The sequence below is a fragment of the Ambystoma mexicanum genome, chromosome 11 (assembly GCF_040938575.1).
Source record: "Ambystoma mexicanum isolate Mex_15411 chromosome 11, UKY_AmexF1_1, whole genome shotgun sequence".
Classification (NCBI taxonomy): Eukaryota; Metazoa; Chordata; class Amphibia; order Caudata; family Ambystomatidae; genus Ambystoma; species Ambystoma mexicanum.
The window spans coordinates 214,208,345-214,280,433 of record NC_090934.1 but is presented as its reverse complement, the minus strand read 5'-3'; the positions used below and the strand labels follow the sequence as shown (position 1 = coordinate 214,280,433).

General features: G+C 51.2%; 1 protein-coding gene across 1 annotated transcript; it reads left to right on the top strand.

Annotated features, from left to right (window-relative positions):
* Nucleotides 1-39,113: 39,113 nt before the first annotated feature.
* On the top strand, nucleotides 39,114-68,513 carry NR0B2 (nuclear receptor subfamily 0 group B member 2). The gene is made up of 2 exons (XM_069622880.1): nucleotides 39,114-40,159; nucleotides 67,034-68,513. Exons 1-2 carry the CDS (start codon nucleotides 39,625-39,627, stop codon nucleotides 67,273-67,275), a joined length of 777 nt encoding a protein of 258 aa, XP_069478981.1. The 5' UTR covers nucleotides 39,114-39,624; the 3' UTR covers nucleotides 67,276-68,513.
* The last annotated feature ends 3,576 nt before the right edge of the window (nucleotides 68,514-72,089 follow it).

Sequence of the window (72,089 nt, the reverse complement as noted above, 5' to 3'; positions counted from 1 at the left end):
GCATCTCATTGTAGCTTGTCCTGCATTAATTGAGAAAAGATGTCAATTTTTTAAACATATGTTTACTAATCAGTGTATCCTTGAGTATGAAGTACTATGGGGAAAATTATATCACAGTCAAGAAGCAAAAATGAATATTGCAATATTACTGTTTATTAATGCTCTAAACTTAAACTTAAATGAGCATATCCCGGTAAATAGCAAAGAATGATTATGGTACAGCGCAGAGATTGTGTGCTTTGTTACGCTTTCAAGTGAGATAGTAATACGTAGTATTAAATAATTGAAAAATGGAGAAGGATAATAAAAGATTTTGCTATGATGGGAAGAAAAGGTACAGATGAAATGTAATTAGAAATGTGGTATTTTATTGGGTTTTATTTTAAAATTGATAATTCGTTCCTCTTGATTTTGCTTTTATATAACGGGAGATAACAGTATATTTCTATATGTTGGGTTTACACTATGTAAATTGTCAAATATATTTTATGTGTAATGTGTATAAATTTGAAAGGCTGTGTCCAATACAGCTAAATCAAATAAAAAAAAAAAAAAAAAAAAAAAAAAAAAAAATAGCAAAAGTGAAATTGATACTGAAGAAGGGATGGCTTCATTGCCTGCCCCTTGCATTATATGCATTAAGAAATCAACCCAGGTCGGGGGCGCTTTTGAGCAGTCTAGGAAATGGCTGCCTAGCTCTGGTGCTCCGTGCACTTCCAACATTAATCCGACATCAGCAAATATACTGACATTCACCTGTCATCAAAACTGCCGATAGTAGATACTTTGCGGCAAGTCCACTCTCAATTCTGGGGAGAATCGATGCCTGGAGCCCACGCTGCAACCGACTGAAACTTTCGCTGTGCATGCAGCTTACTGATGGCCTGGATGACTTGAGCCGTTTGATCCAATGAATGGTCGCCCGCTGCCACAATTGGACTTGCCCGGCAGATGCGGCGCCCCTATACCCATGGTGCTGTGGACACCTGCATTTACGCTCCATTATCTTGCGCTGCGGCTGCTTGGTGCCTGTGGCTCGAACTGCCATATGATCGATGTGACTGAGCCGCTGGGTCTGTTGGCCCCCTACGCTAAACACCATCCAGGCACAGGCGGGGAGATCCCGGGCTGTTCCCCCGTCCTTTCCTGTGCCCCCTGTGTCACTTGACATTGTCCTAGCGGTGGTGCCGCGGAGGACCCAGCGAGTTGCCCGTGCCGCGTGGATGGCCCTGGGGCCTTACCAGCTCGCTGGAGATACATGACTGCCCCTGGAGGGGGCACCGCTGCAGGGAGCCGTGCAGCGACTGGAGCGGCACTGTGGCTGAGTTTCGCCTGACCGCAGTGGACTGCCGGCTGGCCACGCAGGGCCCCTTCGAGCCCCACCGGGCGCGGTGTGGAAGCCATCACAGACGCGGATCACGGGCGCAGCTGCCCTGAAAGCTGGAAGGTGGTGGTGGCGGCTCGGACTTGAGCCGGTATCTGGTTTCCTTCCGGCAGCATTTTTCAGCTCCCCCAGTGCCCCGAAACCGTACCACACAGCATCCAGCTGCACACCTGAGTTGCTCCGCCAACAATATCAGGGTCTGTGACTTCCTAAACGCAAACAACAAACTCTTATACCTGTGCTGCAGTCTGGGCCCGCGCACTGGGCCCGTATGGTCCCTGGGAGCCCCTCGATGTTATGTGCTGTGCTATGTGGCTGCGCCCAGCGGGCTCTGAGACTTGGATACGAGGACCCCCACAAATGTTTTGAATGCCATATCCCATACCTACATCTGCCTGGTCATTTACCCACAGGGACACTACTTGCCTTGAGGTATACGAAAAGAACAGCATATATGTGGGTGCTGCTCTGGGCATAGACTCATTTACCACCTGTGACCTGCTTTATCCACACTACTATATGTTTAGGTTGCAGATTACGCCCAAGCTATACCACTATATTAATGCTGCCATCTTTACGCATTTCTTCAGTTCCGGGAGCCGCATAATCAACAAGCCACCTCTTGCCGGCTGCTGCTGGGACTCTGTACCTCCACTCTGCTTTTTTCTTATCCCTTGCTGCTACACTAAGTACTTTCTGGCCCCTACTTGGCCGGCTGGAACAGTCACAACACCTGGACGTCAACCATCTGGGCTCTACCACACATCCAATTGCACTGAAATGTCTAACAGATCCCGGGGGGCCAACAAAACGGGGGCCATGGATAAGTTTACCAAAGTGGTGCCTAGATCAGAGCAAGGCCATGCATCATCCAATCAGGAAGAACCTGCCTCGCCCCCGAGTGCTCCGGCCCCAGACCTCACTGCAATGATGGAATCTATGGCTAAGAACTTTGCTTCCTTTCATTAAAAGTTGGACGATATAAATGCTAACGTTGCATCACTTAAATCTCAAAAAGACCACGCTGGAGCCAGAATCACTGAAGCAGAATCTAGAATTGGTGCTAATGAAGATGGCCTACACACCCTCCAGGACACAGTTGCCTCCCTTACCCGCGACATGAAACTCGTCAAGGCTAAGTGCGAAGATTTGGAATCCAGATCGCGCAGGAACAACATACGTATAATAGGTGTTCCAGAAAATGCCCTTAAGGATTGCATGGAGCTAGCGGTTGACGATCTGCTTAAAGAGCTGCTGGACAACCTTGATCTGTCCCCCTTCTTCACTGTTGAGCGTGCTCACCGAGGCCTATCTTCACATCCCAAACCCAGAGACTTCCCCAGGCCTGTCATTGCTAAAATACTCAGCTACAGGGACAGAGATCTTATCCTCCGCCTAGCACGTGAAAAGGGGGAGCTGCGCCTTAGCTCCCAAATAATCAGGATCTTCCCCGACTTCTCTGTAGGAGTACGGCAGGAGAGGTGCCAGTTTCTCGGTATGAAGAAGATGCTGCGGGAACGGAACATCTACTATGCAATACTGTTTCCTGCATGGCTGAAGTTCACTTTTAGGGGGAAACTCTACTTTTTCACGGTCCCCAGTGAAGCAGTGAAGTTTATAGAGGCATAGATACCGCTTAACAATCCGACTGTAGACGTTATGGATAATGTCTGAGCCGAACTTTAGCTGTTCTCGATCTCCCTAACGTTCTGTAAACTAGTATCCTTTAGCTCTTGAGTAGATAGCAGCTTCTGATCTACTAGCTCCTCACCACATGTGCGCGTGGCACTCTGAGTTAGGGCATACTTTGCCACCTAGGTTACTACATAAATCTCCTGGTAAATGCTACACCATTCATAATGCGACACTAGCTTATACCCCTACCCACTGATGCAATTTGTTTTTCCTATCCTAATCGGAATTGGTAGACCATATTTGCAGCTGGCCTAGTTCTGTTCCCTGCTACCGCATGCATTGGTGAGAAGATACTGTGTCCTAATGACTTACACTGCCGGCCCTATGTACCACTGGGTTACTTTATTACTCCTCTTTAGTTGGTTGCACAGCAACAGAGTGCCCCACTGCGGTTGCAATGACTACTTTGAAGGACTTGTTGGGTTTAGGCCCCTGTTGGGCCACTAGTGCGGCCGGTCCACGTTGGGATTGGCCCACTGACACTGGTTTTGGGGGGTTTGTTGCTACTTGTGGGAGGTGGAAGGGTAGGGACACCACCAGCTGTAATGGAGTGGTGATGGAGGGGGGAGGTGTTGTTTGGGGAAGTTTTATCGAAAATGGCAGAGGCAGACAGGCATTTCACATCATGTTAGGGCGTCTCAATAGTAACAACTCGATCTGTAGATACACGCTGGGACATACTAGCTGGGATGTACCCTAGAACAATGAAATGCCCATAATATAATGTCCTGGAATATCCGGGGGTTGAGTAATTACACCAAGGCCCTCAAAATCATGGCCTATGCCCACAGACACAGCAGTAAGATACTTATGCTGCAAGAAACGCATTCTCGGGGTCGATTGGCGATGAGCATTGCACCATCTTGGCGCCTAACAGATTCTATACGACTTACTCCACACAGGCCAGAGGCATGCTGACATTGATCCATAAATCTATTAAATTCACACTCCACAAGAGCTCTGTATAAACCAAAGGCAGGTATATTGTTTTATACTGCACAATGGTGAACAGGGAATACCTTCTTGTGAACACTTATGGACCCAATGTAGATACCCCAGATTTCGTTGATACTATTGCCTCCATATTGTTGGGCTATGTGGGGATTCAGATCATATGGGGAGGTGACATGAACCTGATACTAGACGCCAGCTTGGACAGGACGGGAACTGCATCTAGAACCTTGTCTCTCGCAGCATGCAGATTACACATGCACAGCGCAGCACTTGACATCCGAGACGCCTGGAGGGTTCTCCATCCTCAGCTACGTGAATATACTTATTATTCATCTGTCCACGATAGTTCCCCCAGAATTGATCTTTTCTTGGTGTCTAGTGACTTTATGGAAAGGATTGATAGGGCACAGATACTCACCCGTACGCTGCCTGACCATGCCCCTATCACTCTATCGGTGGAACTGGGAATGCCTGTGCCTACCTTCAGCACATAGCATTTCAAGTCTGCTGCCCTCCTGGACATAGTTTTTAAGGCTGACATACTAGCGGATATTGAGACCTGTTTTGAATGCAACTCCCTGCAGGCTACTACTGCTGGTGTTGGCTGGGATGCTTTCAAACTATATATCAAAGGGATGTCCATATCAAGTGAGGCGGGAGTACTAAAAACTATAAGAAACGGCTTCGGTCATTCTGAATCCAGACTGCTGGAGTTGGAACAGGATTGCTTGACGGCAGCTGACCGTGCCAAACTTGCACAAATCAGCGAGGAACTCAAGACATTCAAGACGCACGCCAAGAGAGAAGTTCAATACTTTAGTCGCCCACAAGCTGCACGAAAGTATGGGGAGGGTGAAAGACCAGGGAAAACACTAGCAAAACTAACAAGCGGGGAATGGGGCCAGGCCCAGATTGCTTCTGTCAAGGATGAACAGGGCGTTCCATGATGGTCGGACCAGCAAATATTGGATATCTTTACTGAGTTCTACACAAACCTCTAAGCCTTACCCCCGGAACATAGTGAACAACACATGAGAGATCTCCTCGATCAGATCCCTACAACATGTATCTCCTCCTCAACCAGGGACCAATTGGATTCCCCGATCCTGCTGGATGAGATGGTCGGGGCCATCTCGGACCTCCCTAAGGGTAGGGCGCCGGGCCTGACGGACTCACACCCAAATATTACCAGGAACATGTTGCCATTCTTGCTCCCAAACTATTGGAGGTCTGGGACGAATCACTCTGTGTATCTGTCCTTCCTCCCTCCCTGAGCAAAGCTGTCATAACGGTGTTGCTTAAACCCGACAAACATAGCGACGAATGCGGCTCTACAGGCCCCTCTCCCTCATGAACATAGACACCAAGATCTTCGCTAAGGTTAGAGTGAACAGTTTCCTCCCGATCATGACATACCTGGTCCACGAAGACCAAGGGGGCTTCGTACCTGGGAGATCCACTTCTCACAATATCCGGCGGGTTTCCAATGTGATGGCTAGAATTGACCAGGACTCGAGTACCATTGCAGTCACACTTGATGCTCAAAAAACATTCAATATGTATATATATGAAATACATGTGACTGGTCCTAGAAACGATGGGCATTGGCCCCAATATGATTGGATACATAAAATTGCTGTACACCACTCCAGTGGCGAGGGTCCGGGTCAATTCCCTAACATTTATGTTATTTACACTCTTCAGAGGCACCCGACAGGATTGCCCGTTCTCCCCGATCCTCTTCGCATTAGTGATAGAACCAATGGCAGACCACATTGGAGCGCGCCACTCCCACAGGGGAATACGATTGAAAGACACCCCCGAGATTATATCCTTATACGCCGATGATGTGTTATTATACATCAGAGACCCCGCCACCCATCTTGATCCCGTATTACGTGATATCACATGCGTGGGAACCTTCTCGGGTTTTACAATTAAATACTCCAAGTCCAAGATTCTTCCACTCACCAATACTACCCAACAACCTATCTCGAAGTATACACTTCGGTGGTCCCCAGGCGGAATCCAGTACTTGGGAGTCCGGATGTCTCTGTCCAAGCCCACCCTGTTAGCAGATAACTACCTGGCCGTAGCACAGCTTGCCGAGTCGAAAATGGTACGGTGGCGCTCTCTCCCATTATCACTCGCTGGGAAACTCTCCCTCGTCAAGATGGTTTTGGTCCCCAAGTTGCTCTACATCTTTAGTAACGTACTCATCTGGCCCGGGAAAAAATACGTCGCGAGACTACAGAATTCATGTGCACAGTTCCTATGGCATTCTGGGTTTTGCGTAAGAAATGGTCAGACATGACGCTTCTGGATGAGAGGGGGATTCAGAGCTCCTGACCTAACACTGTATTGGATAGCCGCACAGGCCCAATATGCCACTCATTGGTACCCCAGCTCTCTGACTCGGCCGCATGTCAAGCTGGAAATTCTGGCGGCGGCTGAAGTTATCATTATGACCCTTATACTTCATCAGGATTATGTGCCGGATTTCCTCCTTGACCCAGTGAGAAGTACCCTACTTGCCTGGGGCCGATTAATGAACGTGACTGCGGAATCCTACCCCTATTATAAATGGCTCCCTGTATGGGGGTTCCCCGGGCTGGAACCTACACACAACTCAGCCTTGGCCCGACACTGGGGGGCTCTAGGTTATCAGGCACTAAAAGATTTCTATCTCGATAGGAGGTTCATTGATCCACAGACATGGAAGCAGGGCCACTCATGGTCTGCACTTGAGATGCTACAGTATTATAGGCTACGCGCTTCCTTCTGCTTTAGATGGCCCACCTTTCCTGATGAGCCTTCTGACACCCCAGAGGTCGCATACATTGCTAATTCGAGCTGTGCCTGCGTCGTCGTCTCCTCTTTATATAAAACTCTATTGGTGAGCACCCCAGCCCAGCCTTCCAAGGCAGACACCGAATGGGCGGATGAGTTGGGCCTCGAGGTCTCCGACCAATTATGGAAAAAGATGTGCTTGCATACTAATAGAGTATCCCTCAATTTCCGTTACTGAGTCATGCAGTTTAAATTACTGAACAGGTTGTATTACACTCCTCTCAAAATCTCTAAGTTTGCTCGCACCACCACACTTACCTGTGCTCTCTGCAAAGCCGAGAGTGCAGACCATCTACAGATGTTCTGGACATGTCACATACTGGGAGATTTCTGGGATGGGGTCTTGAGCGCGCTCAATGATATTACTGGCACTGAGATAGATCCTAACCCATTGGGAGTTTTGTTTGGGGTGTGGAGCACCGACGACACTAGACGTATGGCTAAATTCCTAAACATAGGCTGCATGGTAGCCAAGAAATGTGTACTTCAATGTTGGAAGAGCCCCCCCCCGACCTTTCAGAAGTGGCTCAACGCTCTTACCTGGTCCCGGAATTGCGAAGAAGAATACCTCACCATGCTCCCTGCTCACTCTCGTCGCAAGAACCTATGGTCTGCTTTCAATAGTTACCTTATCAGTCAGGATGAGAGCACATCCGAAAGTGACTCACCCCCGATCCCACAGTAAAGATCTCAAATGCCATGGTATCCCACAATTGCCGATCCTTCCTCTTGTTCATGTTCCATCCTCTGTGTGGGCATATTGTGTCCTTTGTCTGTATTAATTGTACCTCTTGCTCTAACATGTGTGTTTGCTGTAAACCTCTGCCAATAAAAATAAAAAAGAAATCAGCCCAGGTCAGACCACCACCTCAAGCCCCACAAGCTAGTTACAGGGAGGCGGAGGAGAACACCTCTGACTCCTACATCGAGGAATAGAAGTAGTGCCCAGACAACTGCAGAATTGTTAGGAAAGGAGATACATGCGTACTTAACATGTATGGCCGCTAGTATCTCTCATTTCAGATCAACTCAAGCAGAAGTGGTGTCGGTCTCAGGACACATATGAAGGCATTTCAGCAACCAGACTTGAAAAGTTATGTGTTCCTAAACGTTTTGCCGGAGACTTTGTTTTAATTAGGAATTTCACTAGAAAGTAGCACAAGCCCAGGTTTAGTGGTCCTTACATTGTGGAAGACATTACTCCTTCAGCAGTTAAAGTCCAAGGGACGTGAGCTTAGATCCACCTGGGAGAGGTAAAAGTCTACACTGGTTAAACCGTCACACCCCCACCCCATTCAGAAGCAAGTCAAGAAGAAGAAATTCAGCATGTGCAGACTCAATCGATGACGAGGAAGAAGGACGCAAATGCTATCCAGTAGATAGGTACAAGTGTACATTTGGACTGTGGCTCCCCTAAAACACTCCTATATATTATAGCAGGAAGTGAGAAAGTTACCGTTCTTGAGCCACAGGAGCTTGTTGACATTGGACCCTCGGAAGTACTGAAGTAAATGAAAAATGCCCGATTTCGATTTCCTTTTCGACGATTGGAAAAGGGAGCAGTTCCTCGATTCGTTTCTCACTGAATTTCTCTTTGGACACATAAATGGTATTGTCTGATGCCAATGTTAACAGACTACTTCTTGCTGTCTTCATTATTATACTCCAAGCTTACCCTGCTCTTGTTGTGCGCAGCACTAATAGGCATACTTTTATCCAAGATCCTTAAAATGGGCCGGCGATTAGACAATTATTGGCGGCAATAATAGAACAAATCAGACAGCTACCTGAGCATTTAACAAGATTGCCTGATTAAAGAAGTTTTTCTTTCCTCAAAAAGTAATCACAGGCATGATGTGGTCTATTGAACATATTGCAATTCCAGAGGGTGAACAGAGTCAACAATGTTTGGAGAGACACTGATGGTGGGGTCTAATTTATTGGTGCATAATATATGCCTGTTCAGCATCTATTATTGTTTTTCTGTTTCTATTGATCCACACTGTTTACTTTGTTGGCCCCAAAAGGGAAGGAGTCACGTTAATCCTTCCTACTCCATTGACCTATGAAAGAGTTGGAGGTTGTTAGGAAGCCAAGGCCATATGTGATTGTCCCTACACCATTGACACATGAAAGGTCACCTAGCTCTCTGACAAGTGTTCCTGTGATTCCCCCAGTGGGAAGAATGTATGCTGATGTATTACATGAGATGATTATGAGAGCTCATTTGGCAAGGAGACCTGAGAGGAGTGCAATGGAGGATGACTATGAATTAAATGATTATTTAGACAGTACAGCACATTTAGGAAACAACATTTGGTATCAGCACATGATAGAAGTAGGAAAGAGCACTTCCAAGGAGGATTGCTATGTATGTGCCCTCCTACCTTATGCTATGGGAAAGTCTAAGATATTCATAGCTATAGAAATAGACGTCCAAACAGCTAATTGCCTGACTCACCTTGCACTCTGTCATACAAGAGGTCAATTCCAGGGTCGAACAGCATCCTTGGTATGGGTGATAGAATGGTCAGCACCAGAAGAAAAGGATTATGTTCAAGATTTGAAGACAAGAGAAAGAGCACACACCAGAGAGCATGTGATAAGATACGAACAACCTGGCCTGAAGGGAGCTGGTATTGAATGGGCGATAAACAGGAAACTCAACCGCCATGGAAAAACTGATGAAGAAATACAAAGCTGCAAGAAAAGAGGCCAGATACGAACAGTACTTTCTCCAGATGGTTCAGAAGAAGGCATAGTTGTATGCAGAGCTGTGACAGTAACTGGTCATCACAAGCCAGTTATCAAACTAGTGGAAAAAGGATGCAAACCTCTCTGGCCGAGGCTTGCAAAGTTACTAACATGGGTTGAAGACAAAGGAGGCCCGTTGCAGATAGTGCATTTGGCCAGTGCAGAGCTATGCTCCAGAAACAATGGCACGAGAAAAGTCGGTGAGAATCAGCAGTGTGGTCGAATCTTTTATGTGCCAGGAATGAAAGATGGGACAGTGGTGATAATGGATCACTACTGGGCCTGTGGATCCAGAGCTTAAATGAAGCTGCCCAGAGATTGTGGAGGACTATGTTCTATAGTGATTGTCCATGTTCCAGCATTGGTGATTCCAAAGAGTGACTTGAACATTGGTGAGTTTCCAAAAGCAGATGCTCACCTGAGAATGAAGAGATTTGTTGAACTCCTTAATCGAATGAAGAGGGAAAACTATTTCTCAGCCAAATCAAGAGAAGCTTTTGATGCTTTTCCATATGACCACAGATTATTCAGCAAAACTGCTTTAGTTTTCACTGTTATCTTTATGCCTGGGATCCAGACAATGGCAAATGCCAAGTGGTTGCAGAACACCAGATGGGAGCTTCTGCAGGCGATTAACACCACCATAAAGGGATTCAATGCTATCAAGGAAGAGCTAAGAGACATATGCCTGATGACTTTTCAGAACAGATATGTCTTGGATATGATTACAGCTATGGACAGAGGTGTTTGTGCTAAAATCGGAGAATCATATTGCACATTCATCCCTTCTCATGACGACGATAATGGCACCTTGACAGAGGCCATAACGATGCTGACAAACTTGCACGTCAAGATGGAAGACGAAGTGGAAGACATTGCTGATGACAGCTGGTTTGTGTCAGTCTTCTCATGGGTTCCACAGTAGATGGCAAATATTTTCAAGTTCCTTGAAGCCCAGTTAGTGATGATCATGTTTGGATTCTTTGTGATCAGGATAATAATCTGACAATCCAAGAAGACTGCAAAGAAAGCAGTAGGAATGAAGATCGTGATTGTTGTCGAATCAGGGTTCAAACCCAAAGAGCTGACAGACGAAGAAATCAGAGACTATGTAAGGGCCAGTATTCATGCACCTGAGGGAACAATGTTCCTGTATCCGAAGAACCACAAGAAGTATTTGGGAAGGTGGATTTACTGCAGCCGGAATGGACAAAGTAGTCTTATGACCTGGAGTGTTGATGAACATGTGAAATCGGCAGGATGCTTGAAAGGAGTCATAAAGGTATGGACGCTGAAGAAGCACTTCTTCAGATGAGGATGTCTTGATTTGAAGATTGATGAGAGAGTGGTTGATGAATCGCCGAAAGGGGGGAGTGTAGAGGAAATACCCCTACCAAAAGCTCTTCCCCACATGGTGCCTATATTTTATGAACCAGAAAATGCGACATGCGCAGTACCAGTGAGGATGCCTATACCGCAAAGAATCCTTGAGATAAGCTATCCCTTGAGAAAACCCTATATGCATTCACGAAGAAACAATGGTCTTCTGGAAAGAGTCCCAGAAGAAGTGTGAAAATGAATGGGAAAGGAGATTGGTGCCGTCATATGAAGCTGAACTGACGCACCTAGAAAAGACACAAATGAAGAAGGAATATAGATATTCTATAGGATCTGAGGATGAGGTATCAAAGAAAAGCAACGTTTCGGGATCGAAATGAAGATTGCTCATGCGAAGAAACACTGAAGAAAATGCAATGTCATTTTACAATTGCACAGATGCTGCAATGCAAGTAGACAAAGTAATCCTGAGGCTGGCTACGTAGTAAATAGATGACAGTGATGGGCCAATGTATATTCATAGAAATGTATAGAATCTGGAGGTTCCACATTGCACTTTAGCAAACTTGAACCAGTGAATGGAAAGGGCTTGAAGTGTGGCGCAGTCGAAAACAGCTGATGGCAAGGGAGAATTCAAGAAAGGCTGGCTGGCCCAGCATCAAGAGTCGGGACCACCGTGAGCCTGGTTATCTGTCAAGAAGCTACATGAACGTGAGAAAGATGCAAACTCCTGTTGAGGTGTAATGGAAAACCACTGAAGCTGCCAAGAGTTCATCATTTAATAGGATTTTATGCAATGAAGAGCTCAAACGTGGGCTCCAGTAACAGGGTCAGATGGAAATAGACCGTGGGTTGAGCTACACCGGAACCAGAAGATAAGACCATGCCATACTCCCTTTTATTCACAGGCAAGTGAGTCTCTACAAGGCTGAGTTCAAAGCCTTAATTGAATGGCAGACCGCAGGAGTGATGATTGAGGAGGGCTAATTGGGTGGGGAGGCCTGACCAGGCCGACCCCCACCCCCCAGCACCTGAGGTAACCAACTTACATGCTGCTAGCGAGTGTAGTATTCCAGAAGGGTACAAGCGTGCCAACCAATTATAGAGGGCCATGTATTTAATAGCCCTATAGTTTGTAAAGCCAATAGGGTGTTGAGTAGTAGTATGACACATCAGTATGGAACGTATACCTAGATTTTCCCTTTAAGCCTATCACATCCCCTAGTAAGTTTTCTTTGTTTGCCACGTAGAATGACGTCAGTATTGACACATTTTTAGTATAAGAATACTGTTTTTTCATGTGATGAGAGAAATCGAGTGAATGTCTGTTGATGTCTGTTGTAACTCCCTGTTTTAGATAATTGATAATAAAACAGTAGTGTTTTGCCAACTTCCTGGGTCGGTCTGATTTTTGATGTATGAGTAAGTTCTACATCCCCACCCATCTCGAAGTATTGCTACCCATCTTAAAGGGCCCCATGTCCTGGGGTTCACCCTGAGTGGTCATGCTGGGGAGTTGGTGGGAGGAGGGAGGGGGGTTAGTTTGCTGGGGAGTTGGTGGTGGGAAGAGGGAGGGGATAGGGTGCTGAGGAGTTGATGGTGAGAGGAGGTAGGGCGGAATAGTTGTGGGACATCATATCATTAAAACTGTTGAACTGCATCGATGCAAGGACATTACTGATTGTGTCATAGTTGTGTTTATTTACATGAGTGGGTGTTAATCAGTGGTGAATAGCTTGTGCCATGCACATGAGTCAGAAACAATTGTCTATCAGGCCCTGGTGGGCCAATCTGCCATCCCTGCCATCATCTCTGACGATGCGTGCTGTAGCCCCTGCATCAGACTCAGAACCCTCATCCTCTGTGGGTGGCATGTCCACGTCAGGGGCTAGCAGAACATTTCTCCTAATGCAGTTATTGTGCAGCATGTAAAAAAGTACCACTATTCTTTCAACTTTTTCAGGAGCGTACTTCAGGGCTCCCCCAGTACGATCGTGGCAGAGGAAACGTGCCTTGAGGAGGCTGAAGGTGCGCTCAATGCATATGCGGGTTCTGCTGTGTGCGTGGTTGCATGCAATATCTTGCAGTGTTTGGGGATCCCGCACAGGGGTCATAAGCCAGGGAAGCTGCGGTTATCTGGAGTCACCTGCATGGAGAGAGACACACCCATATGTCACTGTGTAACGTGTGGGGATGGACTTATACAGGAGCAGGTGAACGGACATCACGTTCAAGTATATGCAGCTTCATTCTGTGTCATGTGCATGTATTATGTCTATGCATTCTGTGTCACTCGTATGATGCATGGTTTTAACTTTACATGCACCCTGTCCTCTTCCAGCAGATGTTAAGTGCTGTGTCTGTTGGTGACATGTGATGCCGACATGGTGGCCGTCTTGTGTAGGTGTGTTGCTCTCGTGCATATGGCATGCTGGGTTGCCTATCGACCCTCTCTAGGCTTCTGGGGGCAGTAGGTCAGCTTTGCGGACTGGGTTTACTTGAGCGCCTGGCTGTGGTACTGGCAGGGTTGCTGTTGGTCAATGCATGTGGCATGCTGGGTTTCCTATCGGCCCTCTCTAGGCTTCTGGGGGCAGTGGGTCGGCTTTGCGGGCTGGGTTTACATGAGTGCCTGGCTGTGGTACTGGCAGGGCTGCTGTTGTTCAATGCAATATGGCACTTTGTAGTCGGTTCTGAATCTGGATGTTACATTCTGGTACCTGTAGGCATGTTGGTGTTTACAATTGCGACTGTATGTGTACATCAGCTCATCCCTCAAGGTGGGTGCAACATGTGCATGCTCCCTGGACTGTACTGTAACATTGGTGTGGGAGGTGGACAGGTACTACTTTTACAATCGTTTGTCATGCAATGCTTTGTGAGATTGTTCACATCTACCCCCCACCATTTGGTCAGGTGCCTCACAGCACATGCATGCAGCCAGTTTTACTCACCCACTATCCACATCCGTTGTCCACAGTGCCTCTCCATTTATCCTGGGAGTGTGCTGTTCTGTAGGACCATGGAATTGTGGGTGTAACCTAGGGTAGCAGGCGCAGCAGTGGGTGATGATGAGGTTGGGGTCACAGATCGGTTCTACGTTATTTCGTCGACCACTTTTTCATCGTGGGACTTTTCGTCACCGACCCTTTCATCGCCAACATTTTTATTATTTTTTTTTTGTTATTTAAGGGGGGCTGCGCCCCACCAAACCCCCCCTTACTTACTTACTTAAATAATCATACCCCAACCCGCACAAACACCCCCCCTAACAAATATTAACAAAAAAAAAAATTGGCGATGAAAGGGTCGGCGATGAAAAGTCCCACGATGAAAAAGTGGTCGACGAAATGTGTGTATACCCACAGATCACCTGCACATTGAGCGAGTGGTAGTGCTTGCGGTATCGGTACACTGCTTCGTGGGCCTGGGGGGCCATCATGCAACATGGGTGCAGTCCAGGGCTGCTGTCACATTAGGCATTTGTGCTATGGCATAGAACCGTCCCTTCGTGGCATTGACCTAGCCTGGGGTGGTGGCAGTGTGATGTGGTGTTGCACATACCACACCAGGGCATCCAGCACCTGGCCCAACACTGCACTGAATGTGGGCTGTGCCATGCCATGCATCATGGCCACTGAGTGCTGGAAGGTGCCTGTATCTTGGAATTGTAATGCTGACACTAGCTTCAGCAGTGGAGGCACAGCTGTGTGGATGTTTATACTGCTCCCTATGTCCTCCTGTATTGTAGTGAGCAGCTCTGTAATGGTCTCCCTGTTCAGACGCTAGAGTGTCACCAACTGGGTGTCAGCGAGGGTCCAGGGTGAAGGCCTAACCTTGGGGATGGGTGCATGCCTTGCTTGTGCTCTTCTCCTCCTGTTCCTCCCCCCCTTTCCCCTGTACTCGCTGTGCCCTGGCCTGGTCCTCCTGCATCTCTGCTTACAGGCGCAGCATGAGCAGCTGCCTGTCCCAGCTCACAGTGGCTAATAGCAGCATATTGTGGGAAACAGAGATTGGGGTAGGAGTGTGCCTTATGTACCCCTCTGGAGTGGATTGGGAGCACCTGTGGCTTCATTTCTAATACCTGTGTTCATTTACCTCCAGCTGGAGGTGATTGCTCTGTGTTTTCGGCACTATTTCCATTGGTTTTCAGCGCTAGTACCGCCATACATGAACTTGTGATGCAGCTGTGAATACCCTATGTGTTGCCTGCGCAGATACTGCCAGCTGAAATAGTGATGGCTGCTTTTCTAGTTGGCAGAATTTACGCCGGCTCGTGATCCGGCGGAGCGGTATTGCCGTCGCTAATTCCATTACCGCCACTTTTAAGGGTTACCACCAAACTTGTGATGAGGCACTTAGGCTTAATTGAGGTGCTATGGCACAGGCCTCTGGATGCCCAATATAGTGAATCTCAGAAAACTTCCTTACTTTACTCACCCAGAAGTGTTGTGCTGTGATGCGATAATTGGACAGTGCTACCCATTGCCATGGCCTCAAGTCCTTTCAGTTGTCTGGGAGTTCTGCAGACCGTAGCTGAACATATGTGTCAAACAGCCTCTGAGAAGGATATTGCAAGATACCTTATTGCATACAATATCATTTTTCTCTCTGGTCCTGTTCTGTTCTGGTTCTCTTCTCTCTTGGAGGATAGGTCTCAATCTCTTTTGCTCCCGCCTTTTTTTCCCCCTACCCATTCACTGTCCTGCAGCGTCCCTCTGCTCTGCTCTGTCCCCAATCCCTTTTTAATATCTACCTGCAGCCATTGTTGGAACTCATCCGCTCTCGCAGCTTTCGGTGCTATGCATATGCTGACGACACCCAGATCCTGGTGCGTTTAGATCTTGACCAGGCTGGAATGTCCTCAGCTTTGTGCAAATGCCTGGGAACTGTGAAGGGATTGATGGACCTCAACTGGCTCAAGCTGAATGGGGAGAAGACCGAGATCATGGTGGGGGGTCCTGATTCTGAATCTTTTTCACTCTCTTCTTCTTTCTGGCCTCTGTCACTGGGTGACCCCCCTCAGCCAGTGAAGGAAGTTAAAAATCTGAGTGATCTTCTCAGCCTCTCTCTCTATGGCCTCTCAGATCGGCCCAGTATGCAAAACAGGCCACTTTATCTTGAGAACTCTCCGCAAGATATTAATACAATGGAGATGTACATTTCCCGATTGCGCCAATCCAAGGCAAAGTTTTCAACTTACGTCGCTGAGAGCCATGACAGAAATTACCACACTTGGTGAAAAATGTTTGTGAGTGTATTTTAATTTCATAAGGTATTTGTATTCTCTCACAAGGTATTTGTATTCTCTCAACACGTGTTTCACCCTTGCTAATCAAAAGGGGAGTTTCTATGAAGACGTAACCAAAAAATAACTTTTTTAAAAATAAAAATTAAATTCATTAATCAATTGTCATTCATTGCAAACCTTGTTAAGACAGTCTGAGAAAATAAAGGATAAAAAAGAAAGTAAACAGTAGATAACTATAACTCTGAAAGATATTGCCTTTTCTTCCAGCCCATCTCTGCTCTCTGGTTGTTGCCTCTCTCATCAATAGCCGGATCGATTACTGTAATGCCCTCTATGTGGGCCAACCACTGAGGTTGGTTCGCCGACTCCAGCTCCGGCAGAATATGGCTGGGTGGACTGCTACCGCTACTCCATATGGCACACACATTAGCCCTGTGATTAGGGCTCTGCATTGGTTTCCTGTAACTGAACGCATCAAATTTAAATCCCTTTGCATAGTTCACCGCCTACTACCACCAAGGCGCGGATTATCTTCCGGAGAAATGTGTACATTATGCTCCTGAGAAAACTCTGCGTTCAAGTCTGACTCACTTATTAGTGATTCCTAAACATCGTTGAGCAAGATTAGGTGGGCGTGCTTTCTCGGTAGCCGCAAGTATTTTATGGAATGAAATGCCTCCTGCACTCAGAAATATTGTTAACAATCTTCAATTTAGGTGTTCTCTCAAAACTCTTCTGTTTTAGCTTTTTGCCTATTACTTTGTTAATCCTTGTGCCAAGGTGCCTTTCGGGGGAACATGTGCGCTATAAGTGTTAATAACATACAATAACACCATAAAAGGGAACTCTGACAAAGTGTTATAGGCAAAGTACACATTTTATTAAGGTGATCCAAACTCCTGGCCCTTGGATTGAAGGCATCAAAGATCAAAGGCTACCTCTCCTCGCTTATCGCTAAGCATGTATTGTTTAGAAGGGTGGACATATATGCATTATAAACATTTATAGATTATATCAATCTTTTTCAGAATATGCTAAAACGTTGATGCCATATAGGGCGCACACGGCAGCGCATAGAGGTAGCGTGCGCGCTAACAGCATTCTGGCGCACTGCATATTCATGGATTCCCTAAGCCATTTGGAGCTGTGGCGCAGCGAACATCCTGCAGCGCCAGTTATGCCCCCAAGAATGCCCCTCGCGCAAGGAAAAGCCATCGAAATCCCCAATACGGCGGAAAGGGCCGCGCTAACCCTGGAACAGCTTACAGGCCCGCTACAATGTAATAGCGTGAAAAACTACGCGTACCCTGCTCGTGGTAGCCAAAACACGTGAAAAGGTAATCGCGCACCCCCTTGAATACGCGCACCATGCTCGCGGCAGCCAAAAATGCATGAAAATGTACTTGCGCACCCCCCCCTTGAATACGGGTAAACTGCTTGCGGCAGCCAAAATGCGTGAAAATCTCCTGGTGCACCTCCTTCGATACGCGTACCCCGCTCGTGCCAGCAAAAACATGTGGAAATCAACTCGCGCACCCCCTTGAATATACGTACTCAGCCTGCGCCAGGCAAATTACGTCGAAAAAGTCCCCACTGTGGTTTGGGCTGCCTGCGGGTCTTGGTCTGGGGTGATGGGCTACCTGCGGGGCATGCCCAGGGGTGTAGGGTGGTCCCCTGTGGTGTGGGCTGCCTGCGGGTCATGGTAAGGGGTGTAGGCTGGTCCGCTGTGGTGTGGGCTGCCTGCGGGGCATGGTCAGGGGTGATTGGCTGCCTGCAGGGCATGGTCAGGGGTGATGGGTTGCCTGCGGGTCATGGTCTGGGGTGATGGGCTGCCTGCAGGGCATGGTCAGGGGTGATGGGCTGCCTGTGGGTCATGGTCTGCAGTGATGGGCTGCCTGCGGGGCATGCCCAGGGGTGTAGGGTGGTCCACTGTGGTGTGGGCTGCCTGCGGGTCATGGTCAGGGGTGATGGGCTGCCTGCAGGGCATGGTCAGGGGTGATGGGCTGCCTGCAGGGCATGGTCAGGAGTGTAGGGGGGGGGCCTGTTGTGTGGGCTGCTTGCAGGGGGTGAATGTGGCTCCTCACAACACTGGTGTGCAAATCTGGGGGTACGCGAGTGAGCTATGCATGCGATTTCGCTGGGGCGAGCGGGGTACGTGTGTTCCGGGGGGCGTGAGTGAGCATTTCACGCGATGTCACTGGGGCGAGCGGGGTACGTGTATTCCGGAGTACGCGAGTGAGCTATACACGCGATTTTGCTGGGACGAGCATGGTACGTGTATTCCGGGGTACACAAGTGAGCTATACATGTGATTTTGCTGGGGCGAGTGTAGTACGTGTATTCCGCGGGGTGTGAGTGAGCATTTCATGCGATGTTGCTCGGGCGAGTGTGGTACGTGTATTCCGGGGTACGCGAGTGAGCAATACACGCGATTTTGCTGGGGCGAGCGGGGTACGTGTATTCCGGGGCACGTGCGAGAGCATTTCTCGCGATGTTACTGGGGCGAGCAGGGTACGTACGCGAGTGAGCAACACATGCGATTTCACTGGGGAGAGCGGGGTATGTGTATTCCGGGGTACGTGAGTGAGCTATACACGCAATTTCACTGGGGCGAGCAGGGTATGTGTATTCCAGAGGGGCGCAAGTGAGCATTTCACGCGATGTCACTGGGGCGAGCGGGGTACGTGTATTCCAGGGTACGCGAGTGAGGTATACACGCGATTTCACTGGGGCGAGCATGGTACGTGTATTCCGGGGTACACGAGTGAGCTTTACATGTGATTTTGCTGGGGCGAGTGTGGTATGTGTATTCCGCGGGTTGTGAGTGAGCATTTCATGCGATGTTGCTCGGGCGAGTGTGGTACGTGTATTCCGGGGTACGCGAGTGAGCAATACACGCGATTTTGCTGGGGCGAGCGTGGTACGTGTATTCCGGGGTACGCGAGTGAGCTATACACGCGATTTTGCGGGGGCGAGCGGGGTACGTGTATTCCGGGGCACGCGCGAGAGCATTTCTCGCAATGTTACTGGGGCGAGCAGGGTACGTACGCGAGTGAGCAACACATGCGATTTCACTGGGGAGAGCGGGGTATGTGTATTCCGGGGTACGTGCGTGAGCTATACACGCAATTTCGCTGGGGCGAGCAGGGTATGTGTATTCCAGAGGGGCGCAAGTGAGCATTTCACGCGATGTCACTGGGGCGAGCGGGGTACGTGTATTCCAGGGTACGCGAGTGAGGTATACACGCGATTTCACTGGGGCGAGCATGGTACGTGTATTCCGGGGTACACGAGTGAGCTTTACACGCAATTTCGCTGGGGCGAGCGGGGTACATGTTTTCTGGGGGGCTTGAGTGAGCATTTCACACAATGTGGCTGGGGCGAGCGGGGTACGTGTATTCCGGGGTACGTGAGTGAGCAATACATGCAATTTCGCTGGGGAGAGCGTGGTACGTGTATTCCGGGGTACACAAGTGGGCTATACACGCAATTTCACTGGGGCAAGCGGGGTACGTGTATTCCAGGGTACGCGAGTGAGCAATACACGCGATTTTGCTTGGGCCAATGGGGTACGTGTATTCCGGGGGGCGTGAGTGAGCATTTCACTCGATTTCACTGGGGCAAGCGGGGTACGTGTATCCTGGGGTACGCCAGTGAGAATAACACCAGATTTGGCAGTGTGTGTCCTCCCCATGCCCCACAGGCAGCCCACACCACAGTCCTGACCATGCCTCGCAGGCAGCCCATCACCCCTGACCATGCCCTGCAGGCAGCCCACACAACAGGGGACCACCCTACACCCATGGGCATGCCCCGCAGGCAGCCCATCACCCAAGACCATGACCCACAGGCAGCCCATCACCCCTGACCATGCTCTGCAGGCAGCCCATCACCCAGACTACGCCCCGCAGGCAGCCCATCACCCCCACCATGCCCTGCAGGCAGCTCATCACCCCTCCCCATGCCCCGCAGGCAGCCCATCACCCCTGCACATGCCCCGCAGGCTGTCCACATGGCACCATGCACTTGTGAGCCCCAACACAAGTCCCCCCACCAGTGATGGGCACCTGCCAGCAGGCCCCGACTCATGTCCCCCCCACCCCACCCCCATTGACGGCAACCTGCCAGCAGGCCCCGAATCATGTCCCGCCACCCCACCCCCATTGACGGCAACCTGCCAGCAGACCCCGAATCATGTCCCTCCACCCCACCCCCATTGACGGCAACCTGCCAGCAGTCCCCGACACATGTCCTTCCGCCCCACCCCCATTGACGGCAACCTGCCAGCAGGCCCCGAATCATGTCCCTCCACCCCACCCCCATTGACGGCAACCTGCCAGCAGGCCCTGAATCATGTCCCTCCACCCCACCCAAATTGAAGGCAAACTGCCAGCAGGCACCGAATCATGTCCCCCCAAACACCACGTCATAACTATACAGATCCATGGCCCTAATGCCAACCCAAATCCCCCCCACCCCTAGTACAAACACCCAACGATCCACTGCACCCACTCCCTACTAAATCACCCATGCCATGAGAGTCTGAAAAAAACCAGCATGGCCATCAACAAATGTCCTACAGAGCCACACAGTGGCAACACATGACTTAGCCAATGCTCATGGAGACATGCACAAAATAAATCATAGTACACCACAACAATAATGAAGAATAATGAAATGTATTAAAAAGGAAACCAAATGACAAAATGAAAAACACACATTCAAATGAAGAAATAATTATTGCAATATGAAAAAGAAAGTGAAATCCAAGGAAAAATAAGAGTCCCTAGAAAGAAGTCCTAAATTGAAAAGCATAAAAAAAATTACTCCATGTGAACATCAAAAAAAGAAAGTATGTACATGTCCGGAAGTATTGTAAACGAAAAAGTCTGAAGGGTCCATTATCCCAAAACAAAAGGAAACCTACCAAAAACCCTATCCAAAATACAACTATATACAAAAAGTGGAGCAAAGTCTGTGGACTCCAAATCATAATAAAAACCAAATGAAACCTAAACCTAAATAACTATATACAACGGTGGGAGGCTAGTCCAACGGCTCACTTATTGATGTCCCGGGCCAGGGCATCATTGAACTAACTCCATGTTGATGTTCCGGAGGCGGGCCTGTTCCCTGGCCTTGAGGTCTCGTTGGGATGCAGCCATGGCCTCCTCCAATTCCCTGTGAGTTGCTTCGAGGCACTCAGCCCGCCTCAAAGCCTGATGCATGGAGTTCTCCGCCCTGACCATTGTGAGCCGCGCCCTCTCTGCCCGCCGCCGCTCTGCATCTATTTGCTGGCCCAACTGCTGCCACACGGAAGACACTCCCAATCCTGGGTCCTCATGCCCGCCGGCCGATGCCTGCCCCCGGGATGTTGATGGCCCCGAGCCATGATCGCTCCTACACTCAGCCTGCTGCTGCCGTGCATTTGCCCTGCTTGTTGATGCCTGCACGTCCTCCATTTGCTGGGGTCCAGTTGGTGAGGTGGCCACCCCTGCTGGGCCTCCGACTCCTGACTGCGGCAGCGATGTGTCCTCTAACAGCCTGGCCGCTGGCTCAGGGACAGCTCCACAGGGGGCCCAGGTGTTACTTGGGTGGGAAGATGGCACGGAGTACGACTGGCGCATAGGGGGTTCAGTTGAGGAGGGTGTCGCAAGAAGATCCAGCACACGGATGAACACAGTGCCAACGACCTGTCCGCGGCCAAACAGGTATTCGAAATGTTGTGCATTGTCCAGACGAGAACCCTGCACGTCATCCCGAATACCACGTTGGCGGAACGCCACACCAGCTAGGACAGGCTCGATCCAGTCACAGATTGCCACGTCCACAGGGACAGGAAGGCCAGTTGTTGTTTGCGCATCCCCTCCCTGAAAACAAGTCTGGGTGGAGGCATCCCTGCTGGTGCCGGATGATGCAGTCACAGGATTGGGGACAGGATTACCCACAGGCACCTCTGCGGCGGCCTGTGCTGCCTCCTGGCCCTGCCCCTGGACTGCACCACTAGCACCAGTGGAATCCCCCCTTCCATGCGCCGTGCGTGGGGCTTCCACGGCCTCCTCTTCCACCAAACCCCCCACCAACCTGGATGACTCCGTGCCATCTTCCTCCATAGGCCCCTGTGGGGGCTCAGCTGCCCCTACTACTGCCGAGGAGTCCACCTCCAACCTCCGCTTCTTGGACCTTCCCTCGGCAGCTGCGGCTATGGACGCAGCACCAGACTCCTCACTCCCAGAAGAAATTTGGTACCTGGGAGGAGAGCTGGGCCTTGCGTCTCTGGCTGGCGGTGGGATCCCTGCGGCTGTGCTCGACAGCACCGTCTCCACCCTCTTCATCAGTCGACGTTGCAGACAGGGAGAGACAGAACACAGGCATCAGGGCACTGTACAATGGTCTGATACACACATGACAGTTGCACATGAGTGGCAGTGTCAAACTTCACAGATGGCATCACACTCCCCAACACTCATATCATTTCAACCCACACACATGCACAAATTAACAGGATTCGTGCAGCAGACAGCAGCATCCAAACACACACAACTGCATGAACATCCGAAGGTTGGCATGACGTAACAAGCTGCAAAGGGAGTGCGGAACCCATGCGCACACGCCACCAAACAGAGATGCATCTATGCATCTGTACATCTCCACCACCTGTCACAGTGCAATCATCGTCAACTATGTCACATCTGCCAATCGGGTACCTGCATCTCTGTGTCACATGCATCCATGGCATATCACAATCGCATTATTTCATTCAGGGGTTGCCCCACACTATGGTGATAATCCCTGCTACCGAGTGAGGATTCAATATATCTCTTTAGCCAAAAGAAGGGACACATACATTATCACTAACAAGACATGTTACCCTCAGAACTCAGAAACACTAATTCAGCCACTTAGCAAACATGGGCTGTGTGTGATCTGATTAATAACATGTACACATTAATTGCTAAAATGTCATCTTTTTAATTCATTTACTTATTCATTGCACAAGTATTAAAAAAGCATTAAAAACACATATACACCACATAAAAGTATACAATGTTAAAAGTAGTGTTTCCACCACACAGAATCAAGTTTACAGATGCTTGATACACTCCGCAGCAGCAATTTAATTACTTTTGCTTCCTACTACGGACAAAAAAGCCTAAGGGCTTTTTTGTATACTTTTATGTGGTGTATATGTGTTTTTTTAATGCTTTTTTGATACTTGTGCAATGAATAATTAATGAATTAAAAAGATGACATTTTAGCAATTAATGTGTACATGTTATTAATCATATCACACACAGCCCATATTTGCTAAGTGGCTGTATTAGTGTTTCTGAGTTCTGAGGGTAACATGTCTTGTTAGTGATAATGTATGTGTCCCTTCTTTTGGTTAAAGAGGTATCACAGTCGCACACATGTCAAACACACACACGCACATGTTAGCTGTGCACGTACATGAAGGTGGAATCAGCATCCATGTGTCACACCCCAACCATGGCATAGTACATACACAGAAATGCTAACATGTGTACATCTCCACATGCAGTTGTGCGTCTTGCTTTGGAACACATACACCATTGCTGTGCATCACACATGACTGTACTCACATGCAGCATGGTCATGTCCCTGCACATACACATCATACATGGCCCATTTCGGACATATGTCCAAGCTGCACACCTCAACATGCACTGTGTCCAATGAGTATGCATGGACACTTACCGCTCGACTCCGGACGGGTCTGCCTCTCGAGGACCTGGAGGTGAAGCGCTGGGCGAATGCGTTCCAGGACCCTCATCTGGTCGTTGGTAAGGCAGACCCGGCACCCCACTGCATCTGGTGCATCCAAGGGGAACCTGGCCTTCCTGAGGGTCCGGTACCTGAAGTCCTCCCAGTGCTTATAGACGTGTTGGAGGTCGTGGGTTGCCACCCCCCCCCGCGTTGATGGCACCCACGATGTCCATCCAGATCCTCTTCCGCCCATCCTTGTTGGCACGTGGTCGTCCGAAGAGGGCATCATAATGCACCAGGACTTGCTCCATCAGGATACCAACTTCTCCTGCACTGAAGCTGGCAGCCCTCTGCCTCTCTGCCGAGGGGTCGCCACTGGTCCCAGATGGAGTGTGGCTGACATGGCAACCCCCGAGGAAGGTGTGGGTGGGCAACTGGGTCCTGGTGCTGGGCTGTGGAGCGATGGAACTGCAGTCAGGAGTCTTCTGTTCCAGCAGGGGTGGTCACAGCAACTGGACCCCTGCAGATGGCTGATGTGCAGGCACCAAATAGCAGGGCACGTGGCCAGCAGGCAGGTAGCCAGCAGCAGATGGCTCGTGGGAGGAGGCTCAGGGCTTTGGGGGGCAGGAAAATGGCCTTTTGGGCAGGAGCGTGGTCTTCCATGTGTTGTCGCGTGGCCAGCTTGATGCAGAGTGATTTAGCATGGGAAAAAAACAGCACGTCAGTGTGTAATCTGAGGAAAGGGCCCTAGCGGGCGTTTCCCTCGGCACAGGTGCATAGTGAATCCGCACGTGCAGAAACAGCACGTCCGCGTGTGAATGCGTGTAATTCGAGGAAAGCCCTTAGCGCGTTAGCGCATAAGTGACGTGGCACGCATGGGCGTTTCTGTGGGCAGGGGTTAAAGGTCCCCGTAGGACTCCATTTTCTTGTTCGTGCTTTTTGTGGAGAGCAAGCGTGTGATTCCTGTACTTCATGTTGGTTCACACGTTATTACTTCACAACGGTTGCAGTGCGTAATCCTTGTTTACTGAGACTGAGCTCAATTCTTCTTTTGGCTGGGCCGTTGCCAACGCACTCACGGTGAGACGCGCACACATTTTTCCACTGTGGTTCACCCCGTGTGTTGCGTACCCATTCAGAGGTCATTGTAGCCTGCGTGTACCACACGTACACATTTTTTGTGTTTCTGGGCGCCACACTGTACTGCGGGTCCTTCATTCCACGCACGTGGACTACCGAGGGGTCACGTGCATGTTTTTTTTTTGGGGGGGTGCCTGAGCGTTGCATGACCCGTCATTTTCCCCCAGGGGTCACAGACAGCCTTGCAAGGGCACAGGGGTATGTATTCCATCTAGTACCATGCCCCCTTCACCACAATTGCCCAGGACAATTGTATTCTACACCTCCCATTCGCACAAGAACATCAGTGCCATGGTTGGGAGGCGACCAAGTAGGTAGGGAGGCAAAGGTGGCCGACCTCCAAGAGGTGGGCGCGGTAGGGGACGCGACCAGGATGAGCAGGTTGGCCAAGGTGGCAATGGTGGCCAACGTGGGCAGGGTGGCCCAAGAGGGCAGTGTGTCCAGGACCATTCAGGGACACCTATTCCCCCCAGTGGGTCAGGGAGATGCAGCTGACACCATCCCAGCTCAGGCCCTGCTAACCCAGACTGGATTGGTCACCGAACTGGCACGGGATGAATTCACAGGCCGACTTCCGTGTCATGAAGTCCAAGCCACATGTGGCAGTGAAAGTTGCTGTCACCAGGCCACGTGGATCTGGGGCAGCAATCTCATCTGCTGCCCCGAGTAGCCAGGGTGAGGAGGCTGCAGGGGCAGCTGCAGCTCAATCCACCCCGGCTCTGAGTCATCCAGCCGGGACAGTGCTGGTCCCACACCATCACACCAAGGCACTTGTGCCGCTTGGTCCTGGCAACAGCACCCAGCAGCCAATGCCTGCAGTAAGACCTTTGGTCATTGTAACATTGCCTGCTTCCAGTGGCCAGTCTACCTGCGCTTCAGCCCCTACAGACCAGAGCGGCGTAAACCACTCAGGGTCCGCACCACCTCTCAAGAGGAAGAAGCGTGCTCTTGCGGAACAGGCTGGGACCCCAGACACGGTTCGCCCCTCCGGCACGTCAAGGGAGCAGAGTTTCAATGATGTGCAACTAGACACACTTGTGGGCTACGTGTCGGCACATGGCCACAACATGCTGGTGATGCAGGGTGCAAGACTACGACTGCTCAGCGTAGGGCCCACTGGCAGTGCATCGCAGACCAGATTAGTTCCCTTGGATTTGAGAAGTGCACAGCTGATGATTGCTCAAAGAGTTGGAATGACCTCAAACGCCGAGCAAAAAACAAGCTGGCTTCCAAATACGCCTTTACTCTGGTGACTGGCAGTGGGTCTCCACCAGAGGAGGATGAACTCACAGAACAAGAGGCAATCGCTGGAGGGTTCATCGCAGAGGATCAGATCCAAGGCGTGGGAGACCTCCCAGATCTTGAGACAATGTCCGGTGAGTGCCCATGCGTGTGTGTCCAGACGATGTGTATGTTGCTTGGGTGATGTTTTCTGTTTGAGTGCCAGGTCAGGCTGTGTAATCATGACTGCCATATGTGACCCATGTAGTGCCTCCAAGCCATCCCCCACCCATGGGTTTGCGGTTTCACAGTATCCCTACTGACCACTGAAAACACTTTGCACATTATGAATGCACTTGTCCTTGAACTGGCATCATGCCACAACATTCTTAATACAGTTTTTCTCTTCATTCTGCCTGATTGATGGAATCATTTGCATGATAAACGCACATTTGTGTGCCGTTCTGCCCCAAAATCACCATACTTCAGACAGGGATGTTCCCCCACGAAGCCCCACATATGTTCACTTTTTATGCAAATGATTTAAACAATCAGGCTGATTGACTGCTGTGCACCTACACATGCACTGCACCCGATCGCTTCTGAGCCCTGTTAGAATGTTCAACATGACAATTGACTTGTGTCATGTCCAAGTGACCTACAATTGTTGTATCCATGTGCCTCTCATCACTGTATTTGAACACACTGGCGTTGTTGCAGCGTGTGTCACATGTGTGTTTTGTCACACTCTTTTGCATGTTCTATTTGATGATGTGCGTCTCACATGGATGGGGGACAGTAGTGATTTACTACCAGCTGAGTATCCATGTCATCCACTGTGTGTTCCACAGCCCATGCAGACTTGTCTAGTGTTTGTGTTTGAAGTTTGGGGTCCAGACGCATATGCCACTCCTGCTTTCCCTTTCCATGGGCTCGCAAGGGTGTCACCGTGTGACAGTAGCTTTCACAGAGGCATTGGGCTTCCATCAGTTGTGTGGCCAGTCTCTAGTCCAAACTGTGTATACACCCCTAGTGGGGATTGCTGATGATTTCTCTACTGCATGGTTGATTTGTATATTGTATTCCATATTGCCCATTATGCATCTTTGCATGTGGCTTCTCCATGTCTTAACATGCCTGTCTCCATTGCAGATGCAGTTCATGTTGTATGCAGTACCCTGCCACATTTACCTACCAGCAACACACTGGAGATGGAAGGGGTCGATGTGCTGCCTTTCTCAGGTTTTGACACTTGCACTATTGTGATTGATTACTGTCATAGGTTGCCACTGTTGGGTCCTGTATTCATGTTTTCTCTTGCTGGTAAGTATTTGTTCATGTGTGCTGTTTCTTTTTCATAGGTGAGAGGGAATTGTCTGTGGCATGTTTCCATTAGTGACGGTGCACTTTGTGACACTTGTGTCCTGTGGTGTGCATTCATTTGGTTGCTTTGACATTGCATGCCATGCGATGGTGTCTTGGGCGGCTGAGATGGGGTTTGGGAGTGGTTGGGTGACATACCAGTATTTGGCTGTGCTGTTTTGCAAGGGGGTAGTCCTTCATACAGCATGAATGTGTGTCTTTTACTGACACAGCATTGGGTCTGTTTAAGTAGCTAGGGATGCACACAATGTAGCACTTCCAGGAAATCAATCTCAGGGTGGTATGGTTGTGACAGCTGACTGTCCCTTTTGTCATCATCAATTGTCAGCTGGTATGTGCCATGCCTGTGTGCACTCCGCAGGGGTGGGATTTTAGGTGAAAAAAGTTGCCACAAGCAGGGTACGGGCTGCCTGACCACGTGCCCTTTCCACTCCCATGCGTAGCGGGCGTGCATGAGGTTGGGGATGTGGGGGCACCACCATGTCCACCGGCACGCCCCACCAGTTTGCAACGTTGTGCAGGACACATGCTGCCACTATGATCCTGCCAACTACTGGGGGTGCATATAGCAGCTGGCCACCAGAGCGGTCAAGGGAGCGGAAACGTGACTTCTGCACTCCGAATGTGCGCTCCACTATGCCCCGGGTTGCAATATGGGCTGCGTTGGATCTTACCTCGGGTGGTGTGGTGGGGTTCCGTATTGGCGTCATCATGTAGGTGCTCAGAGGGTAGGCACTGTCCCCTGGGGAGGTGATAATAGTTATCATTAGTTGGTTTTGCCATTTGTCAGTGTCTGACATGCATGCATGTGCAGAGGCATTTCTACTCACCAATGAGCCATGTGTTGCCATTCCTCCCAGCTTCCGGGTCCCGGTTTAGGAGTGACATGACTGGACCCTGGATAGTTTGCATATACAGCAGTGGTTGAAGTGAGCGGGAGCGGTCGGGAGCGGGGCTCCTCTACTTTTTTTAATGACCTTTTACAGCTCCTATACTTTTATTTTAGAAAGAAACCGTTCTGGATTGGTTTCGTTTTAAAATAAGTGTCGGAAGAAGTTGAAACTTGCCCTTTCAGTGCACTGCACTGAACGTTCCCTTAAACAGCAGGTGCAAGTGTTTGGTGGTGTGTATTGTGTGTGGGAGGGGACGTGATGATGGGGTTTGTGCGGAGCTGGGGTAGGCCAGCAGGGAATATAGTACCACTACTTCTTTTCGTACACTTCGATCACAGATATACAGAGGTGATGATACCCTTGCCATCACATACAACCTGCATGTTGATGGAATGCCAGTGCTTGCGGTTTCAATAGATGTGCCCAGTGGCCCTAGCAGGACGTAAAGCCACATGGGGGCAATTAATGGCACCTAGCACTTTAGGGAAGTGTGTCACCCCGTAAAAGTCCTGGACCATGGCCTGCCTTTCTGCGGGTGTTCTGGGCATGTATATGTGCCTGCGGACTGAAGGGCCTGCAGTCATGATCGCCAACACCTGGTGTAGGCAACGTGACTGCGTGGCCTGCAAGACGCCCCCAACTATGGCACTTGTCCGCTGAAATGACCCAGTAGCCAAGAAATGCAGTACATTGAGCACCTTTTCCAAGGGGCTCAGTGCTTGGGAGCACAGGGTGGGTGCTGTGAGGTCATCTTCCCACTCAGCAACCAGTTCTAGGATGATCTGGGGTGAAAACCTGTACCTGCCATAGACCTGGTCATCAGGAATCCCAAAAAGGCTGGTCCTGGTAAGAAAATGCAGGGCCTGGCTATCCTCCTCCTCCTGCGGTGTCCCATGACCACTGCTGCGAGGAACGGTATATTCATCGTAGCGTATGAGCTTGTTTGTTGTTTGCGTGCACTTTTATGCTGCGCGGGGCCGCTTACGCATGCTTCCACCTGGCGTACGTGTTTCCAGATTAGCGCGTCTTTTGGGCGCGCAGGTTTCCCCTGTTCGATTCCATGAATACGTGTTGTTAGTGCGCGTGTGGGCGTTGCGACGATTTAGCAGTGGTACTTCCCCGTAACGCCCCCATTTTCACGTGTTGTTCCCCATTCTGCGTGTTCCGCCCCCTTTTTAGGTGTGTGCGCTGCCCTGTGTGCGCCTTCACTGGCCGTCTCGCGCACAGCCTTCGAGATGTCGCAATGACGTGTGCGCCACACACGGATTCAGCACAGATCTCAGGTAAGCCATGCGCAGTGCCTTCCATGAATCGACAAACGGCTGCGTGCACGGCTTTCGCACGTGTGCGCTGCGATTTTCACACTTGCGCCCCCCTTTTCAGCGCACATTAATTCCATGAATTATCCTGATAATGTTTGCCTAAGTATCTGTTTATATTAAATTAAATTTGTATTTCCAGACAAGAATTCTAGATACATATACATGAGGTTTCGCTTCAATATGCTTGGGATGCTTGAACGGTGCAGTCCGCATCGAGGCATAGCCAAAAATAACTGATTCTGTCGATTGCTCCTAGTTTCAACTGAAGTGTAGACCTTAAAGCACGTCCTAGGTAGATGTGAAGCAACGGGGTACTTAAGAGGACTTTTAAAAACGTTTTGTGCATTATTTTAAATGCTGACTATTGTTGGTCTTGTTTGATGGAGAGAAGGCAGCTTCGGCTGATCTGGCATTAGTGAGACGTGTAATTATTATATATTAGTTGCTAGGTCAATCGATTTAAAATGAGTGAATGGATATGTATATTTAAAAGTAAATAGTATTTGGATTAGCGATTTTAGCAGAATTGGAACACAATTCTGCATGTGAAAACCGAAACATATATGTATTTAGTCAATCTCAGCAGCAGCAGAGTTGAGCGTGTGTGGCAATAGGCAACCCAGCAGCTTCCTGCCCAGCCTCTCCTGACCGAGAACGAATGGACAGTGCCCCTGGCATGCCTTAGGATAGAAAGCCTTCCGGGGCACAAGACCTAGCACAGCTGCGGCGGGCATATCTTAGGCCATGCGAACTTCAGGACGAGGTCCACATTTCAGCGAACTTCGACCAGTGGGCATGGCTAGTGGCTGCACCCTCAAAAGAAGGATAATACACTCCCTCGAATCCGTGGGGTTAGACAGCACTGCCAGAGGAGAGGCCCTGAAAACTGCATTAGGAGATCATTGAGGATTGAATCGTTGAATTGTTAATGTAGTGCACTGAGCATAAGCAATTCAGGAGGAATTGTAGTGTTAAATGTGCGAATGTTGGAAAAAACCACAGGTGGAGAACCGGCTGGGTGATGTACAGGTACTATATGGCTTTGAGGAGGTTTCGTTTCGGAAAAGAAATCAAGAAAATGTTTTTATGGATTTCTGGTCGCCCTTTAATAGTTTGTATGGTGAATGAGAGTTTGCATTCCGTGTGGTTAAAACTGCAGAGAGGATTTCTGATTAAAGGGATGCACTATTAAGTCCATTCATAGTTGAAAATGATAGAGTGGATGACGTTTGAGTTTATTTATTTAATTTTGGGGGGATCGTGTTGTGTGTCTTGTCCTGTTTGTGTTTCTGTGTTGTGTTATCATTTTGTATTTTATGAGGAGTCTGTAGGTGAATATATTTTTGATGAAGACTGCATTAGGTCACATTTATTGTTTTACAAAATTGATCATTTGGAACTGATTATATGTATGGGTCTGTCGATGTGTCAATTCAGGGGTGTATATTAAACCCTGTATTGCATTATTGCATGTATTCACTGTTTGAATTGACTGATTTGCAAAATATATAAAGTGTTTTAAAAAAAAGTGCGAATGTTTGACATAAACAAATGGAATACTATTTGAATGTTCAGGAAATGTTTTTTTGAACACATTGGGTGAAAAGCGTTATCTGTGAATTTATCAGTGAATGAATGAAGAGCTGCGAAATGGTACTCATTTATAATCCTGGTCTGTGTATTTTGTTTCCCCTAACCCAGGCAATTTACTCTGCTGCGTGGGTGCACAGGAGTTGAGGTCAAACGGGATACCTTTGATCTCACCTGCCCACTAGGCAGCGAGATACCTTTGATCTTACCCGTCCATTAGGCCGCAGGATACCTTTCATCTTACCTGCCCCGTGGAACGTGGTTGCACTCTTTAATGGCTCTGAAGATGAATTTCCCCTAGCTCCCCAATGTCCCACTCAAGGGGAAACGGTTACTGCCCCATTGGGTGCCATGGACTTCCTTCGACCACCTGGTCTTTGCCCACCACAAGGTGATCTTTATTCCCCCATGGGTGTTGGCGTGTCTTGGGCTTTCCTTGCCACTTGGAGATTTCACCTGCCTGATAAGCTCTGGGGTGCCCTGGTTTTTCCCATCTGAGGGGTCACTTGCACCATAGGCCCTGGATTCCATCCACCACCTGAGAGTAATTTTATCTGCCCCATGGGCACGGTTGCTATTTGCATTCTTCTTTCCAGGGGGATCTCCCCTGCCTGAGGGTCCTGAGAGCCTTCTGCTTTCCCTACCCCAGGAGGATCTCGCCTGCCTCATGGGGGCGGTGGTGCCTTTGTACTCCCACGCCCAAAGGTGATCTCATATGTCCCATGGGCACTGTGGTGCCCTTTTACTCCCACACCCCACGGCGATCTCAGAATTCCCATGGGTACTGTGGTGCCCTTTTACTCCCATACCCCAGTGCGATCTCAGATGTCCCATGGGCACTGTGGTGCCCTTTTACTCCCACACCCTTGATTGATCTCACATATCTCCTGGTCACTGAGGTGCCATTTTACTCCCACACCCCAGGGTGATCTCAGATGTCCCATGGGTACTGTGGTGGCCTTTTACTCCCACACACCAGGGCGATCTCAGATGTCCCATGGGTACTGTGGTGCCCTTTTACTCCCACACCCCAGGGCGATCTCAGATGTCCCATGGGCACTGTTGTGCCCTTTTACTCACACACCCCAGGGCGATCTCAGATGTCCCATAGGCACTGTGGTGCCCTTTTACTCCCACACCCCAGGGCGATCTCAGATGTCCCATGGGTACTGTGGTGCCCTTTTACTCACACACCCTTGATTGATCTCACATATCTCCTGGTCACTGTGGTGCCCTTTTACTCCCACACCCCAGGGCGATCTCAGATGTCCCATGGGTACTGTGGTGCCCTTGTACTCCCACACCCCAGGGCGATCTCAGATGTCCCATGGGCACTGTGGTGCCCTTTTACTCCCACACCCCAGGGCGATCTCAGATGTCCCGTAGGTTCTGTGGTGCCCTTTTACTCCCACACCCCAGGGCGATCTCAGATGTCCCATGGGTACTGTGGTGCCCTTTTACTCCCACACCCTTGATTGATCTCACATATCTCCTGGTCACTGTGGTGCCCTTTTACTCCCACACCCCAGGGCGATCGCAGAATTCCCATGGGTACTGTGGTGCCCTTTTACTCCCACACCCCAGTGCGATCTCAGATGTCCCATGGGCACTGTGGTGCCCTTTTACTCCCACACCCTTGATTGATCTCACATATCTCCTGGTCACTGTGGTGCCCATTTACTCCCACACCCCAGGGCGATCTCAGATGTCCCATGGGTACTGTGGTGCCCTTTTACTCCCACACCCCAGTGCGATCTCAGATGTCCCATGGGCACTGTGGTGCCCTTTTACTCCCACACCCTAGGGAGATCTCAGATGTCCCATGGGTACTGTGGTGCCCTTTTACTTACACACCCTTGATTGATCTCACATATCTCCTGGTCACTGTGGTGCCCTTTTACTCCCACACCCTTGATTGATCTCACATATCTCCTGGTCACTGTGGTGCCCTTTTACTCCCACACCCTTGATTGATCTCACATATCTCCTGGTCACTGTGGTGCCCTTTTACTCCCAGACCCTTGATTGATCTCACATATCTCCTGGTCACTGTGGTGCCCTTTTACTCCCACACCCTTGATTGATCTCACATGTCTCCTGGTCACTGTGGTGCCCTTTTACTCTCACACCCTTGATTGATCTCACATGTCTCCTGGTCACTGTGGTGCCCTTTTACTCCCACACCCTTGATTGATCTCACATATCTCCTGGTCACTGTGGTGCCCTTTTACTCCCAAACCCTTGATTGATCTCACATGTCTCCTGGTCACTGTGGTGCACTTTTACTCCCACACCCCAGGGCGATCTCAGATGTCCCATGGGCACTGTGGTGCCCTTTTACTGCCACACTTGATTGATCTCACATATCTCCTGGTCACTGTGGTGCCCTTTTACTCCACCGCCCCTGCGTGATCTTATGTATCTCCTGGTCACTGTGGTGCCCTTTTACTCCCACATCCTTGATTGATCTCACATATCTCCTGGTCTGTGGTGCCCTTTTACTCCCACACCCTTGATTGATCTCACATATCTCCTGGTCACTGTGGTGCCCTTTTACTCCCACACCCTTGATTGATCTCACATATCTCCTGGTCACTCTGGTGCCCTTTTACTCCCACACCCTTGATTGATCTCAAATATCTTCTGGTCACTGTGGTGACCTTTTACTCCACCGCCCTTGATTGATCTCACATATCTCCTGGTCACTGTGGTGCCCTTTTACTCCCACACCCTTGATTGATCTCACATATCTCCTGGTCACTGTGGTGCCCTTTTACTCCCACACCCTTGATTGATCTCACATATCTCCTGGTCACTGTGGTGCCCTTTTACTCCACCACCCCTGCGTGATCTTACGTATCTCCTGGTCACTGTGGGGCCCTTTTGCTCCCACACCCTTGATTGAACTCACATATCTCCTGGTCACTGTGGTACCCTTTTACTCCCATACCCTTGATTGATCTCACATATCTCCTGGTCACTGTGGTGCCCATTTACTCCCACACCCTTGATTGATCTCACATATCTCCTGGTCACTGTGGTGCCCTTTCACTCCACCGCCCCTGCGTGATCTTACGTATTGCATGGGCACTTGTCTCGTACAATGGAGCCATTGATTCTCTGTCAGGGGTATTCCATCTGCCTCATAGCTCCTGAGGTCCCCTCTGCTTTACCACTTTCCAGGCTCATGCCACCTTCCCCATGAACACTTTCCCCTTGGGCACCATCATTCGCTAGGCTCTGCCCTGAGCTAGGGGGATCTCGCCTGCCCCTTGGGCACGGTTGTGCCTGGCCTTTGCACACCCCATGTGGATCTCATCCGCCCCTCATGGCCACAGTAGAGACCTTTACTTCACCCACTTCCGCTGGGACCCACCAGTCCCAAAAGGCATTGGGGGTGTCCTGGGCTTTCGCTCCCTCACCTGGAGGGCCTCACCCGTCCCATAGCCACAGAGCCTGGGCTTTCTCTTCTCCCTTCCAATGGGCATGTCTTCTTCTCCGTGGGCACAGTGGCGCTTCACCCGCTCTAAGGGCCCTGGTGGCGCTGCTCCTCCCTTGCCTGGAAAATCTCCCCTGCCACATGAGCACCGGCGCGCCCTTTGCTTCCCCTTCCCAGGGTGATGTCGCCGCAGTCGGTGGCCCTTATCTAGAACAGCAGCCCGTTGTCAACAGGCTTAACCTAACAGAGGCAGATAAGAGACTTCCAGCTTCCATTCCAAGGACAGCCTCGTACACAGGGCACGCTCTGTGTTTGCACCGTGGCTGCCAGTTTTTGGGAAATGTTCTGCTGTGTATCTGTACAGCGTGTGTGTGTTCTGTGTCTGAATTGTGTCTGTGTGCTTATACCATGTGTGGCTATGAACTGTATGAATCGCATGTACCAGTATGTGTGGGCGCCCATGATTATCTGTTATCATGTGTGTGTTCGTGCGGTTTCTTCATCAATAGAAAGTCATTTCCGTACCATGACTTTTTAGTGAGTTTGTATGTGCAGATGTTGTGTCTTTACGGTGTGTATGTGACGGGCCTGTCTCGTGTGTGTATGCATGTGACGAATCAACTTCTGGGGCACCAGTGGTCCAGGGATGAATATTGGTTTCTAAACCATCAATTAGCCTCACACCTTTAGTACACCAGAAGGAATCTGAACAGATTAGCAACACAAGCAAAGGATAACCTCCTTGTCCAATTTTGGTAACATGGACGGAACAGCAGGCTTATCTCCGCAAGGTCGTGGATCATTGGTTAGGTGCAACACAGCGAAAATACAATTATTGCCCAATGATAAAAGAGACTGTCCAGTCAAGGTTGTATAAAAATATCTACTTCATTACTATCACAACAGACAGTTCTAGCACATTACAAAATACAACCACAATGTACCTTGTGCTTGTAGAATTTCTTGGTGCTCGACAGGGTAGAGTCGGTTTCAGGGCGTTTTGCAGCTTCTGCGACAGATTTTAACATGGGAGACAGCTGCGGGTATCAGGCAGCAGGCAGTTTGGTGAGTGAGGCTGGACGGACAGCTGCAGGCTGAACTACACGGTGGTTCGGGGTCAGGAATTGTCTCAGTGCTAGTCGGCGGGTCTGAGTTCGAGGAGTCTCAGACGGTGTGAGCGACTGCGGCGTAACAACAGTCAGAAGTGCAGTCGGTTGCAGCTCAAGGGGCTTGACTGGTGCGAAAATGTACTTTAAGGCGGACTTTGATAGATGCTTGTCGATGCACTCCTCCCAGCTTCTTCACAGGGTTAGTGTTGTCCTTTAAGGTGGATGGCCCAAAGCTGAGGAGAGTGTTGCAGGCAACTGCCTTGTCCGTGGTTTGGTTCAGAGACTCTCTGACACTTCCCACGTAGGAAGCTTGCTGCAGAGTGTAGCAAGGCACACTATGTGCTGGCTGGGTACCAGTTCTGGAGCTGCTGGGGGTACTCTGGATTCAGGATCTCCCTCTGTTCCCTGGGAGATGTTTAAGGGAGGGATCTTGCTTCCCTATTTAGAAATTCTGGCCTCCCTTCACTGGCGGTAGCTGTAAGGCAGACTGTACCTTTAGCCAGGTTCAAATACTGAGCTCTTCTTATTACTCCTTGCAAATTCTTCAGATGATTTCCCCAAATTAGGGTCTTGACCCTCTTTTAAAGCCAAATTGGCCACAGTGATTGGTGTAGGTTAAACCTACCTTAATGAACCAATCCTGGGTCCCCACCAACAATCTCCTGTATGCATGGGGTAATAACCAAAGTGCTTTGCAACAGAACAGGTAAAAGGGTGAAAACATGTAACATTAAGTCCCACCCATCCTCCTGTCTGTTGTGGATCAAAGGGTCTCTTTGGTTAATAGAGCTGTCTGTGGTTCCTGATTAAAGCGACAGGTCTTCCTTGAATCTGCAGCGAGACCAGACTTTCGGTCGCTGCCAGCTCACATACTCCTACCTTCTGGATGGAGTCTCCCTGTGGTGATGACTACTGTAATACACGCAGTCCCAGACATGACAGTTCACTGCCTTTGATACTGAGGGACGGGAGCTGGCTTCAGGCTGCCACAGCGCATATCAAAGGTTGTTTGGGTTTCCTGTCTCTTTTGTTAGTCCTGTGACCAGGCCCTCTTTGGGCCTGTTTGAATTAACTCTGATTTCTATGCGAAGCTGCCACCAGCAGACATAACAAAGGACAGGGCAGATCCATGGAGCCTTTGTTAGTTAATTAGGCCGGCCAGGCAAGAGGAAGGTTGCCATCCCCCTTCTGAGATGCCTTGATGTACTCTAAGTTGTCATATCCCAACTAAATATGACAGAGGGGACGGCGCCTGTAGGCTGTGTCCACCCACAGTACACAGGTCTATGTGTATGTTATGCTGTGAGCATAGGAAAATGTGTGCAGATTAGCCCCACACATTTTCCGGAGGTTCATCTACCATCATTCAATTAAATGTAACATTTTAAAAAACCCAGGCGAACACACACCCACTGTGCGGATGATCGAATTCCTAACAATGCCACTGTGGGAACCATGTGTACTCCATCTCACAGGTTGAACTTTAGGTTGCTTGTTTCCGTCACAGCTACCATGTGCACCCCTAATTGCACCCCTCATTGCTCACTCACTCTGCTTCGGTACCCAGGCTCCAGTGCCATCCTCTCTCTTATCCCTCATTGCTCACTTTCTGGTACTTGATACCGAGGCCCTTATGCTGCCCTCTCTTACCATTATTGCTCACTCACCAGTCTTTGGTACGCAGGTACCTGTGCTCTTCACTCCTGTCCCTCACTGCTGACTCGCAGTGGTACTGCATACCCATACACCTATGCAGCACTCCCTGCCCACATTGCACTCACTGATCCTCGGTAATAGCCACTTAGGTCATAGTCCACTGACCCTCATTTCTCACTCACCGATCCTTGGTACCCACACACTTACGTCACCCCCATTACTCAATAATTAGTTCTTTTTACCCAGGCACCTCCTAGTCAATCCGTGCATGTGCCCATTGCCCGCTCAGCAGTAAGTGGTAGCCAGGCACGTTTGCCTTCCCCTCGCCCCTCCACATTGCTCTCACCCTAGTCCTCGACACCCGTGCTCATCAGCCCTCACACCTCCCCTCCTCATTGCCTTTTCACCATTCTTCGATACCCACGCACTTGTGCCCTCCCCCTACTGTTCACTTACTAGACCTTGGTAGTCAGGCGCGTGTGCCCAATGCTCTCCTCATTGCTCACTACCTAGGCCTTGCTACCCATGCACCAAGGCCGTCCTCCCTGTGTGTTCATTATTGCTAAGTCAATATTCCTTGTCCTTGACACCCAGACAGCTGTGGCTCCGTCCCTCTACCATTGCCCTTGTCAGCCCCATTGCTCACTCACTAGTCTTTGCTAGCCAGGCCACTGCACCATCCGCTAATGTTCCTCATTGTCAACTCAATAGTCCTTGATAAACCAGGCAGCGGTGCTACCCTCTCCCCCACTACCCACATTGCTCACTCGCTAGTCTTTGCTACCCAGGCCACTGCACCACCCTCTAATGTTCCTCATTGACAACTCACTAGTCCTTTACAGACCAGGCAGGGGTGGTACCCTCTCTCCCACTACCCACATTGCTCACTGACCAGTCTGTGCTACCCAGGCCACTGCACCATCCGCTAATGTTTAACATTGCCGGTGCCCACACACTAGTCCTTGATAACTAGGCAGCTGGGCTGCTCTCCCTCCCCTACCGCTAGTCTTTGCTACTGGGGTACCTCCGCCACCCTCTCGCGTTCCTCCTTGTCCACTCGCTGGTCCTTGGCACCCAAGCACCCACGCCCCCTCCTCTCTCCCCCTCGTTGCTCACTCAGTAGTGAGCAGGCACCGCACCTGTGCCCTCTCCTTCCCGCGCCTCATTGCACACAGACTAGGCCTTGGTACCAAGGCACCGCCGGTGTTAATGGCTTTGCTGATAGCACTTGGATAACCAGGGCGATAAAGGGCTGGCTCCCTCCCTCCGCATGTAGACCGTCCCACCCACACATGCAACTCCATTGACAAAAAGGCCGTGTCTGCCCCCACGCTGCGCCAGCCTCTCCTGGCACCGCGCCCGCAGCTGCCTTGTTTTTCAATGAGCAGCCGGGCGTGTGTCGGGGTCAAGGACTCTCTCTCCAGGGCCAGCCCTTATAAATAGCGCATGGCATCTGGCAGCTTGCTCAGAACACATCCGCGGATGCACAGCACGGGGAGATTCTCTGGCGCGCCACTGCCCGAGGAACTCCGGTAGGTTAGCACCCCACTCCTCCTCCCCCACTCTACTCTCGACACACACCCATTCCACATCGGCTCCTATCATCCGTCCTGTGACAGCTCAGATCTTACAGGCAAAGCATCAACGGAGACCCCTGATATCACCGCACCACCAGCAGACATTTTCCACATAGCCTCCCACCACCCCCAAACAATACTGGCAAATCAGCATCGTTCTACAAAGACCACTGTGCCACCAGCAAGCCTTGGCAGAAGTCCCGATATTATTGCGAAAACAAGACTATTTAACTGGGGCTCCTAATATTACTCACAACCAACGCTCTCTTCATTGGAACTCGCGCCCTCCCCGCCCCGCCCCCCTCCATTTCTGGCTTCCCACGGGTGCCAGGCAGGCCGTGCCATGGAGGTGGAGTGCAGGTCCTGCCACTGCGGCTCTGCTGACGCGGAGAGGCCAAACGTCATCCTCTACACCATCCTGAGCCAGAAGGGCACCGCCACTGGCAGATACCACCAGCAAGCCCAGCATGGCTGCCAATGCGAGGGCCACAAGACGGTGCGCCTCAGCGACCCCGCGCGCACCTGCCAGGAAGCATCCGGGGTGCTGGTGAAGACCGTGAACTTTGTGCGCAACGTGCCCTCCTTCGGCCTGCTGCCCCGCGAGGACCAGCTGCTGCTGCTGGAGACCGGCTGGGCGCCGCTCTTCATCTTAGGCCTGGCGCAGGAGAAGGTCGGCTTCGAGGTGACCGAGACGCGGGCCCCCAGCATGCTGAAGAGGATCCTGCTGGACGGCAGGGGGCCGAACCCTGAGCCCGACAGGTCACAGGCCACCATGGCCGGAGTCCAGCGACTGCAGAGCTGTCTAAGCAAGATCTGGAGCTTGGACCTCAGCCCCAAAGAGTATGCCTACCTCAAAGGAGCAATCCTCTTCAACCCAGGTAAGGGGCCAGCCTGTGATGCTTTCACACATGCTTCTGAAAGTAAGAGTTCCCTGGTGACTAAGTATGCAGCATGTGGGGTAATCGCGCCCATGGGTGCACTGAGGCTTGGGTCCTTCAACTTTTGGCCTCCTGTCCGCCAAGGTCACCCCTTGGACAGGTTTGGATACTTCCACCTCGTATGGTAAGAGCACCGCCTGGGACGAATCACTCCACCTCATGCCTCTCATGTGGTAAGAGCACCCCCTGGGCAGGGCTGGATCCTTTCACCTCATGTCTCTCATGTGGTAGCAGAACCCCTGTGCAGGGCTGTGTCCTTCCACCTCCTGCCTCTCATGTGGTAAGAGCACCCCCTGGATAGGCTGGATCCTTTCACCTCATGTCTCTCATGTGGTAGCAGAACCCCTGTGCAGGGCTGTGTCCTTCCACCTCCTGCCTCTCACGTGGTAAGAGCACCCCCTGGATAGGCTGGATCCTTTCACCTCATGTCTCTCATGTGGTAGCAGAACCCCTGTGCAGGGCTGTGTCCTTCCACCTCCTGCCTCTCATGTGGTAAGAGCACCCCCTGGGCAGGGCTGGATCCTTTCAACTCATGTCTCTCATGTGGTAGCAGAACCCCTGTGCAGGGCTGTGTCCTTCCACCTCCTGCCTCTCATGTGGTAAGAGCACCCCCTGGATAGGCTGGATCCTTTCACCTCATGTCTCTCATGTGGTAGCAGAACCCCTGTGCAGGGCTGTGTCCTTCCACCTCCTGCCTCTCATGTGGTAAGAGCACCCCCTGGATAGGCTGGATCCTTTCACCTCATGTCTCTCATGTGGTAGCAGAACCCCTGTGCAGGGCTGTGTCCTTCCACCTCCTGCCTCTCATGTGGTAAGAGCACCCCCTGGATAGGCTGGATACTTTAACCTCATGTCTCTCATGTGGTAGCAGAACCCCTGTGCAGGGCTGTGTCCTTCCACCTCCTGCCTCTCATGTGGTAAGAGCACCCCCTGGGCAGGGCTGGATCCTTTCACCTCATGTGGTAGCAGTACCCCTGGGCAGCGCTGAGTCCTTCCACCTCCTGCCTCTCATGTGGTAAGAGCACCCCCTGGATAGGCTGGATCCTTTCACCTCATGTCTCTCATGTGGTAGCAGAACCCCTGTGCAGGGCTGTGTCCTTCCACCTCCTGCCTCTCATGTGGTAAGAGCACCCCCTGGATAGGCTGGATCCTTTCACCTCATGTCTCTCATGTGGTAGCAGAACCCCTGTGCAGGACTGTGTCCTTCCACCTCCTGCCTCTCATGTGGTAAGAGCACCCCCTGGGCAGGGCTGGATCCTTTCACCTCATGTCTCTCATGTGGTAGCAGAACCCCTGCGCAGGGCTGTGTCCTTCCACCTCCTGCCTCACATGTGGTAAGAGCACCCCCTGGATAGGCTGGATCCTTTCACCCCATGTCTCTCATGTGGTAGCAGAACCCCTGCGCAGGGCTGTGTCCTTCCACCTCCTGCCTCTCATGTGGTAAGAGCACCCCCTGGGCAGGCTGGATCCTTTCACCTCATGTCTCTCATGTGGTAGCAGAACCCCTGTGCAGGGCTGTGTCCTTCCACCTCCTGCCTCTCATGTGGTAAGAGCACCCCCTGGATAGGCTGGATACTTTAACCTCATGTCTCTCATGTGGTAGCAGAACCCCTGTGCAGGGCTGTGTCCTTCCACCTCCTGCCTCTCATGTGGTAAGAGCACCCCGTGGGCAGGGCTGGATCCTTTCACCTCATGTCTCTCATGTGGTAGCAGAACCCCTGTGCAGGGCTGTGTCCTTCCACCTCCTGCCTCTCATGTGGTAAGAGCACCCCCTGGATAGGCTGGATCATTTCACCTCATGTCTCTCATGTGGTAGCAGAACCCCTGTGCAGGGCTGAGTCCTTCCACCTCCTGCCTCTCATGTGGTAAGAGCACCCCCTGGGCAGGGATGGATCCTTTCACCTCATGTGGTAGCAGTACCCCTGGGCAGTGCTGAGTCCTTCCACCTCCTGCCTCTCATGTGGTAAGAGCACCCCCTGGGCAGGGCTGGATCCTTTCACCTCATGTGGTAGCAGTACCCCTGGGCAGTTCTGAGTCCTTCTACCTCCTGCCTCTCATGTGGTAAGAGCACCCCCTGGATAGGCTGGATCCTTTCACCTCATGTCTCTCATGTGGTAGCAGCACCCGTGGGCAGGGCTGAGTCCTTCCACCTCCTGCCTCTCATGTGTTAAGAGCACCCCCTGGGCAGGCTGGATCCTTTCACCTCATGGGGTAGCAGCACCCTTGGGCAGGGCTGAGTCCTTCCACCTCCTGCCTCTCATGTGTTAAGAGCACCCCTTGGGCAGGGCTGGATCCTTTCACCTCATGGAATAGCAGCACCCCTGGGCAGGGCTGAGTCCTTCCACCTCATGTTTCCAGTGAGGTAGGAGCACCCCTGGGCGGGGCTGGCACCCTCCAACTTATGTTTCTCATCTGTTAGGAGCACCCTCTATGCTGGGTCGTCCATCCCATGTCTATCATGTGGTAGAAGCACCTCGGGGCAGGGCTGAGTCCTTCCACCTCACGGTTCTCATCTACTAGGAACACCATCTGGGCTGGGTCTTCCATCCCATGCCTATCTTGTTGGAGGAGCACCCCTGGACAGGGATGCATCCCTCCACCTCATGTCTCTCATAAGGTAGGAGCACCCCTGGGCATGGGCTGGATCCCTCCACTTGATGTTTCCCATCTGTTAGGAACACCCTCTTGGCTGGGCTTGGTCGTTCATCCCATGTCTAGCATGTGGTAGGGGAACGGGGAACCCCTGGGCAGGGCTGGAACCCTCTACCTCACGTTTCCCGTCTGTTGGGAGCACTTTCTGGGCAGGGCTGGGCCGATCCACCTCATGTCTCACATGAGGTAGGAGCACCGTCTGAGGAGGGATGAATCACTCCACCGCCTGCCTCTCATGTGTTAAGAGCACCCCCTGGGCAGGGCTGGATCCTTTCACCTCATGTCACATGTGCCAGCAGCAGCCCTGTACAGGGCTCTCATGCCTCTCATGTGTTAAGAACATCCCCTGGGCAGGGCGGGATTCCTCTATCTTAGGCCTCTCATGTGGTAGGAGCACCCTCTGGGCGGGCGGGGCTGGATCCCTCCAACTAACGCCTCTCATGTGTTGAGAGCACCCCCTGGGCAGGGCAGGATCCCGCAATCTTACAGCTCTCGTGTTGATGGCACCTCCTGGGCAGGGCTCAATCACTCCACTGTATGACTCTAATGTGTTAAAATCAACCTGGGGGCAGGGCTGGGTTCCTCCACCTCATGTCTCTCTTGTGGTAGGTGCACTCTTGGACAGAGCTGGATACCTCCACCTCATGTCTCTCATGAGGTAGGACCACCCCTGGGCTGGGTCCTCCATCCCATTTCTGTCATGTGGTAGGAGCACCCACGGGGCTCGGCTGGGTCCCTCCGTCTTACGCCTCTCATGTGGTAGGAGCACCCCTAGACAGGAATGGATCCCTCCACCTCGTGTCTCTCATGAGATAGGAGCACCCCTGGGTTGGGTCCTCCATCCCATGTCTGTCATGTGGTAGGAGCACCCTCTGTGCTGGGCCCCTCCATCTTACGCCTCTCATGTGGTAGGAGCACCCTCTCGTCAGGGCTGGATCCCTCCACCATACACCCTTCATGTAGTGAAGGCACCCCATGGGCAGGGCTGAATACCTCCACCTCCTGTTTCCATGTGTTAGGAGCACCCTCTGGGCAGGGCTTGATCCCTCCACCTCCTGTCTCCATGTGTTTGGAGCACCCTCTGGTCAGGGCTGGGTCCCTCCACCTTACGCCCTTCATGTGGTGAAGGCACCCCCTGGGCAGGGCTGGATCCCTCCACCTCCTGTCTCCATGTGTTTGGAGCACCCTCTGGGCAGGGCTTGATCCCTCCACCTCCTGTCTCCATGTTTTTGGCGCACCCTCTGGGCAGGGCTTGATCCCTCCACCTCCTGTCTCCATGTGTTTTGGGCAGGGCTTGATCTCTCCACCTCCTGTCTCCATGTGTTTGGAGCACCCTCTGGGCAGGCCTTGATCCCTCCTTCTCCTGTCTCCATGTGTTTGGAACACCCTCTCATCAGGGCTGGATCCCTCCACCATACGCCCTTCATGTGGTGAAGGCACCCTCTGGGCAGGGCTGAATACCTCCACCTACTGTCTCTGTGTGTTAGGAGCACCCCAGGGCAGGGCTGGTTCCCTCCACCTTACGCCCTTCATGTGGTGAAGGCACCCTCTGGGCAGGGATGGATCCCTCCACCTCCTGTCTCCATGTGTTTGGAGCAGCCTCTGGGCAGGGCTTGATCCCTCCACCTCCTGTCTCCATGTGTTTGGAGCACCCTCTGGGCAGGGCTTGATCCCTCCACCTCCTGTCTCCATGTGTTTGGAACACCCTCTCGTCAGGGCTGGATCCCTCCACCTTACGCCCTTCATGTGGTGAAGGCACCCCCTGGGCAGGGCTGAATACCTCCACCTCCTGTCTCCATGTGTTAGGAGCACCCCAGGGCTGGGTCCCTCCATCGTATGCCTCTCCTTTGGTAGGAGCACCTTCTGGGCAGGAATGGATCCCTCCACCTTACGCCCTTCATGTGGTGAAGGCACCCCCTGGTCAGGGCTGAATACCTCCACCTACTGTCTCCGTGTGTTTGGAGCACCCTTTGGGCAGGGCTTGATCCCTCCACCTCCTGTCTCCATGTGTTTGGAGCACCCTCTGGGCAGGGCTTGATCCCTCCACCTCCTGTCTCCATGTGTTTGGAGCACCCTCTGGGCAGGGCTTGATCCCTCCACCTCCTGTCTCCATGTGTTTGGAGCACCCCCTGGGCAGGCTTGATCCCTCCACCTCCTGTCTCCATGTGTTTGGAACACCCTCTCGTCAGGGCTGTATCCCTCCACCATACGCCCTTCATGTGGTGAAGGCACCCCCTGGGCAGGGCTGAATACCTCCACCTACTGTCTCTGAGTGTTAGGAGCACCCCAGGGCAGGGCTGGTTCCCTCCACCTTACGCCCTTCATGTGGTGAAGGCACCCCCTGGGCAGGGATGGATCCCTCCACCTCCTGTCTCCATGTGTTTGGAGCAGCCTCTAGGCAGGGCTTGATCCCTCCATCTCCTGTCTCCATGTGTTTGGAGCACCCTCTGGGCAGGGCTTGATCCCTCCACCTCCTGTCTCCATGTGTTTGGAACACCCTCTCGTCAGGGCTGGATCCCTCCACCTTACGCCCTTCATGTGGTGAAGGCACCCCCTGGGCAGGGCTGAATTCCTCCACCTCCTGTCTCCATGTGTTAGGAGCACCCCGGGGATGGGTCCCTCCATCGTATGCCTCTCCTTTGGTAGGAGCACCCTCTGGGCAGGGCTGGATCCCTCCACCTTACGCCCTTCATGTGGTGAAGGCACCCCCTGGTCAGGGCTGAATACCTCCACCTACTGTCTCCGTGTGTTTGGAGCACCCGCTGGGCAGGGCTTGATCCCTCCACCGCCTGTCTCCATGTGTTTGGAGCACCCTCTGGGCAGGGCTTGATCCCTCCACCTCCTGTCTCCATGTGTTTGGAACACCCTCTCGTCAGGGCTGGATCCCTCCACCATACGCCCTTCATGTGGTGAAGGCACCCTCTGGGCAGGGCTGAATACCTCCACCTACTGTCTCTGTGTGTTAGGAGCACCCCAGGGCAGGGCTGGTTCCCTCCACCTTACGCCCTTCATGTGGTGGAGGCACCCCCTGGGCAGGGATGGATCCCTCCACCTCCTGTCTCCATGTGTTTGGAGCAGCGTCTGGGCAGGGCTTGATCCCTCCACCTCCTGTCTCCATGTGTTTGGAGCACCCTCTGGGCAGGGCTTGATCCCTCCACCTCCTGTCTCCATGTGTTTGGAGCACCCTCTGGGCAGGGCTTGATCCCTCCACCTCCTGTCTCCATGTGTTTGGAACACCCTCTTGTCAGGGCTAGATCCCTCCACCTTACGCCCTTCATGTGGTGAAGGCACCCCCTGGGCAGGGCTGAATACCTCCACCTCCTGTCTCCATGTGTTAGGAGCACCCCAGGGCTGGGTCCCTCCATCGTACGCCTCTCCTTTGGTAGGAGCACCCTCTGGGCAGGGCTGGATCCCTCCACCTTACGCCCTTCATGTGGTGAAGGCACCCCCTGGGCAGGGCTGAATACCTCCACCTCCTGTCTCCATGTGTTTGGAGCACCCTCTGGGCAGGGCTTGATCCCTCCACCTCCTGTCTCCATGTGTTTGGAGCACCCTCTCGTCAGGGCTGGATCCCTCCACCATACGCCCTTCATGTGGTGAAGGCACCCTCTGGGCAGGGCTGAATACCTCCACCTACTGTCTCTGTGTGTTAGGAGCACCCCAGGGCAGGGATTGTTCCCTCCACCTTACGCCCTTCATGTGGTGAAGGCACCCCTGGGCAGGGATGGGTCCCTCCACCTCCTGTCTCCATGTGTTTGGAGCAGCCTCTGGGCAGGGCTTGATCCCTCCATCTCCTGTCTCCATGTGTTTGGAGCACCCTCTGGGCAGGGCTTGATCCCTCCACCTCCTGTCTCCATGTGTTTGGAACACCCTCTCGTCAGGGCTGGATCCCTCCACCTTACGCCCTTCATGTGGTGAAGGCACCCCCTGGTCAGGGCTGAATACCTCCACCTCCTGTCTCCATGTGTTAGGAGCACCCCAGGGCTGGGTCCCTCCATCGTACGCCTCTCCTTTGGTAGGAGCACCCTCTGGGCAGGGCTGGATCCCTCCACCTTACGCCCTTCATGTGGTGAAGGCACCCCCTGGTCAGGGCTGAATACCTCCACCTACTGTCTCCGTGTGTTTGGAGCACCCTCTGGGCAGGGCTTGATCCCTCCACCTCCTGTCTCCATGTGTTTGGAGCACCCTCTGGGCAGGGCTTGATCCCTCCATCTCCTGTCTCCATGTGTTTGGAACACCCTCTCGTCAGGGCTGGATCCCTCCACCATACGCCCTTCATGTGGTGAAGGCACCCTCTGGGCAGGGCTGAATACCTCCACCTACTGTCTCTGTGTGTTAGGAGCACCCCAGGGCAGGGCTGGTTCCCTCCACCTTACGCCCTTCATGTGGTGAAGGCACCCCCTGGGCAGGGATGGATCCCTCCACCTCCTGTCTCCATGTGTTTGGAGCAGCCTCTGGGCAGGGCTTGATCCCTCCACCTCCTGTCTCCATGTGTTTGGAGCACCCTCTGGGCAGGGCTTGATCCCTCCACCTCCTGTCTCCATGTGTTTGGAGCACCCTCTGGGCAGGGCTTGATCCCTCCACCTCCTGTCTCCATGTGTTTGGAACACCCTCTCGTCAGGGCTGGATCCTTCCACCTTACGCCCTTCATGTGGTGAAGGCATCCCCTGGGCAGGGCTGAATACCTCCACCTCCTGTCTCCATGTGTTAGGAGCACCCCAGGGCTGGGTCCCTCCATCGTACGCCTCTCCTTTGGTAGGAGCACCCTCTGGGCAGGGCTGGATCCCTCCACCTTATGCCCTTCATGTGTTGAAGGCACCCCCTGGGCAGGGCTGAATACCTCCACCTCCTGTCTCCATGTGTTTGGAGCAGCCTCTGGGCAGGGCTTGATCCCTCCACCTCCTGTCTCCATGTGTTTGGAGCACCCTCTGGGCAGGGCTTGATCCCTCCACCTCCTGTCTCCATGTGTTTGGAACACCCTCTCGTCAGGGCTGGATCCCTCCACCTTACGCCCTTCATGTGGTGAAGGCACCCCCTGGGCAGGGCTGAATACCTCCACCTCCTGTCTCCATGTGTTAGGAACACCCCAGGGATGGGTCCCTCCATCGTACGCCTCTCCTTTGGTAGGAGCACCCTCTGGGCAGGGCTGGATCCCTCCACCTTACGCCCTTCATGTGGTGAAGGCACCCCCTGGTCAGGGCTGAATACCTCCACCTCCTGTCTCCATGTGTTAGGAGCACCCCAGGGCTGGGTCCCTCCATCGTACGCCTCTCCTTTGGTAGGAGCACCCTCTGGGCAGGGCTGGATCCCTCCACCTTACGCCCTTCATGTGGTGAAGGCACCCCCTGGTCAGGGCTGAATACCTCCACCTCCTGTCTCCATGTGTTAGGAGCACCCCACGGCTGGGTCCCTCCATCATACGCCTCTCCTTTGGTAGGAGCACCCTCTGGGCAGGGCTGGATCCCTCCACCTTACTCCCTTCATGTGGTGAAGGCACCCCCTGGGCAGGGCTGAATACCTCCACCTACTGTCTCCGTGTGTTTGGAGTACCCTCTGGGCAGGGCTTGATCCCTCCACCTCCTGTCTCCATGTGTTTGGAGCACCCCCTGGGCAGGGCTTGATCCCTCCATCTCCTGTCTCCATGTGTTTGGAACACCCTCTCGTCAGGGCTGGATCCCTCCACCATACGCCCTTCATGTGGTGAAGACACCCTCTGGGCAGGGCTGAATACCTCCACCTACTGTCTCTGTGTGTTAGGAGCACCCCAGGGCAGGGCTGGTTCCCTCCACCTTACACCCTTCATGTGGTGAAGGCACCCCCTGGGCAGGGATGGATCCCTCCACCTCCTGTCTCCATGTGTTTGGAGCAGCCTCTGGGCAGGGCTTGATCCCTCCACCACCCCCTGGGCAGGGATGGATCCCTCCACCTGCTGTTTCCATGTGTTTGGAGCAGCCTCTGGGCAGGGCTTGATCCCTCCACCTCCTGTCTCCATGTGTTTGGAGCACCCTCTGGGCAGGGCTTGATCCCTCCACCTCCTGTCTCCATGTGTTTGGAACACCCTCTCGTCAGGGCTGGATCCCTCCACCTTACGCCCTTCATGTGGTGAAGGCACCCCCTGGGCAGGGCTGAATACCTCCACCTCCTGTCTCCATGTGTTAGGAGCACCCCAGGGCTGGGTCCCTCCATCGTACGCCTCTCCTTTGGTAGGAGCACCCTCTGGGCAGGGCTGGATCCCTCCACCTTACGCCCTTCATGTGGTGAAGGCACCCCCTGGGCAGGACTGAATACCTCCACCTCCTGTCTCCATGTGTTAGGAGCACCCCAGGGCTGGGTCCCTCCATCGTACGCCTCTCCTTTGGTAGGAGCACCCTCTGGGCAGGGCTTGATCCTTCCACCTCCTGTCTCCATGTGTTTCGAGCACCCTCTGGGCAGGGCTTGATCCCTCCATCTCCTGTCTCCTTTTGTTTGGAACACCCTCTCGTCAGGGCTGGATCCCTCCACCATACGCCCTTCATGTGGTGAAGGCACCCTCTGGGCAGGGCTGAATACCTCCACCTACTGTCTCTGTGTGTTAGGAGCACCCCAGGGCAGGGCTGGTTCCCTCCACCTTACGCCCTTCATGTGGTGAAGGCACCCCCTGGGCAGGGATGGATCCCTCCACCTCCTGTCTCCATGTGTTTGGAGCAGCCTCTGGGCAGGGCTTGATCCCTCCACCTCCTGTCTCCATGTGTTTGGAGCACCCTCTGGGCAGGGCTTGATCCCTCCACCTCAGTGTTTGGAGCAGCCTCTGGGCAGGGCTTGATCCCTCCACCTCCTGTCTCCATGTGTTTGGAGCACCCTCTGGGCAGGGCTTGATCCCTCCACCTCCTGTCTCCATGTGTTTGGAACACCCTCTCGTCAGGGCTGGATCCCTCCACCTTACGCCCTTCATGTGGTGAAGGCACCCCCTGGGCAGGACTGAATACCTCCACCTCCTGTCTCCATGTGTTAGGAGCACCCCAGGGCTGGGTCCCTCCATCGTACGCCTCTCCTTTGGTAGGAGCACCCTCTGGGCAGGGCTGGATCCCTCCACCTTACGCCCTTCATGTGGTGAAGGCACCCCCTGGTCAGGGCTGAATACCTCCACCTCCTGTCTCCATGTGTTAGGAGCACCCCACGGCTGGGTCCCTCCATCATACGCCTCTCCTTTGGTAGGAGCACCCTCTGGGCAGGGCTGGATCCCTCCACCTTACTCCTTTCATGTGGTGAAGGCACCCCCTGGGCAGGGCTGAATACCTCCACCTACTGTCTCCGTGTGTTTGGAGTACCCTCTGGGCAGGGCTTGATCCCTCCACCTCCTGTCTCCATGTGTTTGGAGCACCCCCTGGGCAGGGCTTGATCCCTCCATCTCCTGTCTCCATGTGTTTGGAACACCCTCTCGTCAGGGCTGGATCCCTCCACCATACGCCCTTCATGTGGCGAAGACACCCTCTGGGCAGGGCTGAATACCTCCACCTACTGTCTCTGTGTGTTAGGAGCACCCCAGGGCAGGGCTGGTTCCCTCCACCTTACACCCTTCATGTGGTGAAGGCACCCCCTGGGCAGGGATGGATCCCTCCACCTCCTGTCTCCATGTGTTTGGATCAGCCTCTGGGCAGGGCTTGATCCCTCCACCACCCCCTGGGCAGGGATGGATCCCTCCACCTGCTGTTTCCATGTGTTTGGAGCAGCCTCTGGGCAGGGCTTGATCCCTCCACCTCCTGTCTCCATGTGTTTGGAGCACCCTCTGGGCAGGGCTTGATCCCTCCACCTCCTGTCTCCATGTGTTTGGAACACCCTCTCGTCAGGGCTGGATCCCTCCACCTTACGCCCTTCATGTGGTGAAGGCACCCCCTGGGCAGGGCTGAATACCTCCACCTCCTGTCTCCATGTGTTAGGAGCACCCCAGGGCTGGGTCCCTCCATCGTACGCCTCTCCTTTGGTAGGAGCACCCTCTGGGCAGGGCTGGATCCCTCCACCTTACGCCCTTCATGTGGTGAAGGCACCCCCTGGGCAGGACTGAATACCTCCACCTCCTGTCTCCATGTGTTAGGAGCACCCCAGGGCTGGGTCCCTCCATCGTACGCCTCTCCTTTGGTAGGAGCACCCTCTGGGCAGGGCTTGATCCTTCCACCTCCTGTCTCCATGTGTTTCGAGCACCCTCTGGGCAGGGCTTGATCCCTCCATCTCCTGTCTCCTTTTGTTTGGAACACCCTCTCGTCAGGGCTGGATCCCTCCACCATACGCCCTTCATGTGGTGAAGGCACCCTCTGGGCAGGGCTGAATACCTCCACCTACTGTCTCTGTGTGTTAGGAGCACCCCAGGGCAGGGCTGGTTCCCTCCACCTTACGCCCTTCATGTGGTGAAGGCACCCCCTGGGCAGGGATGGATCCCTCCACCTCCTGTCTCCATGTGTTTGGAGCAGCCTCTGGGCAGGGCTTGATCCCTCCACCTCCTGTCTCCATGTGTTTGGAGCACCCTCTGGGCAGGGCTTGATCCCTCCACCTCAGTGTTTGGAGCAGCCTCTGGGCAGGGCTTGATCCCTCCACCTCCTGTCTCCATGTGTTTGGAGCACCCTCTGGGCAGGGCTTGATCCCTCCACCTCCTGTCTCCATGTGTTTGGAACACCCTCTAGTCAGGGCTGGATCCCTCCACCTTACGCCCTTCATGTGGTGAAGGCACCCCCTGGGCAGGGCTGAATACCTCCACCTCCTGTCTCCATGTGTTAGGAGCACCCCAGGGCTGGGTCCCTCCATCGTACGCCTCTCCTTTGGTAGGAGCACCCTCTGGGCAGGGCTGGATCCCTCCACCTTACGCCCTTCATGTGGTGAAGGCACCCCCTGGGCAGGGTTGAATACCTCCACCTCCTGTCTCCATGTGTTAGGAGCACCCCAGGGCTGGGTCCCTCCATCGTACGCCTCTCCTTTGGTAGGAGCACCCTCTGGGCAGGGCTGTATCCCTCCACCTTACGCCCTTCATGTGGTGAAGGCACCCCCTGGGCAGGGCTGAATACCTCCACCTCCTGTCTCCATGTGTTAGGAGCACCCCAAGGCTGGGTCCCTCCATCGTACGCCTCTCCTTTGGTAGGAGCACCCTCTGGGCAGGGCTGGATCCCTCCACCTTACGCCCTTCATGTGGTGAAGGCACCCCCTGGTCAGGGCTGAATACCTCCACCTCCTGTCTCCATGTGTTAGGAGCACCCCAGGGCTGGGTCCCTCCATCGTACGCCTCTCCTTTGGTAGGAGCACCCTCTGGGCAGGGCTGGATCCCTCCACCTTACGCCCTTCATGTGGTGAAGGCACCCCCTGGTCAGGGCTGAATACCTCCACCTCCTGTCTCCATGTGTTAGGAGCACCCCAGGGCTGGGTCCCTCCATCGTACGCCTCTCCTTTGGTAGGAGCACCCTCTGGGCAGGGCTGGATCCCTCCACCTTACGCCCTTCATGTGGTGAAGGCACCCCCTGGTCAGGGCTGAATACCTCCACCTCCTGTCTCCATGTGTTAGGAGCACCCCACGGCTGGGTCCCTCCATCATACGCCTCTCCTTTGGTAGGAGCACCCTGGTCAGGGCTGAATACCTCCACCTCCTGTCTCCATGTGTTAGGAGCACCCCAGGGCTGGGTCCCTCCATCGTACGCCTCTCCTTTGGTAGGAGCACCCTCTGGGCAGGGCTGGATCCCTCCACCTTACGCCCTTCATGTGGTGAAGGCACCCCCTGGTCAGGGCTGAATACCTCCACCTCCTGTCTCCATGTGTTAGGAGCACCCCACGGCTGGGTCCCTCCATCATACGCCTCTCCTTTGGTAGGAGCACCCTCTGGGCAGGGCTGGATCCCTCCACCTTACTCCCTTCATGTGGTGAAGGCACCCCCTGGGCAGGGCTGAATACCTCCACCTCCTGTCTCCATGTGTTAGGAGCACCCCAGGGCTGGGTCCCTCCATCGTACGCCTCTCCTTTGGTAGGAGCACCCTCTGGGCAGGGCTGGATCCCTCCACCTTACGCCCTTCATGTGGTGAAGGCACCCCCTGGGCAGGGCTGAATACCTCCACCTCCTGTCTCCATGTGTTAGGAGCACCCCAGGGCTGGGTCCCTCCATCGTACGCCTCTCATTTGGTAGGAGCACCCTCTGGGCAGGGCTGGATCCCTCCACCTTACGCCCTTCATGTGGTGAAGGCACCCCCTGGTCAGGGCTGAATACCTCCACCTCCTGTCTCCATGTGTTAGGAGCACCCCAGGGCTGGGTCCCTCCATCGTACGCCTCTCCTTTGGTAGGTGCACCCTCTAGGCAGGGCTGGATCCCTCCACCTTACGCCCTTCATGTGGTGAAGGCACCCCCTGGTCAGGGCTGAATCCTCCGTCCCATGAACTTACTTGGATAGGGGCATCTTTTTGGCCAGACTGAATACCTCACGCTTCTGCCTTATGTGATGAGGAATTGGGTGAATTCTTCCATTTCATGTATCCTAAGGGGTGGAGCGGCCCTGGACACAGGGTGGCACAGGGACGCAAATAAACTCGGGCACCACAGATAAATTGACCAGCATTCATGGACCTCAATGCAGAACTTTCTATGACAGCTTTTTTTAGTGGAGTCTGACAACTCATTCGGGAAAATGTGTGGGGGAAATATTGCATTTACAGCACATTGGTGTGGGGACATTGTTTAAACATTCAAGCTACACAGATTACTGAGTGATTTAGATAGTCCACATTGGCCCAGAAAACTGCCCCACATTGGCTTGTCAGGCCAGCCATTCCCCGGTCTGACCCTGCCCGGACATGAATGAATCGTTCCAGTTATATCCTGTCTGTGAGAGTGTCCTCTGGACAGAGCCAATCCCTTCCACCCTCTCATGTGAGGCCTTCCACTTCTAGCCTCATGGGGGTGTGAGAAGGCCCCCTATGCTCTTCCACCGCATGGCTACTATAGGAAATGGTCCTCCTGGACAGAGCCAATCCCTTCTACGCTCTCATGTGAGTCCTTCCACTTCTAGCCTCATGGTGGTGTGAGAAGGCCCCCTCTGCTCTTCCACTCCGTGGCTACTATAGGAAAGAGTCCTCCTGGACACAGCCAATCCCTTCCATGCTCTCATGTGAGGCCTTCCTCTTCTCGCCCCATGGGGGTGTGAGAAGGCCCCCTATGCTCTTCCGCTCCGTGGCTACTATAGGAAAGAGTCCTCCTGGACACAGCCAATCCCTTCCACCCTCTCATGTGAGGCCTTCCACTTCTAGCCTCATGGGGGTGTGAGAAGGCCCCCTCTGCTCTTCCACCCCATGGCTACTATAGGAAAGAGTCCTCCTGGACAGAGCCAATCCCTTCCTCCCTCTCATGTGAGGCCTTCCACTTCTAGCCTCATGGGGGTGTGAGAAGGCCCCCTATGCTCTTCCACCCCATGGCTACTATAGGAAAGAGTCCTCCTGGACAGAGCCAATCCCTTCCTCCCTCTCATGTGAGGCCTTCCACTTCTAGCCTCATGGTGGTGTGAGAAGGCCCCCTATGTTCTTCCACCGCATGGCTACTATAGGAAATGGTCCTCCTGGACAGAGCCAATCCCTTCCTCCCTCTCATGTGAGGCCTTCCTCTTCTCGCCCCATGGTGGTGTGAGAAGGCCCCCTCTGCTCTTCCGCTCCATGGCTACTATAGGAAAGAGTCCTCCTGGACACAGCCAATCCCTTCCATGCTCTCATGTGAGGCCTTCCTCTTCTCGCCCCATGGGGGTGTGAGAAGGCCCCTATGCTCTTCCGCTCCATGGCTACTATAGGAAAGAGTCCTCCTGGACACAGCCAATCCCTTCCACCCTCTCATGTGAGGCCTTCCACTTCTAGCCTCATGGTGGTGTGAGAAGGCCCCCTATGTTCTTCCACCGCATGGCTACTATAGGAAAGATTCCTCCTGGACATATCCAAGTCCTTTCAGCAGATGCCGTGAGCTGTTTGGATCCCGCCATTTCAGTTGAGTTAACATATCCCGTAATAAAGCCAACCTTATAAGGCGGGTCTGTTAAGAAAGAGGAATCAGAGATGCTTGTGGTATCAAATATCCCAGGAGAACAGGCTCCACGTGGCAAAGCAATGACGCTCATTTTCTTTATTTTAAGTGACCGGGTTGTCTCTTGACGATAAAGCAATAACTGATCATGTGATTTTTCTAAAAATATTACATTGAAAGTTTTCGACTGTCATCCGAAAGTGGTTCTCCGATTTGTTATTCATTTTTTTTATATTCAAGGTATATGCATTCTATCTTTTTAATTTCAAGGTTTTCGCAACGAACGCACTCAGGACTGGACCCAGACAATCTGTCTGCTAATTCTCTGTTTTAACGCATCTACGCTGTCAGAAGGTTTTCAAATAGTGTTCCAATGGGATAGCTAACCCAGCTACCCCCACAGATAACTGGTTTCATGCAAATCTATTCCACAAGTGAGGAGGGAATGATGGCTACACTCTTTACGTTCTCTGTAGAGTGCAATTCTTTTTGATGTGTCGCATTGGAGCACTATTTTCAAACCACCAAACCCCTTGACTTGCATTGAGTCGCAGTCCTGTACTAGCACAATGTCGGATCCCTCCGGGGAAGCTGTCTAGCTTTCTCAGCCTAGCTTCCCACTCCTAGGAACTGAGAGTGCTTCCTCCTGAGTTTGTGTCAGGCAGTTGTCACCATCCTATAAGTGAATTTTTCAAATGTTGGTCCTTATTACATTCTGAACTAAGCTACTTCTCACTGATGATGCCCAACAAGCCCGAAACATGTCTGGGGATGCTCGTGGTCCATTTCAAAGCACTATGAGAATGCGAGGGAAACGAGCATTGTCAATGCCAACAATTTGGGCTTTTTTGGGAGACATTGGAAAGGCATTTGCCAAGCACTGCCATAGTGGTATTAACTGGCCTCTGATTGTAGCAGGTGAGAAAATGGTGTGAGTGACTGAACATCTAATGACACTGGCTGGAAAATGCCTAAGACTTAAACACAAGCCAAAGCCGTTGGCTTTTCCAATGCTTGTTTTAACATGACTTAAGTGAAGGACAGGCATACTGGTTATAAATTGAGTGGCTGAAGGAAGACCTGGCAAGACATTTTTATTACACCAGTGGCGTGTACAGCTCCAATTAATTCACTAACTTCCAGAAGACAGCTGGCAGGCGCTTCGAGTCCAAGGTTTGATAGAAAGGCTTGGTTAAAGCGAGCTCAAAGAGTTCCAATGAGGACGTGTTTTGGGAGAGGCAGGAAATGGATGGGTACGTAATAGGGCTTAGCATGGTCATGGACAGTCATTGGGTGGGCAAATAACCAAACAGCACCTATACACTTTGTGTCCCTCCTCATATGCTATTTCTCCCCAGGTGTGCTCAAATGCAATAGTTTCGGTAAAAAAATGTGAAAACATTTTAAATAAAAAAAATAAAAAATAAAAATAGTTTCGGTTAATAGCCCCAACTAAAGACAGCACTTGAGACCTGGAAAACGGATCAAATATAGGTTCATTTGGTGGGGGAGGGGGGTTGAAACGGCCTTCATGGGTTGTTCTCATGCATGGAAAGGCTCGAAACTTCTCGCATGCACTAAAAAGTTGAAACCCTTGCATCACATGCTGATTGGTATAGCTCTGAAAGAGAACTAACATTCTTTAAAAAATAGTTTGCATGATTTTAGTTGACCTATTGTTTATGTGCAGCTGTATGAAGTGCATTGCTTGCAGTCAAGAAGACAACATGGTATGAAAAAAACGGAGCCCCGGCAATTCTTGGATATCAGCGTGAACGAGCAAAGTGAAAATGCTCCAATGTCGGCATTTTTGTTTTTAATCACAGACTAGAGGCGCTCTCTCCAGATGAGTACACAGTAGAGGCGGTACACTTGACGATTTCACTATTAGGAATGCAGTGTGTGTAGCGCCTACTGCAATGTGCTGCCTGTTGGCGAGTGCGTGCGGGTCACGGCGTGTTCCTTTCTGCAAATGCTGAATTTGCAGCTTATATTACAACACAAGTCCTTATGAAAGCAGATCCAAAGAGTAATTTGGCCTGGATCCACTCCTCCTGTACAATGTTGGCAAGGAAAACTGCCCCCCGTGTTCGCAAGGTTTCTACACCAATGGGAAACGTTGGGACTGCAACAGTCTCCCCTCACTCCCCCTCCCCCCACACCACACTTTTGCAAGCAACCTGTCCTGGATGAGCAATGGGAATTTACATAGCGGGGAGATCCCCATTGGTCGGCCCCACCTTCTCTGGCCAGAATATCTCACACACCATGAAATGACAACAGACAACTTTTGTAAGGTTATTTGGGGAAACTTGGGACGGTCCCAGCCACACATTACATTACACTCAGGTAAGGGTGAACCGTGTCACCCTACCTGCCAAAGGCACAAGCAGAACACGCTTCTGGTTACTACCAGGCCAACACCGGTTACTACCAGTAGAACACTATGGAGCACTGACAAGGAGGTTGTTGGCATAAAAGCCCTAAAAAGGGGAGTCAGTGCCCGTACATGGATTTGGCTCGAGCCCGGCCAATCCTGAGCCGCTGCCGCCAAAGCTGCAGCATGAAACTCCCTCATTGGCTAGGACCACCCCGATACTCCGCCTGTAACAGTCATAGAAAAATTAGACACAACATACCACAACACATTACCATTATACTGATTCTCTTCTTTGTAATTTCTACTACCTCTACCTGACTCTTTCGGTGATACAAACGCCTCCCCATGTTACTGAAAACCATTTTTACTGCATTAAATTTATGCTACTATTCAATTCACTACTTACTCTTTTACAGTTTCTTCGATCAATTCCAGAAGAACAGGTTGTGGGTGGGTGGGGAACAAGAATGGCGGGAGCTGCAGGATAAAGAGACTGACTGCCTGCAGCTCCTGCCTTATATGCGTCCCCCGGGAACCCGACCGGAAGTCAGGCCCCAGGGGACGCCCCTTCTGCCCCACTGGGGGAGGAAGAGTGGAGGCTGGCCACCCCCGGAAGGTGGTGGCCAGAGGGGACAGCCCGCTATGTACGCTGTCTCTCTAGCGCCCCCTGCGCGGGCTGGTCCTCCTCTCAACACAATTTGACATAAAAGCAGAGCACATTCTATCATCTGCCGACTCTAGGGACACTCGGAACCAGATCGAGTCCCAGTTTCTATGGCTACATAAATGCTGGGATTTTAGATTCACGCCTCGCATATCTTATCAATACTTTCCAAAACATTGTGTATTCAAAAGGGCCTGAAAAGCAGAAAACAAAGCGAATGTGTACCAATCACTCATTGTAACCATTTGCTTTACTCTGTGTCCCCTAGTGTACATTTTCAAGGATTTTCCGGCCAAGAATTGTGTTCGAGGGAGCTGTGGCGATGTTTCCTTGGTGTTGTGTATTCTTCTCATTTCAATCCTTGCAGAGATAGATGGGAAAGAAAGCAGCAGCACAGCGGGATTCCCCAGCAATAACGCGCGGAATGTGTTTCCTGTCTCATCACCAGTGGAGTGGGTGCCTGAAAGAAATCCTCTACTGAAGCAGCCGAGCAGGCCTGCAAGGGGGGCCCTTCCTCCTACGCAGTCTTTGCTGCTCCAGCAGCGGCGAGGTCTCCTACCGAATGTGGATGAGCCGTGGAACAATGCCAGCCTTGAGTCCAGTGGCAGTGACTCACCAGATCTAATAGTAACCTTTCTGAAGCGAGGCTATCTCCCTGCCCTTGATGAAATTAGCGTGCTACAAAACCGGGTTCATTGGACCATTAACAGCAACATACTTGCCAACCCTACTGATTTAGGCAGTAGGCTTTTTAAGCAGTCCTACCACCTACAGATTTGGGTGACAGATCTACTGCTTTTTACAAGGGCTGGTAATGTATGTGACTGTGACTGCTTTTTACAGGGGCTGGTAATGTATGTGACTGTAAGGCAATTAATCTGTGTGGTGGGTGGGTAATTGATACATTTGAGTGATGGGCTCAGATCAATCCACTGATCTGACAGCTACATGACTCTGCCCTGCACTCTGGCTGGGACAAACCTTAGGTAAACCACCAGAGAAGGCAAGTGGCAGAGCACACCACCATCACACAGCATCTGCCTGTCAGACTGAGGAGTGTATGAGTCTCCATGTTGCTCAGTGTTCAACCTGCACTGCAGGAATACATATGTAGTGCCCAGGCTGCTGCTACAGAGCAGTGGCAAACGTTGCCTAACAGCTCTGTGTGATTATCTACTGTGAAGTTAGGTGATTGAATTTGGTGTTAACTTACCATTCACAATTATGCATTTTAAACATTTGAGCATCATTCCATGTTGTGCTGCTTGATGGATTGTGCATTTTAGAATGCTCCAGTGGTGCCAACAATGTATGTTTTGTCATTGTTATGGTAAATATTATTTTTGAAACTTGAAACATCCTACATCTTTTTGGTCACAGAATGTTGGCAAGTATGCAGCAGCCATGCACCCTCTTCCGGGACGAACCTTTGAGTGGGAGGTTCCAAATTTAATAACCATCTTAGTAGACCAGCCTACAGCTTACGTCAGCACGCTGCAAGCAAAACATGGCCACCTCCACAGGCGCTCAAAGAGTTCCTTTTGCTGGATTTAGGCAGGAATGGGGATTAGCCATAGGGAATACCATGGCTAGGGGTAGGGAATGGGAGGGCCTGTAATCAAACAACACCTAATACACTGTGTGTCCCTCGCAAATGTAATTCATGTGTGCCCCTTGTCAGAAGCCCTTTCCCCTATGTACACATACATCAGTATTTGAATGCAATAGTGTGTCCTATTATAGGCATTGCAAAGGACACCAAACAGCCCAAACTAAAAACGACTGGATGAGTTATTCACATCTGACATTGAACAACATCGGAGATCTGGACATTAGGCCTAGATGCCACGACAATGGGCCTATTACAGCCCAAGTGCCACACAGCATGTCGCTATGGCTGTCATAAGGATAAAGACCCAAAGCAGCAGATGTCCACTTGCAGGGTATGATCAAAATAAGAGGAACTCGCATTTTATTTTAAAGGATTCCTGCATTTTAGCAATTAAAAAAAAAGATTGGTTTCATCGTTTTTTACTCCATAATTTTTCACCCTAAATGTAAATTTTCACTGTCTTTAAATTCCGTACAGATGTAAAAACGGGGGAACCCCCCCACAGACCGCATTAACCCCCGATTCCCCAAGCGCCTGCCTCTAAAATCTCATTTGCAGTGAATGCTCTCTCACTAGCTGTGAACTGCTCTTGTGTGAGTTTTGGAGTGAGTGCTCTCTCACTAGCTTTGAACTGGTCTTGTGTGAGCTTTGCAGTGAGTGCTCTCTCACTAGCTGTGAACTCGTCTTGTATGAGCTTTGCAGTGAGTGCTCTCTCACTCGCTGTGAACTGGTCATGTGTGAGCTTTGCAGTGAGTGCTCTCTCACTAGCTGTGAACTGGTCTTGTGTGAGCTTTGCAGTGAGTGCTCTCTCACTAGCTGTGAACTGTTCTTGTGTGAGCTTTGCAGCAAGTCTTCTCTCACTTGCTGTGAACTGGTTGTGTGTGAGCTTTGCAGCGAGTGCTCTCTCACTTGCTGTGAACTGGTCATGTGTGAGCTATGCAGCGAGTGCTCTCTCACTAGCTATGAACTGGTCTTGTGTGAGCTTTGCAGTGAGTGCTCTCTTGCTAGCTGGGAACTGGTCGTCTCTGAGCTTTACAGTGAGTGCTCTCTCACTAGCTGTGAACTGCACTTGTGTGAGCTTTTCAGTGAATGCTCTCTCACTAGCTGTGAACTGGTCGTGTGTGAGCTTTGCAGTGAGTGCTCTCTCACTAGCTGGGAACTGGTCGTGTGTGAGCTTTGCAGTGAGTGCTCTCTCACTAGCTTTGAACTGGTCTTGTGTGAAATTTGCAGTGAGTGCTCTCGCACTAGCTGTGAACTGGTCGTGTGTGAGCTTTGCAGTGAGTGCTCTCTCACTAGCTGTGAACTGGTCTTGTGTGAGCTTTGCAGTGAGTGCTCTCCGACTATCTGTGAACTGGTCTTGTGTGAGCTTTGCAGTGAGTGCTCTCCCACTAGCTGGGAACTGGTCGTCTGTGAGCTTTGCAGTGAGTGCTCTCTCACTAGCTTTGAACTGCACTTGTGTGAGCTTTGCAGTGAGTGCTCTCTCGCTAGCTGTGAACTGCTCTTGTGTGAGCTTTGCAGTGAGTGCTCTCTAGCTAGCTGTGAACTGGTCTTGTACGAGCTTTGCAGTGAGTTCTCTCTCACTAGCTGTGAACTGGTCTTGTGTGAGCTTTGCAGTGAGTGTTCTCTCACTAGCCGTGAACTGGTCTTGTGTGAGCTTTGCAGTGAGTACTCTCTCACTAGCTGTGAACTGGCCTTGTGTGAGCTTTGCAGTGAGTGCTCTCTCACTAGCTGTGAACTGGTCTTGTGTGAGCTTTGCAGTGAGTACTCTCGCACTAGCTGTGAACTGGTCGTGTGTGAGCTTTGCAGTGAGTGCTCTCTCACTAGCTGTGAACTGGACCTGTATGAGCTTTGCAGCCAGTGCTCTCTCACTTGCTGTGAACTGGTCGTGTGTGAGCTATGCAGTGAGTGCTCTCTCACTAGATGTGAACTGCTCTTGTGTGAGCTTTGCAGTGAGTGCCCTCTCACTAGCTGTGCACTGGTCTTGTGTGAGCTTTGCAGTGAGTGCTCTCTCACTAGCTGGGAACTGGTTGTCTGTGAGCTTTTCAATGAGGGCTCTCTCGCTAGCTGTGAACTGCTCTTGTATGAGCTTTGCAGCCAGTGCTCTCTCACTTGCTGTGAACTGGTTTTGTGTGAGCTTTGCAGTGAGCGCTCTCTCACTTGCTGTGAACTGGTGTTGTGTGAGCTTTGCAGTGAGTGCTCTCTCACTAGCTGGGAACTGGTTGTCTGTGAGCTTTGCAGTGAGGGCTCTCTAGCTGTGAACTGCTCTTGTATGAGCTTTGCAGCCACTGCTCTCTCACTTGCCGTGAACTGGTTTTGTGTGAGCCTTGCAGTGAGTGCTCTCTCACTAGCTGTGAACTACTCTTGTGTGAGCTTTGCAGTGAGTGCTCTCTCACTAGCTGTTAACGGGTCCTGTATTAGCTTTGCAGTGAGTTCTCTCTCACTAGCTGGGAACTGGTCGTCTGTGAGGTTTGCAGTGAGTGTTCTCTCACTAGCTGTGAACTGGTCCTGTATGAGCTTTGCAGCCAGTGCTCTCTCACTTGCTGTGAACTGGTCGTGTGTGAGCTTTGCAGTGAGTGCTCTCTCACTAGCTGTGAGCTGGTCTTGTATGAGCTTTGCAGCGAGTGCTCTCTCACTTGCTGTGAACTGGTCTTGTGTGAGCTTTGCAGTGAGTGCTCTCTCACTAGCTGTGAACTGGTCTTGTGTGAGCTTTGCAGCCAGTGCTCTCTCACTTGCTGTGAACTGGTCGTGTGTGAGCTTTGCAGTGAGTGCTCTCTCACTAGCTGTGAACTGCTCTTGTGTGAGCTTTGCAGTGAGTGCCCTCTCACTAGCTGGGAACTGGTTGTCTGTGAGCTTTGCAGTGAGGGCTCTCTCACTAGCTGTGAACTGCTCTTGTATGAGCTTTGCAGCCAGTGCTAGCTCACCTGCTGTGAACTGGTTTTGTGTGAGCTTTGCAGTGAGTGCTCTCTCACTAGCTGTGAACTGCTCTGTGCAGTTGTCGTGTGTGAGCTTTGCAGTGAGTGTGCTCTCACTAGCTGGGAACTGGTCGTGTCTGAGCTTTGCAGTGAGTGCTCTTTCACTAGCTGGGAACTGGTCGTGTGTGAGCTTTGCAGTGAGTGTGCTCTCACTAGCTGGGAACTGGTCGTGTGTGAGCTTTGCAGTGAGTGTGCTCTCACTAGCTGGGAACTCGTGTGTGAGCTTTGCAGTGAGTGCTCTCTCACTAGCTGTGAACTGGTCTTGTATGAGCTTTGCAGCGAGTGCTCTCTCACTTGCTGTGAACTGGTCGTGTGTGAGCTTTGCAGGGAGTGCTCTCTCACTAGCTGTGAACTGGTCATTTGTGAGCTTTGCAGTGAGTGCTCTCTCACTAGCTGTGAACTGGTCGTGTGTGAGCTTTGCAGTGAGTGCTCTCTCACTAGCTGTGAACTGGTCTTGTATGAGCTTTGCAGTGAGTGCTCTCTCACTAGCTGTGAACTGCTCTTGCGTGAGCTTTGCAGTGAGTGCTCTCTCACTAGCTGTGAACTGGTCTTGTATGAGCTTTGCAGTGAGTGTGCTCTCACTAGCTGTGAACTGGTTCTGTGTGAGCTTTGCAGTGAGTGCTATCTCACTAGCTGGGAACTGGTCGTCTGTGAGGTTTGTAGTGAGGGCTCTCTTACTAGCTGTGAACTGGTCTTTTATGAGCTTTGCAGCCAGTGCTCTCTCACTTGCTGTGAACTGGTCGTGTGTGAGCTTTGCAGTGAGTGCTCTCTAGCTAGCTGTGAACTGGTCGTGAGTGCTCTCTCACTAGCTGTGAACTGGTCTTGTGTGAGCTTTGCAGTGAGTGCCCTCTCGCTAGCTGTGAACTGGTCGTGTGTGAGCTTTGCAGTGAGTGCTCTCTCACTAGCTGGGAACTGGTCGTGTGTGAGCTTTGCAGTGAGTGTGCTCTCACTAGCTGGGAACTGGTCGTGTGTGAGCTTTTCAGTGAGTGCTTTTGTGATCTCCCGTTTCCAGGGGACACTTTCAAAGTGGGTTTCATTAATGTCATTCCAGAATGAGCCATCTAGGTAAAAGCAGAGTGGCATAAGGACTAATAGGAAACTATGGCCAGAGGATGGTTGCTGTGAAGGGTCACATGCCAAGTGAGCCGCTGGGTGTGGGCAGAGGAAGGCCCATGTCAAGCCTGCTTGTAGAAAGCTGGTGAATTAGAGTTAGTGAAATGTCAAAAAAATGGATCGGAAAGTGGGCTTGTATAGCGCACTTTTGCAATTTCAGCGGAAGGGCTATTGAGGGTATGGGGGAGAGGCTGGTGAAAAGCCTGAGGTGTTGATGGGTGCAAGCCGGAAGTACCCGATTTCTGTGTGCCAGTTTGATTCTGTGTGGTTTGTGGCAGTGGCCCTTGGGTGTGTCTTATCTGAATGGGGAAAACAAGATCTTGCCAGTGCTGGGACACAGAGGGAGCCGCCGGTCTTAGTGGAGGAGGGACTATGTGATAGGGCTGAAGATGATACAGGCCGCACAGTGAGCCCTAAGTGGCCGGGTGGTTCATGTGGTGGCGGCGATGTGATAGGGCTGAAGATGATACAGGGCGCACAGTGAGCCCTAAGTGGCCGGGTGGTTCATGTGGTGGCGGCGATGGCAGCATGTGTAAGGCTGTAGTGCAGAGGTGGCTAGAAGATTGAAAGGTGAATAGGTTAGTAGATAGATGGGAAGTGGGGTAGGAAGGGTCTTGGGGAGTCCCGATGTTTGGAGTTCAAAAACTAGACCAAACCGGTATGGATCCAGTCCGCCGGCAGGCTGAAAGTGAGGGTTCTGTGACGATGGTAGCATCCAGGATGGGAGTTTATTGCTGCTCTTGATTCCATTTTATGATTGCTGGATTGGCGCTGATGTTCCTGGTCTTTTGAGGAGGGGTTGGAGAGACGGACTCCATTGACTCCGTTCTTGATTTTAGTGTTGTGCACTGATGTTTCATGCACATGTGGGTTGTGACTGCCCCAATTGCATTATCCATAAGGCGGTCTGGGGCCAGGGACCATGCTATCTACAACTTGCTCTCACTAAATACCCTCCTTCCAGATCTCTATGCTCCGCTGGCTCCAACTATCTGTGTGTCAAGCGTTTCTCTAAGCAACGAGCTGGCGGACAATCTCTTTTCTCAGCTGGCTACCTCCTCTGGAGCAGCCTCCCCCTCTGTCTTGAGCCGGATCTCCTCAAATTCCGGAAGCACCTCAAGACTTTCCTCTTCACCTCCTCCTTCCCTTTCCCCCTCCCCTGCTAAACCCCACAGTCTCTGAGATTGGTGGCCTGGGCCCTTATGTTTCCTTCTGGGGCCTGGTCTTCTGCCCAATCATCATCAGCCTCCTCCTGCTCCCAGCACTTGCCCATGGGCATCCACAGGCCTGTGTTCTCTCACAGGAATGCACTTAGTTTATTGGCAGGGTACCTTTATTTTCCATATGACCTCTGCCAGTTACTTACTGGTTCCCGGCTACTGACTCCCTGGCTCTTCCCCTCCATGGAAATCCCAGCACTTACCCCTTTCCCTTGTCCCTCCTCTCTCTTTGCACTTGCACGCTCTGAATGCTCACAAGGTCTACTAGGGCTGCCAATATCTTGCTCATCATTGTTATTTCATTTGCCTTTGGTCCCATGTTCCCTCCCCTTGACCTGTGGGCGCTTTGAAACACAATTTCTTGATGTATAAGAGCCTTACAAATGCACTATAAAAAAGTGTGTCTAATCTCAAATGCGTTCTTGTGGTGGGTCTTTCTGTCCCAGTCTGTTATGACTAGAATGTTTTAAGGATGAGATTGGCCATGCCTGGTCGTTTGAGGTTGTATGTGCATGTACATTTTTCTGTGGCACTCTGTTGGCTCTTTAGGACCCAGTACAAGATGGTTGGCATGTTGTAAGGATCCTATTGGTCCGGTCCTTAAATGCTCTTTGACCATGGTAGCTTGTCTGTGGTGGTCTCGTGAGCTTTAGGTTTTGAGGGGTTTTCTGAAGGCGAGGGAGTCCTCCTATGTGTGGAGTTGCCTGTGCATGGACTTGCATAGATTGGTTGCCAGGAATGAGAAAGAGGTTCCTCCTTGTAATTTCGGGTTTAAACATTGGACTGCTGCCAGGTTCACACACTGGATACATTTCTTGGTCCCTGCTATGTAAGGCGTTGTGGGCAAATCAGAGGGTTTTCAATTGGATTTTCTGTTTCATAAGCTACCAATGGAATGTTTGGAAAGCTGGAGTCATGTGTTCCCATTAGTCTAGCAGCAGCATTTTGGGCTCTTTTTATTCCGTTCAGAAAATAGTCTGTGAGGCTGAGATGGAGGCTAGTGGCGAAATAGAGTCTGGAGACCACTGACTACCATGGCTGTTTGTGAGAGATTAAGGTATGGCATGTTGCGCCAGATTGACTGTAGCAGGTGTTCAAGTGTCAGGTTGCTGTCCATGAGCAATCCAAGGTTTTCGAGTGTTTCTGTTAGCTGGGGCCTGGTCCCCATTTCTTCAGGCCAAGGGATGAATGTGCAGCGGGCTGTTTTGGCACAGCACATCATATGTTCTGTATTAGTTGGGTTAAGTATTAGTCGATTGGTTGTCATCCATGACTGTGTGGGAGAGGCAGATGCCTGGGTCCAGCTGACTTGGAGATGAGACTTGGATGCGTTTGTAGATGATCTTGAGTATCGTCTGTTTAGCTGTAGTAGGAGATGTCTGAGTTGATGATGATTTCCAGGTGGTTTGGGGGAGTAGACGTTCAGGAGTAGTGGTGATAGGCTGGCACCTTGAGCTTCCCTATAGGTGTTGTTGTTAATAGCTGAGTTGATTGGGCGCAGATAGTCTCCATCCTGTTAGAGAGGAAGGATGTGTTCGACTGCAGAGTGGTTCGCCCTAATCTGATGTCCAAAAATCTTTTCAGAAGAATTGTGTGGCTGATACTGTCGAAAAATATGATATGATATTTATAACACGCTTAATACCCAGAGGTTTCTAAGCGCTGACCCGGGGTTCGAACCTGTGTTGCTCTGTGTCTTGCTTCCAATGCGAACATGTTGCCACTGAGCTATCCTCCCGTGCATACAAGTCCTACAAACACCGAGAAGGATGATCACATTGGCTTGCTTGCATGAGAGTTTTATTTTAGATTTTTATAAACAGCATTAAGAATTACTGGAGTTGGAGGCCAGGCACGTCACCCAAGCTGATATTAGAGACATGAAACTCGACAGATTAAATGGTCCTATTTTCCTTGCTTTGCTGCCAGTTTATGTAAATGTGTGAACACTGCACATGAATTGAAGCGCACTGTGATGTATGACATACGCCCACCATCCTCCTTATGCATGATGCCCCTTCTTCCTGCTGCAAGTATCTCTATTTTTGAAATGCTACTATTGTGTTTTGGATTTCTGTGTGCTTATGACTTAAAAGTGCTCCTTAACAAAAGCTATCAATATATGTGTTTATGGGCGTGCTCAGCTATTGCACTCAGGCTCACCTGTCTGTCTGTTTTTCTTGGTGTCTCATAGATGTCCCATGCCTACAAACCTCGCTCTACGTGGAAAACCTGCAGCGGGAAGCCCAGGGGGCCCTTCAGGAGGTCCTTCTGCCACAGCACCCCGGGGTCCAAAGCCACTTTGCCCGCATCCTGCTTTCTGCTGCAACCTTGCGGGCCATCCCCCCAGCCCTCATCTCAGATCTCTTCTTCAGACCCATCATTGGCAGTTCAGACATTGTGGCGCTTGTGATGGAAATGCTGTACATGCACTGATCTTTGTGGGTGCTCTTCATACCCTGGAGGAAAGACCCTTGAGGTTGCAATGCAAGTAGTTCACCCTGCCTGAGGCTGAGTGCCCTTGCTGCACTAAAGCACTTCAACCTGCGTAGAACTGAGCTGCAAAGCTCCACTACAAGCACTTAGCCCTGCCTTAAATGGAGTTTCAGTCATCCACTACAACGATGCAACACCTCAGCAGGCTTAGCTGCAATGCTCCACTTCGAGCACCTATCCCTGCCTAAGAGCCCACTGCAAGGCTCCATTCGATGTAAGCACTTCAGCCATCTTTAGTCTTTTTTGTAAGCACTTCAAGGCTGCACATCCAGGAAGCGAGTCTCTGCTGCAAGCACTTTATCCAGGTGTAAGACTGAAAGTCCCCCTGCAAGCACTTGGTCCTGCTGGAAGCTCACCTGCAAGACATCACCCTCTTCAATGCTGCACTGCAAGCACTTAACAGAAGAAGGCAAACCTTTGGCAGAATGGAGGTGACCATAAAGAAATATTAACTTTACACACTGTTGTAATTGGGCAACAGGACTCAGATGGCCTCTGATTCTAGACAAAGGAGCAATATAGTAAGGCATGAGTCACTGGGCTGTTTTCACTCAGCTGTCCCGCAACCAGCACTGGTGGATTTCATTTAAAGAACTAACATTGTTGGAATGCTGATTCATGTGTTTTGCAGAGGGTCATGTGACCCTAGAGTGAGCAAAAGAATGAAGGACTTAGAGAAAAGCTCGAGGAGGGTAAAAGAGAGAATGGCTGGGTTGCCAGAGATTTATACACAATGGGGAGTGAAGCATCCCTTGTGGATCTGAAACTGTAAAATGCCTGTAACTTTGACAAGCACTTAGCATTGTAGAACTACATTCATAGGTGGGCGAATAGTCGACAGAGATCCTGATCTGGCATTTAAGACACCTGAAGTGTGGGTAAACCTTGAGAGCAGGTCAAATATGCAAAAGCTCAGATCTTGCATGTATGTCTAGGAAACAGGCGGGTGATCGTGGCCGTCGGTCATATAGGACAACTTGTCTTCCAGTTAACTGGGTGACTTATCAGGTGGCTGTATGCCACTGAAAGGCTCGTAGAGCTGGGGAAGATTGAGTAGTATACCATTTGTAGGCCCACTTCTATGGCTGTCAGAAGTTTACAACTGGAGGATTTTTTTATGTTTCTGTAAATAGTTGCTGTAAGTTATTTTTGATAATAAAGAGGTCACGTTTTTTAAATGTTGCTTGGTTACCTTCATTTTCCACCCTCATGCATGGCTGTAAAGCACCTTGGTGTCCCAGGTGCCGCTTCTATCCTGCTAATTCTTAACAGGAAAAGTGGGAGAAGCATGGCATGAGAATCATTGCCCCTCCTACCCCGAACCCATGAGCTCCACCAGGGGGTGTTCAATGGCACGATAAGACTAGACAGCCACCGCGGTTGCCACCAGCAGGAGAGGTACATATTACTTCTCCAATCAGCAATAGCAGCTTGTGTGTGCGGGATAAATGACAATTGGTGTAGGACTGCAAAAATCCAAACACAGCACAGAAATAGAACACATGCACTACCCCTTACCCGAGATCGAGCCACATTCATTTGACAACCTTTGTCCTTCAGTGAGTCTAAACATCTGGGGTAGTGATATAATATGGTTCAAATTCTGGACTATATATCAGCCATTCGTAAATGCAGGGCCAGCAAGTTCTTTATTTTAAACTGCATTAAAACCAACATCATTGCCTTCCCTACTACTCCTTCCAACCCATCAAAAGATTATTTAAATGTACCACCCTCATGCTAGTCCGCTTTCCCTGCACCACCGCCACCTTCCACTTGTAACAGTATAGAGGATTGTTCCGTATTGGGGTTGGGCTACTCGCTCCCCTGCAGATGTTTTGGAGTACGACTATCATAATGCTGGCTATGGCTGATGGGAGTTTTAGGCCAACACATCTGGAGGGCAGTAGGTTGCCCACCACTGCTTTACAAGTTAAACATTCCCTTAAATCTAATCCAAACCTCCCTGCCTTCCTGCAGACTGCCAGACCAGACCACTAGGCACACCCTTTAAGCCCTATGCTACTTCTCTTCATCCCTAAACCTTAGACCAGAAAGCCAAGAGTACGATTCTAATCCCTCCTTTAACCGTAATACTTTTACACCCTTCCTTTTGGCATTGCAGATTCTGCTGCCCGAGACAACTTAAAAAATTACTTTAGACTGAACCCCACAACCCCCCACCACCACCACAACCCCCACTGCCAGGTCTGTCAAAGGATTTTGTTTTAGGTCTGGCTCCAAAAATATGACTGAGACTCCCTTACTATTTTGTTTTTCATTGGTGCAGTGTTACCACCAATATTCTGACTACATGGCCCAAACCCAGCCCTGCATGCCCCAACCCTCAAACCCCCCAAGCCTCATTCTTCCAAGCCTTGCATGCTGCCATGGATGCATACGATTCTCGGCTCCCTGTCAGTAACAGATGTTTCCCAACAGTATATTTATTGTGCCTTAAATTCCCGCACTCTTCTTAGCCCTCCACCACCCAGCAGAAGGCAAAGGAGGAAATCAGTGATACAGATCCGGGGACTCAACAGTGCAGTAAGGAAGTTCAGATTGTGTGAAACTCACAAGAAAGTATCTTCGGTGGGAGCACAACTGTAGATTCACCAACAAATACAATTCATCAGACTGGGTCTGCCTTTCCCTCTTTAACCTGCATCCACTACCTGTTACCCTCTGCATCTCTCTCCATAGTCTTCCAACTGTACCCTTAATATTCTGTCCTAATTGTGGCCATACACTGTAACCCCTTCTTATATAGTGCTCCACAGCTTCACAGCTTGGTTTGCATTTTATAAAAACCCAGAACATACACATCTACATACATTTCTGCATGCCATCAGCATCAGGTGCTGCATGGGCCTGCAATGACCAAACCTTGCATGGTCCCCAGCCATCTCCTGCATTGGCCTCCTAACCCTTCAATGCACTACATGCCCATCCTCAAAATCCTCGAACCCCTCATCCCACCCTCCCACCCTGCGTTCCTCTAATACCTTGAATCCTCAGATGGCTCCAGGTCCTCAGCCCTGGATTTACTAAATCTTCCAATGCCCACCCAATCGCGAATGGCCACAAACCTGCTTCACCACCAGTCACCTGCACCTCCACGCACCTACCATATATGGCGGCTAGCAGTTTTAGACTCTGATATCCCTGGCCCAGCATGCAACTAAATCCCTAGATGTCCCCACCCCCAGGTGGAATGCCCACAATTCTGGACGCCACCACAGCCCATGGGGAGAACATGCCCTAGTCCAAAACTGGCACCTCTGCCTCACTAGTCTACCCCTCTTAAACTCAAGCACCAAAAATAAAGCAGAACCAAGCTTGCTGCTGCCTCAGGGCCCGATGACGCCTTCAGCCAGTCCTGGCATTGCAGATTGCATGCTGGCAGTTGAATTTCTGTCATTGTAAATATGGCCTGACATGTCACAGCATGCAATGTTCAATACCAGGGTTCGCTGAAGGTGCCACACACGGCAGGTATTCTATCTTACAAACAAACCAAGCCCGTTGTTGCCAACAGGTAACCCTATTTGCACCTTCGATTATCTAGACTTTTTTTTTAATGTTATACTTGTTTGAACTTGGCTATGTTGATTGAGGGTGGGCGACTCACCCTGACATTAAATTTCATATTTTCGAATGTCAACTGTAGTGAATTTTATTAAACTACATTATTGTTGTTTTCTTTTAAGTGAATAAACTTTACGGTGCATTGATATGCGTTCACGTAACGCTTCTCACCTGCACCGACAAAGCAGACTGTACTTAGGTCTTCTTAGAGCGCAAATAGGGTTACCTGTTGGCAACAACGAGCTTGGTTTGTTTGTATGGTATCTATGCAGTCTCTGGTGGCCTTGAGACTATACCCTGTTGCACCAGAAGTCATGATTAATTTTCTAATAAAATTATGTACATTATAATTAGGTAATTTCATCAATACGATGAATCTGCTTTGAACACGTGTAGTGACCTTGCCCCCCTAGTGGTTTCTAGGTATTCCATCTTGCCAATTAAGCATATCTGGATTGGTCATTTTCTCCCTCTGTAGTTAAGTCAAGGTGGGTGAAGCAGTGTGATGGTGTAAGTCGGGGGAGAAAAGGCATGTGAAAGTCATGCTTTGAACAGCTAACTGAAGATACTGGACCATTACTGAAATAAGGTAGGATCCTTAGGCTCACAGGTTGGTTCCAGCCGTTACTTTATTAAGTTACATTTAGATAGCTCAGTGAGAACACCACTGGCTCCCATCACCCAGGCAGGGGCTCTCCAACTGCCTGAGACTAGAACCTTTACTACAAGCATTCCCTCACTCACATTCAATCTTACATCACAGGCTTCTACATTCATCCCAAGCACTATGTAACAATTACATTGTGTGGCAGGTCAGAAGAAGGACATGGACACCGTGGTGACATTTCACTTTGTTATTTATTAAATAATAAGAAAAAGACCTATCTTTCCCTATCACTATGGGTAATTCCCTGCCTTTATAAATAACAGAGGTGTTCATCAGTCGTCAGGATGTCACATAAAATAAGTCTAAGTCTGCAGTCCAAAAACAAGCTTACTGACCCTACAAATAATCTAATCAAAATAAGGCTAGGAGAATGTTTCCCTTCTCCTGCTGGTCTTTTATTGTCTTATGTTCCCTCTACTGTAGGGATCTTATTAGCAGTCTATTTTCAAATTGTGTCTGACCACCTTCTGAACAAGTTCTTGTAACTCTTTCATAATAT

Coding starts and splice junctions, on each gene's coding strand:
- NR0B2 (XM_069622880.1), top strand. CDS start 39,625: ATGGAGGTGGAGTGCAGGTCCTGCCACTGCGGCTCTGCTGACGCGGAG. Junction 40,160..67,033: donor AGCAATCCTCTTCAACCCAG/GTAAGGGGCCAG, acceptor GGTGTCTCATAG/ATGTCCCATGCCTACAAACC.